At 53.6% G+C, this 69,895-nt stretch overlaps 2 protein-coding genes across 2 annotated transcripts in view; one reads left to right on the forward strand and one right to left on the reverse strand.

The window, feature by feature from the left end:
• Nucleotides 1-2,960: 2,960 nt before the first annotated feature.
• On the forward strand, nt 2,961-57,470 carry Zcchc24 (zinc finger CCHC-type containing 24). Its single transcript, XM_005085233.4, has 4 exons — nt 2,961-3,363; nt 14,926-15,126; nt 48,991-49,155; nt 53,691-57,470. The coding sequence occupies exons 1-4, from the start codon at nt 3,118-3,120 to the stop codon at nt 53,802-53,804; spliced, it is 726 nt and encodes a 241-aa protein (XP_005085290.1). The 5' UTR covers nt 2,961-3,117; the 3' UTR covers nt 53,805-57,470.
• An 11,023-nt stretch (nt 57,471-68,493) lies between these two features.
• Nucleotides 68,494-69,895, reverse strand: part of Ppif (peptidylprolyl isomerase F) — a 5,943-nt gene continuing 4,541 nt past the window's right edge. Inside the window, exon 6 of the mRNA XM_005085234.4 lies at nt 68,494-68,772. Within this exon, the coding sequence (XP_005085291.1) occupies nt 68,637-68,772 (136 nt within the window). The 3' untranslated portion in view covers nt 68,494-68,636. The remainder of the gene's footprint in view (nt 68,773-69,895) is intronic.

The raw sequence follows: 69,895 nt of genomic DNA on the forward strand, positions 1-69,895 counted from the left end.
GGGATGGGCTAACCACCCTCACGGTCTAAAGAGAAGGTAGGAACCTGCCCAAGGTTCCCTAGATCCCCATTTCTTTCCTTTGTCCGATCTTGTGGACCATAGACTGGACAGAACCCCCCAGGTGACTGGAACCTCATGCGAGCACTTGCCTACCTCCAGTTCCAAGGTTACCAGCGGGGACAAGGTTGCCAGCCTGGGACCAGTGAGGACCAGGTGACTTCTTCGTAGTCAGGATTACTGTGTGACCCCCTGGCAAATGCCTTTCCTTGCCTGGGCCATGATGCTGCCTCTTGTTAAAGTGTGTGTCTGGGCGGGGAGGCACGGGGATGGGTCTGGCCCAGCCTGTTTGCCCTCTTGTGCCTGCCTGTGGCTTCTCCATCCCACAGCCCACTTTATCTGAGGAAATCTGTAGTATATGTCTCCAACAGTCATGGGTGGGGGCTGACCTCAGGCCAGCTGACTGCTAGCCAAACAAACTGCCCACAGTCTGTTCACATGCATGGATCACTTAGTGGGTACGGAGCCCACATGTTGAGCAAGTATGCTAAGGACAGAGAGAAGGAGGGAGAGACGTGCAAACCCCACAGAGGCCACCCAGGCCTCCAAGAAGCCGGCTCTTGCTATCCTTTCGTTTGTTTGTCTCCCAACCCAACAAATATTTCCCTACGGATCCCTCGTCGTGGACCAGGCTCTGGGTAGGAACTGCAAAGAGAGGGAGGGGAGAAAGAGGCAGAGGTTACCAGTTAAACAAGCACCCTCCTGGCGTCAAATCACTCTGGAGGCCGGGAAGACGCCCCGGTGTCTCTTTAAGCGAGTGTCAGACAAGTCTCAAGGTGACAATGGGACAGAAGTGTCCCATTTGGCCAGCACCACCTTTCTTGTGGTTTACCTGTCTGACCTCTAAAGGAGTCAGAAAGCTAGGGAGATGAATAGAGCTAAGTTGCTGGATGTCTCGGGCTCTCCTCTGGGCTCTCCAACTCCCCCGTGTGCAGCTGGATGGATATCACCCACCTTTCTTTTAAGAAAAAAGAATGTATTATTTTACTTTGAATACGTGCACGTGGGGGTGGGGTGTGTGGGCATGCTGAGTGCAGGTGCTCGGATCAGAAGAGGGTTATCAGAGTCCTTCGAGCTGGAGTTACCCGTGGTTGTGAGCCACCAGCCAGGGGGCATTGGGAGTCAAGCTCCGGTCCTCGGCAAGGCAGTACTCGCTCTTAATTGCTAAACCCTCACCTCTCTAGCCCTTACTTCCTATCTTTTATAAAGTCTGTGTAGGGTGGTTTCAAATCCTAATTCGTATTTTGTAGGAGCTCAGAGTCTCTCACATAATTGTAGAAACGCTGAGTTGTTTTGTTTTGTTCTGGTCTCATGTAGCCCATGCTGGCCTCAAACTCAACCAGGTAGCAAGGACGACCTTGAACTTCTGATCCCCCTGCCTCCACCTCCCTGAAGCTGGGATTACAGAATGCACCACTACGTCCATTTTACAGATACGCCTTTGATGAATAAAAACATTGAGGTTTTATTGGCATGCATATCGTCACTTCAATTAATAATAGCTGTCAATTGTTTGATAAGTGAATTATTTCAAGACATGGAGACTTGAGATCAAAGGGGATCTTGGTTGGCGACACCGGACAGCTCCTGGTCATCACTGTCTGGTCCAAGCATCTACACATGCACTGAGGTGCCCTGGCATGGTGGTTGGTGGGGGGGGGGAGAAGTGGCTTTCCCAAAACAGCTTCTATTTACCAAATCCGAGCTCCCACCCAACAGATACCAAGTTCCAACATGATCATTCCCACTTTACAGAGAACACAGGCTGGTTGGCAGAGGTGAGGTGTCTACCCTGAAGTCCCCTTTCTGTCACTTTAAACACCAGGCTGAACCGGCTCCAGGGCCAAACTGGAGATGGAGGTGCCTTGAGTCCCCACACGGGCCAGGCCGTCAGTTCCTTTGATGTGGGGCAGCACACAGCATTCTGGGACCCTGAGGTTAAGGTATCTGGGAGAAGCCAGGGGCTAGTGCAAGCTTCTCCTGGCAGATAGGGGTTTCTGAGATCTTCTAGGCCAGGTTAGGATCCTGGAACCCCTTACAAGAGACCGGGGAGGGCTGAGGATGGAGCCAGGGAGCAGAAGAGAGGAGAAAAGCCTAGGCCAGCCTGGAGCAGAAACAGAAGTACAAGGGGTGAGGGGAGAAGGGGAGCCCTTCCTCAGGCAGGAACCCGGGGGCCCCCCTCAGCGCAGGCCGGCAGCAAAGCGGTTCTGCAGATGGAAGGAATTAAGGGGGAGGGGGAGGGTCCTATAGTGATAGCGAAAGGAGTGTCTGTGTGTGTGTGTCGAGAGAGAGAGAAGGAAGCTACAAGCCAGACACTTTTAAAGAGGCGTTGGAGAACACCAAGACAGTCACAGAAATACAATCAGACTAACAGTCAGAACAGGGAAGAGTGGAAGAAAAAAAAAGGTGTGAAAACGAATTAACTGGAGAGTGCCTGGGAAGTGATGGGAGCCAGCTTACGGTGGAGCAGGCTGAGAGTTTGGGCCCAGTCGGTTCTGAGCTCGGGCTGAGAAGCTGCGCTAGCCGGGGGGGGAGTGGGGGCGGGAGGAGGTTCGGGAGGGGCCACTCCTAGTAGGGGGTGGCCGGCGGGATGCTGCATGTGCGGACACGCCTTCTTTCTTGCCCCTCCCCTACATCCATAGTCAGCCAATGGGGGAGCGAGGACGGGGGCCGGCCGGGTCGGGGTGGGGCGGGGTCTTGGAGGACCCCACCCTAGAAGCGGTCTCTGGAGGGGTCAGAGCCGAGGCAGATAGCGGATCCCCGGGCGGGGCGGGGCGGGCAACGGGGCTGGGCGGGGCCAAAAGTTTCCTCCCCAACTTTCTCTGCCTCCTTCCTCCGCCCGCGCGCGCCCACTGCTGCAGTTCTGGGAGGCGGCGGCGGCGGCGGCGGCGGAGGCGGCTGCGGCGGCTGCGGGCAAACGCGCGGGGCACGGGGCGCTGGGCGATAGCCGTCGGGGCCGGGGCGGCTGGCAGTGGGCACAGGCTCCCCGGTGCCCGCCCCTCCGCCGGGAGGGGGGCGCGAGCGGGCGGCCGGGGAGGGGCCGGCACCGCCACGGCAAAAATGAGCCTGCTGTCTGCCATCGACACGAGCGCCGCCTCGGTGTACCAGCCGGCCCAGCTGCTCAACTGGGTCTACCTGTCGCTCCAGGACACACACCAAGCTAGTGCTTTCGATGCCTTCCGGCCCGAGCCGCCCGCCGGCGCCGCGCCCCCGGAGCTGGCCTTCGGCAAGGGCCGCCCGGAGCAGCTGGGCTCTCCCCTGCACTCCAGCTATCTTAACAGCGTCTTCCAGCTGCAGCGCGGAGAGGTGGGTGCCCCGGCGCCAGCCCCGCGCCCACTGCTCCAGACCCCTTTCCTATCTGTTCCGCTCTTCCTGGCCTGGCCCGGGCTGGCCCCACATTGCCCTGCTCCGCTTGGCTTGACTTCGATCAGCTTTGCCAAACTTGCCGCCCCAAGTCCCTGGGGCGCCCGGAGCGCGTCACCTCCCGGCAGAACCGCTCGGAGCGGCTCAGGCCTGGGCAGGGCCCTCCCGCCCCCTCTCCCAGACCTTAGCTCTGCTCCTAGTAAGCAGACTTAGGGGTGTCTCCGGATTCTCTTCAGACTGCCTGGGTGCGGCTAGGGCGGGGAGCCCCTTCCTAAGTCTTTACTTCGCCCAACGCTATCAACTTTTCTAGCTGCCGGCAGCTGGAACCGGAGGGTTGCAGAGCCGGGGTCTGAACTCCTCTGGAAGGGCCTAAAAGCATTCTCCCTCCCCCCTACCTCCGTGGTTCTTGGCCTGGAGGGCTCCCTGGAAAGCAGTGACTCTTTCCGGGCCTTTTCCCACCACTTGGGGACCCCTAAATCCACCCTGCAGCAGCTGCTTGCCCTCCCCCAGCCACATAGGAAGTGGTTTTTTGAGGGCTTGACCTAGCAGACTGCTCTGTCCCCTGCTTCCCAGGCTGGAAGGAAATGAAAGGGAAATCCTTGGGGGGGGGGGAGAAGGCTGTGGCGATGGGAGAGAGGGCTCCAGCTGCCCAGTGCCTTCTCCCAAAACCCTGGGTGTGTTGCAAAGGCTGCCTGTTCAATGGATTCGGTTACAAAGTCTACTGTCCAGTGCTTGCCCCCAGCTAGATAAATATACACAGGTGATGATGACCTTACAGCCCGTTTTGTGGGGGTCTTATCCAGAGTCTTCCCAGAATCTCTCTACCACGACCCTCCCCACCCCCCCTGTTTATTCCAGTTTGGGAATTGCTGATATCTTCTTATGCCCAACTTGTCCCCTTGTGGTTTTCCTATGTTAAGGAGAGGGACATACACATAGGGAGAGGTCACTTTCCCTCTTCTTCTGGCCTAGAGGTGGCCTGGGAATAAGACCTGTGTATTCCGAGGTGTGTTTGGGGGTGAGTTGTAGAACCAGAGAGTCACACTTTCTGATCCCAGGTAATGTGTTCAGCACTGCTGCGGTTTTACTGGAGGACTCACGGAGGACATGTAAAACCCAGGCTGCTGCCCCGCTGCCCTGTGGGGTTAGAAGTGGTGTGTGTGTGGGGGGCTGGGTGTGGGGGCAAGGCTGGAAAGGTGTCAGCAGAGCCAGGGGGGATAGCGTCCGTCCGTATGCCGAGGCTCTTTATAAATCCTAACACATGTTCTCTGCCCTGAGGAATGGTTCCTGGCTGGGATCTCCCTTCCTCGTGACACTTTGTCGAGAGGAGCCGGCTTCAGGTGACCAGTGGCTTTTGGAGAATCGTTTGTGTGGAGTGTTTCTTTAGTACCTGGGTCTTTCCCATTATTAGTTCTCTTACCAAGCGTTTCTGTGTAAGGGTGGGAATGTGAGGAGCCTGGGGCTAAGGAGGGACATGGACAGCACTTGTGGGAAAGGCAGGTGACTGGATAGGGTTCTGTCATGGCTCATAGTTGGATGGAAATGCACTCAGGGGAGGGTCTTTCGTCTAGGGCGAAGATGACCTGACCCAGGGGTCCAGTAGGGACCCAACGAGCTTTTAATAGACTCCCTGCCTTGCTCCTTACACGTAGCCTCTTGCCTGTTGCCCATTGGTCAGTGATCCTCCTGGAAAATTTTAGTCTCCAGTATCCAAGCTGTGGTTCAGCGAGACCTGCCTCCTGCCACCTTGTCGCTGAGTTCCTCAGTTTCCCTCAAGAAGGGGCCTGGTGTGGGAGGAGCTGAAGCCATGGTGGGGGAAGTCTCTTGTAACCTGACTCCAGAGAGATTCCCTTCTCTCCCTGCCTTGGAGTTCCCATTGAGTACGTTTAATCTCTGCTGTCACCCAGGGTGGTATGTTCCAGGTTGAACAAGAGAATGCCTGCCAGCATACAGCCCGTACTGAGGAGCTCACAGGGACTTTTCACACTTGAAGACCTATGGTTTCCTTGGGGGCTGGATAGCTGTGGTGCTCCTGGCTCCTGGCTCCCTCGTCCTCACCTCCTGGTCCTTGACCTCTTAAACCCTTTCAAAGCTTGCAGCTATGGTCTTGGGCATGGCCTTTCCTGAGCCCTGGGCTTAGTTGGTGACTTGACATACAGCTGAGAAGGTGAGGACTCCCCCCCCACGTCAACGCCACCACCAAGGGGCTGGGTGCAAAAGCATCAAGTTCTGTGTCACAAGACGGGACTTTAGGAAGGGAGGGACCCAGGGTCCACAAGCATTGCCATTCTGTTGGAGGCCTGGCAGGCCCGGTGGCAGTGCCTGCGGATGTGACTTGCATGCTGACCGCTGACCATAGCCCGTCTGCGCCAGCCCCTGTGCCAAGAGCCCACCCCCTCCCGCACCGCCCCCAGGCTGCTCCCTCCACAATAGAAAAACACCATGAATGCAGCTGGCATTGGGGGAGGTGAGGATACGGGGGCACAGAAGCCTATTGTGCCCCTGGAACCTCGGCCCTGGGAGCTGAAGATAAGCTGAGGGTCCTGAGTGACCCTCTGGCTCTGGGAGCAGAGAGGAAGGGGAACGGGTTTGCATACAAGAGCGGGACAAGTTCCAGGAGGTGACTTGCAAGTAGCGTCTTAAAAAAAAAAAACACACTTCTGGGTTCTGAAGTGAGACCCACTGGCAAACGTGATTTTTCAGAAATGGCATCTGTGGTCACAGCTGTGTGTCTTCGGAGAGACTCCTTGACTGAGTCCCCTCTGTCCAGGTGCTGCAGGAGGAGGCGGGGCCCAGGAGGGGGTTGGACTGTGTGGATCTTCCTTGCCAAATTCTGCTTGGAATTTAAATTCCCAGCGGTGTAACCACCACGAATTCCATTTCTGGAAAAGTAGAGTTGAGCATTACCTCTCGGACCCTTGGTGGGGTTTTCTCAGAGCCGGCGCTGGGCAGTCTAGTCTTTGTACCCCCAACTCCCTCCACACCAGGGAAATGAGACTGCCTCATGCCATTTAATTCAGATTCCTAGAACAGCTTTCCTCCTTTTCTCTGAGAATAGAAGGAGCCAGAAAGTGCAGCTCCGCTGTCGAATGACCACCCCTCCTTTGTGAGCATGGGGGGAGGTGGGTGAGGGCTCAGATAGGCTTGGAAAGCGTAGCGTACCTACCGTCCTTCAGTTCATACAGTGCCCGCCAACACAGCGAAGGCTCAGAGAAGTTCCGCAGTCCTAGATGTGTTAAGAGTTCCTCGCCTCAGCGTTTCTTGCAGTTAATTCAGCCAGAGAGTGGTTTGGGCTCAGGACACCTGCCCGTCGTTCTTCCGGCCATCTCCAAGCCCAGTGATGTCCCACTGAGCCAGACACGCGGTTCTACTGGGTCAGCCGTCCAGTCTCCTGGACTGCATATAGCTCTAAGCTGTAGGAAGCTCTTCTTGGTGACCTTCAGTGGGGAGACCCCAAAGTCCTCACATCACTGTCCACGGGTGCTGCAGAGCCCACCCTTTGGCCGATGTGGCCCGCCCATTGCAGATTTGTGAGTGGTACCGAGGGTCTTCAGCCCTACTGCACAGAGATGGCAATGAGAACAAGCAGGGGGACAAATATAGGGTTCTTGTGCAAGGTTCCAGCTGGAGGAGGGCTCATATCTCTATTCCTAGCATAGGAGGACTCCCATGAGTTCAAGGCCAGCCTGGGCTAGAGTAAAAACCCTGTCTCAAAAAAACAAAACAAAACAAAACAAAACAAAAATAAAAACCAAAAAACAAAGTAGGACTGCTGAAAGGGATCCGTGAGTAAAGGCTCCTGCCACCAAGCCTGACAACCTGAGTTTAGTCCCTGGGTCCCCCGTCCCGTGGTCGAATGAGGGAACCAACTCCTGCAGAGGCTGTCCTCTCATCTCTGTGTGCCCACAGACGCACAGATAAAATACTAGGCGTAGGCGTTAAAAACAAACAAACAAAAGTCCCCAGCCTAGACAGCTGCTGGGAGTTTGGTTGAAATACCACATGTGCCTACAGCAGGTGCCCAGAGCCTCCCAGTGTGAACCTGTGGAGCAAAATCGCTCTCCTCCCTGGCAGGGGCTGAACTTGACTCCCACAATCTTTGTGGTCTGGCGGAGATGGGAAGCAGGCAGCCCCGATACTGGGAAGAATGTCCTAGAGGCATACTAGGGAAGAGTCCCCAAATGTCTGACCCCTCCCGTTGGGATGCTGAATGGTAACTCAGGCAAGAAGGATGCCATTTGGGAGGGGTTGGCACAGGCAGCCTGGCTGTCTTCAGTCAAGATAAGCTGAATACATAGGTCTGGGCTCAGAGGGAGACCATGTAAGAGGGAGGGGTAAGCCAAGTGGTGGGAGGGCAGGGACTTCAGTCATAAGTAATTAGTGGCAACACAACCCAAGGTGGCATATGTAATCTGAGAATAGTGACAGCAGCAAGCAGCCCTGTTTTTTTTTTTTTTTGCTTTTTTTTTTTTTTTTTGAGACAGGGATTCACCCTAGCCCAGACTGGCCTTGAACCGAGGGCAACTCTCCTGCTTTAGTCTCCCAAGTGCTTGGAATACAAGCTTTGAGCCACCAACTCATCACTTCTGTTGTATAGAGAGCAAAGCAGAGGCCTGTATGACTCCGAGTCATCAGTAGCGCTAGATCGAAACCAATTCTGCATTGCATCCTGGAGCTATCTCTGCAGCCTGGGTTAGCTCCTACCTGCATCCCCCTCCAGGCTCTGTGCATGCCCAGCACCTCACCTGAGGTTTCCTATCGAGCCACAGTGCCTCTGATGTTTTGTTTCACATAGACCAGGCTGGCCTCAAACTCTTTGCCTCCACCGCCACAAGGACTGGGATCACAGGGGTCTGCCATCATGTCCAGTTCAGGCAGGGCTGGTGGCCAAATCCAGGGCTTCATGCATGCTAGGAAAGCACTCTCCTCAACCCAGGATCCCAAACCTTTTGAAGAGTCATGGGCACTTGTGTAGGCACTAGGTTTCCTAATGTGTTCCTACTCTGATTGTCCTGGTTTAGGAGACACAGAGTAGAAAAATACTATTTTCCTATTTTATTCCCATGTCTCTGCCTGGGGCAGCAGCCCTATTGTCCAGAGGAAGAGGTTGCATCCAGAGGGCTAGGGACAGAATCAAGCATGTGTCATTGGATATGTTCCCCAACCCTGGTGTGTGTGTGTGTGTGTGTGTGTGTGTGTGTGTGTGTGTGTGTGTGTGTGTAGGGAGGGAGGGAGAGACAGAGACAGAGAGAGTTAATATATCTTCTGTGGCTGAGTCCTCCTTTGGCTACACTGGCTAGCTTGTAATGTCTGGAAGCACCTGGAAGTCTTATGCGTCCAAACCTTTATATTGCTGTCGAGTATACCTATGACATCACTTCCAGCCCCGTCCCAATGGCCAGATCCCAAGGTGTTTCCTTATGGCATAAACGGACGTCTCTCCTGAGAGGCCTGGGGTGGCTGCCTTCTGAAGCAGCTCTCTCCTTCCAGCTGCTACGATGACGTGGGCCGTGGCAGTCAAGGTATGATGCTTTAGGGTAGGCCCCGGACTTGACATCTAGGCTGCCTTTGCACTATGCCTCAGCTGTGTCACTCTATAGCTCTGTTGTTGCACTCGAGGGTAGCAACCCCCGCCTCTCTCAGCTTAGCATGATGCTCGGTCAGTGCTTCGGACACACTGGATGCTCAGCTCATTCTGCTAGGTGGGTGGGGGTAGAGCAGATGGCTTAAAACCTGGTCTGTCTTCAGTCTTCAGCCCTGTGATGAAGAGGACGGTCTCCCCTGTCTCAAGCCTCCTGTGCTGTCTCAAGGAACAAGTGTCGATTGGGCTGGATCAATGGCAATGCGTTGACTTGAGAGATGGTGAAGCCCTGTCTCTAGCCTTGTCCTGGTAGTGGCTTTGACATGCAGATAGATGGCCCTGACCCTGCTCGGTCGTGAGAGTTTTAAGGCATTTAGAGTCCCTGGTGGCACGGACATCTGCCCACGACTTCACAGCGCGTGGACAGCCTCACTCCACAGCGGATTCCAGGTCCAGGCTTCTGCTACAGAGGACATAGCCTCAGTTGTACCCTGCCCAGTCCTCGGTTTTCCAGACTCATGCTTTCTGCTCTTCCTAGACAGGTGTGCGGCACAGGGTCTCCAGTGCTTGTGCGGTAGCCGGGTAGAGGGCAAGAAGCCATGACCCCGTGAGGTGGGGGTAGAGTCTTCACTCTTCCCCAGGTCTGCTAGACTCTGTCCTCCATCCACTGTCTGCTCCCGGTCTCCATTCCTCTCTGCCCACTTCCTTCATCTGAAAGAACTAGACGTGACCTTCGCCTAGGAGCACCAGCTGTGTTAGGGAGAGCCATTTCACGGGCGAAGTGTGAGCCCACGCCCGTACAGGCAAAGGGTCATAATCTCTCTTGTCCAGTTCATATATTCCTGGCCTTGGAAACAAGAATGTGGGCGGATCTGAGTGTGGTAGGAAATCCCTCGGTTGTGGTGTGTTTCATTTTCCTGGGGCTCACTTCTTACCCGGTGTGTGCTGTCTCCTGCACCCCACCCCAGAACATATACCTCCCCATCTGTGTGTAGAGGACAGATACATGCACCATTCCAGGTGGGCCTTAGGGACAAAAGTATAGATCTCTTGGAAGAAGGGGTCCAGTCGTTGTTGGTGTGGATTGTTTCTTATTGCAGTGTGTGTGTGTGTTTTACCAGCCGGCTCCCAAATCATGACACGGAGACTTATTATTATGAATGCTTGGCTTTAGCTTGGGCTTCTCCCACCAGCTCTTTTAACGTAATTTAACCTGTTTCTATTCATCTGCATTTTGCCTCGGGGCTTTTTAACTTTCTGTCATTCTGTGTGTCCTGCTTTCCTGCCTCCTCCATGCTTGTCTGACTATCTGACCCCTGGCGTCTTCCTCTCTCCCTCTGTCGCTCTCAAGCCTAGATTCCTCCTCCTCCTAATTACTCTCTCTGCCCAGAAGTCCTGCCTGTACCTCCTGCCTAGCTATTGGCCATTTAGCTTTTTATTAGACCAACCAGGTGCCTTAGGCAAGCACCACAAACAAACAAAATGCAGTGCATCTTTACGTGGTTAAAACTAATATTCCGCAACGGGTGAGGACTGAGTGGCTTTGGGTGCAGAGGCGAGGGGTTGGTGGCTTTGGGGCATGAGAAGATAGTTGTCTGGCTGATAAAAGGAGCCCCATAGAACTAAGGGTTAGAATCAGGCTCCTTCCTCTGGGCCTGCCTTGGGTGAGAGTGGGACCCAGAGCGCCTATGTTTGCCTGATCTCCCTGGGGTAGCCTGTCTATGTCCCAGCCATGAATACTGCCGTCACCATTGGCCTTGCCAGTGGCTGTGTCTTTCCTGGCAGGGGCTGTGTCTCGCTTCCACCAGCTGTCCTGCCTCTCCTGCCTCTCTGTCTCTCATCCCATCTCTATGGTTCACCATTCCATACTCTCTGGGCCACTCTCAGAACTCTCTGCCTGCCTATGCGGTGCCTGCCAGTTCCTCCCTTTGCCATAGCCCTGCAGGAGAGTCCAGCTGGGCAGGCTTCTCTGGGGAGAGGGGGACACCGTCTTGGGACTGCCTCTGCCCTCGAGAGTTTACAACAGAGACTACGTTCTCCGGGATCCAGCCCTCTTACAGAGTTCAAAGAATCAGCGACCGCATCTTGCTTAGCACCAAGGGGGCTGTACATCACACCTGACAGCATCCTCTGGCTACCTTTTTTATAGGTGGGGACTGGCCTTGGAGGCTGCGTGGGGGTGGAATCGAATTGGCCAGCACATTTTGCCTGTGTTGTCTCGGGCAAGTTACTAAGTCTCTTTGAGTCTCAGTTCCCAGCTCTACAGAAAAAAAGAAATCAGTGGTCAGATGAATAGTGTCTTAGTTGTCAAGGGGAACTAAGAAAAAGAAGAGATTCTGTAGATTATGTCAGAGCCACTCGTGGTCAGGACAAACTAGTGTCTTCTCACCTACTTTTCCCTATTAGCCCATCAAGAACCTTGGAGAAGGTTCCGGCAATGACCATGAGTCTGAGGCCGTGACTCCCCACATACAGTGGAAGGATCCCATGCACCCTGCCAGCTTCTGCAGCTGCTGACCCAAGATGAGGATGTAGTCCAGTGGCTTGCCTCTATCACATAAGTGGGCCTGCCCTCCTTGGATGAATGCATGCATCTGTGCTCTGCTTGCGGGTCCTGTGGTGTGCACGCTGGGCCCTGGGTGCTTTTCAGAACCCGAGTGTCAGAATGCAGCAATGGAGCACCTGTAGAGACAGTCAAGTTTGCCCTCCCTCCCTTCTGTTCCGAGAGGACAGGCCCAACTCTATGCTCTGCCCAGTCCCTGCAGGCCAGAAAAACAGCCAGGCCTTGTCTTTCACCCCTGTGGCCAGAGCTCAAATAGGGCTTTGCAGAGAAGACTGCTTTCTGCATGTCAAGCCCACCCTGACCGGGCAAAGTTGGACTCCTGGCTCTTGGTTCTAACTGGGTCTGAGTCCCTGCAGCTCTCAGAACCTCGATTTCCCTACTAATAACACGGGTATGTGGTTGAACCAACTGACTGCTCTCTGCATTCTTAGTCCTGGGTTGGGCTTTGGGGAAGAGAATGCAGCAGTTGTATAGACCGGCTGGGGGACAGTGGAGGCCAGCATTCTGGGAGGGGGGATTCTAGCCTTTCCCTGTCCGTGGAGTTGCTAGGAGAGGCACACCTGTGACCCCTGGTGGCGTCTGGGACTGTAGAGCTGCCAGGGAGGGAAGGGGGTGGCTTGCTCAGAGGTCTTTGGCTGTTTGGGGATGCCCGAGGGGCTGTTGTGAGCCCTAGGAGTGTGGCCACAAGCCTGGGAAAGGACTAACTAGGGTATAATTAGTGTGTTTTTGGCATCCGCCAAACTTCCCCTTCCTCTTAAAACAGTCTTGGAGGCTGTGGACTTGTTTAAATTCTATCCAGCAAAAATGAAAGAAAGGAAAGGGGGAAAAGAAGAGGGTTGTTATTTTGTGAAATTGCATTTCCCAGCCGTGAGTGTGAGTCACAGGGTTTGGAGCTTCAAATTTCTTGTTTGGATGAACTTTTCTCCAAGCGGCTGGGGCTATGTTGCCCCAACTCAAGCCACTTTGGGATGATAGAGCCAGCAGCCTCCTGGCATGGGGCAGGTTTCCCAGTCAAGATATAGAGTGACCCAGAAGTTGGTTCTTTGAGGCCAGTGAAGTGGCTGCCGCCGCCCAGGTTTTCCAGGGGGGCTGGGCAAAGCAGATTCGGGTCAGGAATTACTGTCCAGTGGATTCAGAGTTTCGGCTTGAGGAGGTGGGGGAGTCAGGGGGGTGAATGGTGGTGGTGGTAGTGGTAGTTGTATTTTAGTGAAGATATGCTTAGGGCCATGGAACTGTATACTTTTAAAAAAATGTTAAACTGGTAACTCATTATGGATATCTGATCACACACCAAAATATGCCCTTGGTCCCAAGCCACCACTGTGGTGACTCTGAGGTGGGGCCCAGAAAACTGTTTTTGTTACTAGTTTCCAGGTCATTCAATACAAGTTTGGAATACTCATTTCGTGTGTGAAGTAGGGGGCGGGCAGTGACTCACACGGGTGAGATGGGAACCAGCTATCTCCGTCGGTGCACGGCTCCCAGGGTTTGGCCTGTCACCGTGGCCACCTTGTCTGATGTCTACCAGAGCTGTCTCCCTGCACATCATAAAGTGGTCCCGTGAGGCCCATCGCCTCCAGAATCCAGGCTGCTGGCATTCAGGGAGCCCCACTCAATTCTGGTCTTGCCTGAGAGCTAAAGAGTTGGCCCAGACCACATGCTGGCTGGTGCTGGCATGCTCCGTCCTGGGTTGCTGGGTGTGCCAGGTGGCTAAGTAGTGGAGAGAGGGTCGTCAGGATCCATGTGGTTCCCTCTCTGCAGAAAAAGCTGTGTGATAGCCTTGGGCAGCTCCAGGTGTGGCGTCTTTGTGCTCTTCCATGGCCAGACTCCTGTCAACATAATGTAAGGAAGAGCAGAGACCCAGAGACAGAAAGGACCCGTTCAGGGTCACCCGGCAGGTATTCCAGATACTGTCTTACCTGGGAGATGGGGGCCGAGTGACCGGCTTCTGAAGATGGAAGCATGAGATCAGGTTAGGAGCTACTCTTGCTGGGTTAGGCAGGGTGTGCCGCGTGCCTTAGACTGCTATCAATTCTGCCCCTGCCCTATGCCACTGCCTGCCCCCTCCCTCTTTGTAAAGGAGTCTAAGTTCTTGGTTTCAGAGACCTCATTTCTCTATCCATCTAAGGACTCCTAAAATCAGGGCCTCACCCATATCAGCCCAAGGCCGGCACTCATCTCTGCCACTTGGGGGCATCTGTCAAGGGCTCAGAGGACTGCAACCATTGTGTCCAGGTTCACTAGCGACTTTCTCGGGGAGGCTGCTGCTTTCTAGCCTTGGCCCTCCACAAGGAAAGGGGAGCCCTTGGTCGTTCCTCGCCAGCCCCACAACAAGGCCCCACCTTCACTAAATTCCAGTGCGCCATGCCATCCGGAGCCCTTGATGTCTATAAATAGAGGCTGTATACACCGGGAGGGCCTGAGCCGTGAGTGCTTGGGAGCTCAGAGAGGTGTCTGGTTCCTGTCATGCGGAGGTGGGACAGGTAGCCACTTCCCTCACCGGGCTCTCAGGGAGGTGGCTCAGGCTGGCCAAGCACCTCTGTGCATTGGCCTCCAGTTCTCCACACTGCAAGCTCCCGGGTCTCTTCCGCACTATGTGGGAAACAGAGTAGAGGAGATGTGTCCGAAGCCCTTCCGTGCCCGACAAGTGACTTCCCATGATGCCATCTGTAGTGTAGTCACTTATTTCTGTGCCAAAATGCCTGTCGAGAGCAGCTTAAGGAAGGAAGGATGGGCTTCAGCACACAGCACACATCACCACACGGTACTGTCCGCCATGACAGGCAAGCCGTGCCATCAGGGGCCTGGGGCCGATGGTCACATTGCTGCGAACCTGACTCTCCTGCCTTTTTATTGAGTCCAGGACCCCGGCCCATGGAATGGCGCCTCCCGCATTTAGGGTGGGTCTTCCCAAATTGCCTAACCCAACCTGGGAAACTCCCTCACCAGAGTGCTGAGAGATTTATCTCCTAAGCGATCCTAGATCCTGTCAAGTTGATGCTATTAACCACCCCCCATCCCCCCATCCTTCCACCACCACCCCCCACCTGGTGCAGTGTGTCAAAAACTGATAGTAACAACAGTCACAGCTGTTAACATCATCACCATGTACCCAGGGGCCCTAGGGCCCAGACATGTGACAAAGCACTTTAGACTCATGACCTCACTTTACCCTATGGAAGCCTTAGGAGGTCATTCCCATGTCATCCCCCGAGGTATAGTCAGGGCCCCTGAGGCCAAACCCACCACCATTAGAGTTAGGGTTTGAACTCAGGCTTGGAGGCTAGCTGAAGGTTCTGTGTGGGTGGTGAGTGAAAGCCTCCTTCACCGCAGCCCTGAATGGCCTCCTCTGTTCCCACAGGCGCTGAGCAGCAGTGTGTACAGGAACGCTTCACCCTATGGCTCCCTCAACAACATCGCCGATGGCCTCAGCTCCCTCACCGAGCATTTCTCGGACCTGACACTCACCTCTGAGGCCCGCAAGCCCAGCAAGAGGCCTCCGCCGAACTACCTATGCCACCTGTGTTTCAACAAAGGACACTACATTAAGGATTGCCCCCAGGTAATCAGCTGGGCTCTCGGAGCTTCCTGCCTGCCTGGGTCTGTGGGCAGGCGGGCACCATGGTTTCCCCTGACCCTCTGTTTTCCCTGATGCTGTTAAGTGAGATAAGGCTGTCTGTGGTCGAGGGACACAGACCCCACTTGGGGTTCATTTGCTTGCTCAGCAATCTGCATGGGGGATTCTGGACCCAAACCAGGACCCCACGTGAGGTTCTGGTCCTTGGGGTCCGTGCAAGTGTTCCTGCAGGGTGGGTCCCATTTTAGTGGGGCAGGAGGCAGCCAACAACCTCTTCATAACTCTCCAGAGGCCCCATCTGCTCACACTCACCAGGAAGGAATGTGGGCTGCTGGCCAGGAATCCAGATGTGCACCCCCCCCTCAGATCCACCACAGCCTACTCTGCCTAGAGTAAGGAAGGATCAGGGTCCCGGCCTGTTTGTGCCCCGGGAAAGGCCTGGGAAAGGCATTGGGTGTAAAGAGACTTGCAGGACGGGGAGATGGTGTTGGGGGCAGCCCCACTCTGTCCCGTGTGCTTTGCTGTGATGAGACAAGGCTCCTGAGGCTGATTCCACTCTGTGGACGACAGACTCCCCAATGGAGACGGGGTCCCGGGAGCAAAGACAGCAGCCATCTTTTTCAGTGCGGTTTGATCTTCTTCGGTGAACCCTTACCCTCTACTATTTTTTTTTTCAATTTTCTGTTTTATAATGTGGTGCTGGGTTTATTTTATATATGTAATGGAAATGGAATCCAATCAACTCTGAGAAGCCACGGAGCATCACCCTCCAGATGCTGGAAGCCAGAGTGGAGCTGGGTGGGGGAGCCAGGATGGGCTTGCCACTCATGCATCCCAGGCACTTCTCAGGAAAGGCCGTGCCAGGCTTCGGGCCCCGGTGTTCCAAGCGTAGCCCCGACACAGCTGTTAGCGGCTCCAGGTAACTTGGTAGAAAAGCAGAACGCCAGGCCCCCCACCCTAGACCCACTTGCCTCCCCCACCGGGACCCTGCCTGGTGGGGTTTCACCACTGATAGTGTCCCCCCACACTCCATACCCCATCCTTCCATGGGAGGCCCTTGGGATCGCGTGACTTCACTGGGGACTGAGCGTCAGACACTCCTCCCCCAGGGCTCCAGGTAGAACAGTTGATAAGGATTTAGAGTCTGCCCATGGGCTGCTTTCTGGCAACTCCGTCCCATCTGAGGTCTCCCGAGTGGAAGTCACTCAGGACACCTCAAGAACCAACCACTGTGGGCAGCTTGGGAATGGGCGAGCAAGACCTACTCACGTTGAGGAGAAGAAGACAGACCCTGTGCCAAGTGTACCCTGACAGCCTGCCGTGCAATGCTGGTGACTGCCTGTCTGTCAGGCTAGTACGAGGCTCTTTGCCGAGAGGCCGGGTGGAGTACTATGAGCGAGGAAGGAACTCATGCAGAAGTTGAGATGGTCAGGGGAGGAGCCAGGATTTTAACCCAGGCAGGTGAGAGTCTTCTGAATACTGGGATAGAGGGGTCCTTGGTTTCCAGCACAGCGCTGACACTGGCTTTGCTTCATACAGATCATTCTCTCTTAGCTCTGTGGCAGGTGAGGGAGGAGGGGCCAACTGGCTGTGGGACAGGTGAGAGTCCCTGAGAACTGTAGAGCTAGGAAGACGAGAAATTGCTACTTGGTGTCTCCATGAGTACCCGGGGCCACCCCTGCCTGAGACCCTTGCTCTGTGAAGCCTAGACCAGCTGCACAGCTGGCTGAGAGTGTCCTATTCTGGTCAGTTCCCAAACTGATTGTATTTGGGACTCCTGGAGGCTCAGGGATCTCCCTGCCGGCTTTGGTGGTGGAGGCAGAGTTGGACTAAGGTGAAGGAGAACCCTAACTAGCACGTGGGTGCAGTGACACGGGCAGGGGACATAACTGGCAGGGCCAGGCACAGTGGGAATGCTTGGTACGGGCTGTCAGGCAGTACTCTCTTCGCTCAACACTACCCTGAAGAGAGCAGCCCTTGGCTGGGTTCTAGATGGTGGGGATATGGACGGGCTATCCACCCTCCGCTGACCATGAGCAGCTGCTGGGCCACATTCCTCCCCTTCCCCTCGCCCTCTGACTCCTGAACCAGCTGAGATTCTTAATGCTATCAGGTGTTTAGCACAGGTCTCCCTGAAGAGAGGAAAGGGGCGAACGAACTTTTACAAACCAGTGATTTCGAATGAAATGTTATATACAGCAGGCCCTGATATGTGATGTGTGAGTTGTGGTGACCCACCCCTGTACTGGGGAGTCTGAGGCCGGAAGGTCACCGTGGCTCACCAGTGTGGTATCATGGGCCACAATTTCTTTTTAAGACTGAGTGGTATCCCACTGAACTTAACTTCTCAGTCTTCGGCGGACAGCTGGCTGCTTCTACCCGCTGCCGTGGATAGTGCTGCCGGGGGTGTGGTATCCCTGAAAATCCTTGATTTCGGTTCTCTACCCTGAACTTAATTGCTTCCTTCTGTGAATTTGCTTAGTTTATCTTTATCCTCGCTTCTTGGTGTGGGGGGCAAAGGTTGGTTTCCTGTCTGTGTTCCTTTTCATCGTTACCGTATTGTTTTTTGTTGTTGTTATGAGCTAGTCTCTCTCTGTAGTCCACGTTGGCCTCAGACTTGTGATCATCGTTTCTCAGCCACCCTTGTGCTGGGTACATATGAGCCACCACACTTGGCCACGTCCTCATTTTTGGTTTTGCTCTTGTTTGGTTTGGAGACAGGGTCTTATATAGGCCAGGCTGGCCCCAGAATTGCTAGGTAGCACCAGCTGGCCTTGAACTCTCGACCCCTCGGCCCTTCTTCTTCTACTTCCCTAACGTTGGACTTGTGCTACTACATCTGCTCTCACATCGTGTGTGTGTGTGTGTGTGTGTGTGTGTGTGTGTGATGTGTGAGGTCCTAGGTGAGGCCAGAAGCTGGCATCTGGAGTCTTTCTCGGTCACTTCTCCAGCACTTTTTAAGCCAGCTGGAATTAACCAGCTGAGCTTGACTGGCTGGCCAACAGGTTCCAGGGACCCCTCCTGTCTCTGCCTCCCTGTGCAGAGAATGTAGGCATGCACGGCCACACCAGGCTTTTACGTGGGTTCTAAGGGTCCAAACTCTCAGGTCTTCATTATTTATTATGTATATAACATTCTGCCCCCCCCCATGGATGCCTGCACGCAAGAAGAGGGCGCCAGGTCTCATCACAGATGGCTGTGAGCCACCATGTGGTTGCTGGGAATTGAACTCAGGACCTCTGGAAGAGCAATCAGTGCTCTCTTAACCTCTGAGCCATCTCTCCAGCCCCTCAGGTCTTCATGCTTGCGCGGGCAAGCACCTGGACCACTGGGCTGCCCCCCCCCCCAGGACCGCACACCTCCCTTCGTGATTGTAAATGTTTATAGCTACGACTTACTCTGGGAGCCACATCCCATCCCATGTTTCAGTGTGGCATGTCTTTTATATGTCACCTAGTCACCTAGTGTGTGTGTGTGTGTGTGTGTGTGTGTGTGTGTGCATGTATTTTCTTCTTTTTTTTTTTTTTGGAGTTTTCCTTTTGGACCCACGATGACTTAGCGGTGCGTTGTTAGTGGCCACATACTTGTGAGTTTTCCAAATAGCTTTTGATGATTTCAGAATTTATTCCACTGTGGTCAGAGGACACGCTTTGTATTGCTGCATCCCTTCCAGATGCGTTGTGGCTGTTGTGGAGCTCAGCATGTGGCTGGCCTGGAGACTGTCCTGTGAGGAGGGTGGGTGGGGGTGCTGTGGGGATGTCTGCTAGGCATGCTGGCTTGCAGTGCTGTTTATGTCTCCTGTTGCTTTGTTGATGCTCTGCCCGGCTCTCTACCCATTAAGCGCAGATACCAGTGTCTCCGAGCCATCGTGACTGAATCACTCCTTTGTCTCCCGTTGTCTGTTTTCTCCTTGTGTTTCGGTGCTCTCTTATTAGGTTTGCCCTGTCTTTCTCATGGTTACAGCTTTCTTGATGAATTGATCCTTTTACCATGATAAGATACTGGGTTATTTTTTTTACCCCCCCTCTAGTAACGTTCATTTTTGTTTTAAAGTCTGTGTTAGGGCTAGAGATGTAGCTCTCAGTGACAGAGCACTTGTCAGACACATGCAAGGTCTTGGGCTCAATTCCTAGGTTTCGAAACCAAAACCCAAACCCATTAAGTCGTTTTTTTTTTTTTTTTCTGACGGTGGTATACCTGGCTTTCTAGTGATTGCTTTTTAATCTATTCAGGTATTTGAATCTGAAGTGAGTCTCCTGAAGATAGCAATGATTCATGGGATCTTGAGTCTTCTGCCCACTCTGAAAAATTCCTGCATTTTGATTGGGTTCTTTAATCCATTCACTTTTTTAGTGTTATTGGGGTAGTTTGATTTATTCCTACCATGAGTTTTTATTTTAAAAATTAACTTGTCTTTTTACTCGTCTATCTCATTCTTATCTCTGTCCTTTGTGTTTATCTTCTAATGCAATGTTTTAATTTCTCTAGTGATTTTAATGTTGTTTTGTAGTGACCTACTCGTTGGGTGTGGATTCCGTCATCCGTTTTAGTTCACCAACACCGTGCACGAAGGCCCCACTCCTGCGCAGCTCTGTGAGCTGTGAGCTTTGATCTCCAGTTGTTCAGGTGTGCTGGGTCTGTTTCTGTGTCCATCCTTCACAGAGTCTGTTGGCCGTTTGATTGCATTGTTAAAGCTGTCGTTAGATTTTGAGAATTTTGGGCCTTTGTTTTCTTCAGATTTTTTTTTCTCCTGTTCTTTTATCTTTTGTTCTGTAGAAGAATCCCTAATGTGTGTTTAAATTCCTCCATAGTTTAACTGGGGTCGACTATACCTTGCCAGGTCCCAAAGTTGCCCATGAGCCCAGGCATTTCACAGAGTCATCAAGGAGTATGCAGCTAACACCTTCACTGACAGCGGGGCCCGGTCTGATAGCACGTGACTTGATTCTCTTCCAACCTAAGAAAAGGGTAGAGGAGCTGGGGGTGTGGCTCGGTTGGTAGAATGCTGGCCTAAGATGCCCCAAGATCTGGGTTCAGCCCCCGTCTCGTGGTTCACATCTGTAATCTAAGCACTCAGGAGGGGGAGGCAGGAGGATCAGAAGTTCCGTGCCACCCTCTGCTACACATCAAGTTCAAGGTCAGCTTGGGATATAGGAAACCTCATTTTAAAGAAGAGGACGCATAGCATGGCAGTGATGGTGGCGGTGGCACATGGCTTTAAATCCCAGCACTTGGGAGGCAGAGGCAGGCGGCTCTCTGTGAGTTTGCGGCCAGCCTGGTCTACAAATGTGATTTCAAGACAGCCAGAGATATTACATAGAGAAACCCTGTCTTGGAAAAGCAAGCAGGCAAACAAACAAACAAACAAACAAAAAAACCAAATAAAAGAAGAGGGCACAGCGAAAAGAACAGGATAGCCATCTCCAAGGCTCTGTTCACATGACTCTGGGGCACTGAGTCCTACCAGAAGCCTGGAGTACCCAAAGTACCTATAGAAGGTGATGGAGATGAACTACTCAGGAGGCATCACATCACTCCTTGTGGGTGAGGCTGTGCCAGGACCCGTCTCTACTAGATTTCAGCAAGTGTCCAGGAAAACTGAGGGTGGTGTGGGAAAAACAGCAAACAGCCTTGTAGTCCCTGGCTTCGGGTGTGTGCAGCGATGTGACAGTTTTGAACCCTGAAGGTAAATAGTCAAGTCACCGTCCAACAGCCCCGAAGCCTCTCGCCTTCTTAGCAGGCACGGATAATGCTCCTCAGTTTCTGCTTCACAAATCCGAGGCCCGGGGAAGGTCAGTGGCTTGCCCCTGGCCCCACAGCTGGTAACTGTGTGAACTGGAACTCAGGTCCTTGAGTCTAGGGCCTGGGCCTCTTGTTTATGTCCTATGTCCACTGCTTTTAAGATCAGAGGTTTTTGGTTTTTGTTTGTTTGTTTTGTTTTGTTTTTTTGAGACAGGGTTTCTCTGTGTAGCCCTGACTGTCCTGGGACTCACTTTGTAAAAAAGAGGCTGGCCTGGAACTCAAGAGATCCACCTGCCTCTGCCTCCTGAGTCCTGGGATTAAAGCTATGTGCCACCACACCTGGCAATATCAGAGGCCTTTAAAAAATAAAAGAGAGGCTGCTGGAAATGGAGGACAAAAAGCCATGCCTGCCCATTCTGACCAAGTTGGTGTGCTCCATGATTCATCACCACGGGTCCGGCCCCCGGGGTCTGCTGCCTAGTAAAGCGGAGGGGTCAAGGTAGCATTGGATCACCGACTCTGGTGGCAGTACACACCTGTTGTCGGCAGGGGAGGCCTAGGAAGTGCTTGCTGGCTGCCCGCAGGGTCACCTGGGTGCCTGGTGTTGGCATCTGCAGCCTAATGGGGCAGGACCCTGAGGATCTGAGCCTCCGGTCCTTCGAGCTTGGCCTGCGTGTTTGAGACGGGGGCTATGAATGCAACCTTCCTAAGTGTCTCTTGGGTGTGGGCATGCTTCTGGGATAAGCACAGCCAGGGTGGTGTGGCTGAAGTTTGTCCCACTCTGCCTGCGACCCCGTGGGAGGTTTCGGAGGGGAGGAGCTAGACCAGGGAGGGAAGGCATCCCAGGCCTTCCTGGGCACTGCATGCCCTTGCTCTCCGCTGGCACTCCCAGAGGAGAGGCAGGAGGTGTGGCCAGAGCAGGTGGCGAGGGCCTGCATGCCAGGCTGTAACCCTGGGCTTAGTGTTGAGGGCAGGGAAGCCATCTGGGTTTAGGTAACGGGGCTCATGTTAACAGTGTGAAAGATCATTCTGGGGGGCTGGGTGGGGGGAGGCCTGGCTGCTACAGAGGACAGACAGTCTGTGAGTATGGGTAGAAGGTGAGGAGACCAGAAGGAAAGGCAAAGGGGGGGGCTGAGGTGGAAGGTGAGGCAGCCTGGAACACCACAGGGAATGAAAGAGGAAAGGCCCATCCGGGACTCAGAGGCTCAGTACGTTGCAGCAAAGTGGGAATGAGAGCCCAAATCAGGAAACTTGATACTTGAAAAAGAGCCAAGAGATCCCTCCTGGCTGCCTCTCCACAGCACAGGCAGCACAGCAAGGCCCGTGGTCTTTTTAGGGGTCCACGGAAATGGCTCTTCTCTTACGTGTTTTTTTTTTTTTTTTTTTTGGTTTTTTGAGACAGGGTTTCTCTGTGGCTTTTTGGAGGCTGTCCTGGAAGTAGCTCTTGTAGACCAGGCTGGTCTCGAACTCACAGAGATCTGCCTGTCTCTGCATCCCGAGTGCTGGGATTAAATGTGTGCGCCACCAACGCCCGGCTCTTACGTGTTTTAAAGACCATGAATGAGAGAAAATATAATATAAGCAATAAGCGTGCAATTAGAATCTAGCCTGGGTGTCTGCACTAGCACAGTTAGAAAATATAATTTTTTAGTAGCTTACAAGGGAAGGGGCCACACAAAAGAACAAGTAACCTGTGGGCATGAAAATCATCAGGTAAGCCCCAAGAGGGACTAGTGGCCGCTCGCCATTGGACGGCCGTGCCGGTGACAGGAAAGCACACACGGGTCTGTATGCCACCAGTAAGGGTTCTGATGCCAGCAAGGGTTTCCATCAGGAAACAGGAAGGAGCTTGCACTTGTGAACTGAAAGGGCCAAGTTCAAGTCATTGTTCTGCGTGTCGCTCTCTACGCTGGACGCACTGCCTTGTCTGTCTGGGCTGCTTCTCCACGTCTGCCGTTTGGCCTTGTACTTCTGTTGACTTATGGGCTGTGTTAGGAGTCGGGACAGTACACTCAGGGCCCACTGCCTGTCTCTAAGACGCCCCCCCCCCTTCCCAGCCATGCCAAGCCTGGTAGTCACCCTGCAAACCCTAACCTGGAAGCAGAAATTCCCCAAGCCCTGAACCTCCCCTAAGGCTCCCCTCTTTCTAGCCTTGCCAAGCCTGGTAGTCAAGCCCCCTACTCTTCCCAGCCATGCCAAGCCTGGTAGTCACCCTGCAAACCCTAACCTGGAAGCAGAAATTCCCCAAGCCCTGAACCTCCCCTGTTCTCAAAGACCATGATGAGCAGTGGTCTGTGTCTTGAGGGAGGTTGGAGGTGGGGGGAGGGTGGTAGTCACCTGTGCCTCCATGTCCGGCTAAGGTCTGGAGCCCAGGGGAGCGTGGTCCTGAGTCAGCACGCCTGGCTGCTAATGTGATCCAGATGTCAGACGAGCAAAACCATCACCCCCGCCCAGCTGGCAGCTCGGGTTTCTTGGAGATTGCAAAAGGAAAAGAAAAATAGAGCAGAGAGAGGCTCAGATCCCAGCAGAGCTGAAACCTTAGGATGTAAATAGTTTCAGGGTCTTGCTAGGAGAGGGGTGTTGTCCCTTCTGCCTACCCTGCCTCCCCTGCCCTTGGCCCCCAGCCTTGCCCCTCGCCACAGGCTGGAGAAAGCCTGTCCCTGAGGACTGGGGTGTTCAAAGTCAATAGGCAGGACTGCCCAGCCGCGTCTCTGACACGGGCCTGGGTTGCCAGCCCCTCACTCCAGTCCTGATCTCGCAGCAGGTTTTGGGTATTCCCTGAGGTCAGAGTGGGTGGAGCTGCCCAGGGGACAGACCGAGGGGGACCGTGGATCTGTGGGGTTTCCCCCTGCAGAACTCAGGCCAAGGGACTAGAAGTTTCTTAGCGCCTCCGAGCTGAGTGACATGGAGAGCTGGAAGAGGTTAGCCTGCTCATTGTTGTGTTGCCTCTTCTTGTGAGCTCTTTGCCTAGGAGGGAACAGATGGGGAGCGTTCTCAGGCTGAAAGGTTTAAAGCCGCTGGCCAGCCCAGAGCTGCTGTGGCTTGGCCTCCGTTTGAGTGTGCCTCTCAAGGAGTCATGTGTAGAGGGAGTGTGGCTCCCACCGTGTTGATGGACTAAGCAAGAGGTGGTGGGCCTTCAAGAGGCGGGGCCCGGCAGGAGGCGGTTAAGTCATTGGAAGGAAAGGATGTAACTCTCCCAGGACCTTTGATTATGTCTTGGGACAGGGTTATTATGAAAGAGCAGACTTCTCCCTGAGTCGGGTGACCACCTGGTCTTTCTAGGAGCTTCGAAGGACTTGATGTTTGGACTGTAGGTTAAGCAAACATTCATTTTCTTCATGAAGTGTGAGCTCCAAGTATTTTATCATAGTAAACAAAAACCTGGAAAGTGAGCTGGTGGGGAAACTGAGGGCTCTCCTGCAGAACCTGAGCTAGGCTGACATTGTAGACAGATCTGCAGAAGCAGGAGAGGAGGAAGAGGGGAGAGAAAGGGAGGAGGGAGGCTAACGGCATCATTCTGTGATTCCCCTGAGGAACCCTGAGCCGGGGGCAGGTGGGAATGACTCCGCTGGAACCCAGGATGGCTGCCTGAGGGGATCTAGGCTGCGATGTTCTAGCTCCTGGCACAGTACCTGGGATGCCCTGAGTGCTCAGAAATGACACTGCTGGGCGCCTGTGACTGCTGCTTGGCCTGGGGTCTCATGGGCCCCGGTATTGGAAAGTTGCCCCTGTCCAGTGCTCTGGTTGTGTCCCAGCCTCCCTCCCTCTCTCCCGAGAACCCATGCTGCCTCATATCACCCCTGTGTGGCCTCTTACCAGCTGTGAGCTCCGGGAAAGTAAGCCAGGTCTTGTTTCCCCCTATTTCTAGTAAGGATACTGAAAGGTCCGGCCTCAGAGCATGCCGGGAGGCCGCTGTTTACCCGAAGCACCTCCTGTACTCTCCAGGCACTTGCGCTAAGTCTCTTAGTAGCTATCCTTATTTTTAGGTTGTAGTTCAGCTCTTTCAAACTGGTTGGGGGTGTCCCAAAGTCTGGAGTGTGCCTCGGAGACGTGGGGGTCCCCAGAGGGCCCTGGGCTTCCTCTCCCACCCTCTGCCCACAGGAGGGGCTACTTCTGGGATGGGCTGTAGGGGGCCGGGTGGCAAGGCTGTGTTTCCTCAGGGGTTTGGGAAGAGCAGGGGGACAGTTCCAGGTACTCGGGACCATGCAGGCGATACTCCTGGATGAGGCTCTGGGGATCTGGTCTACCCAGTGTGGTACTGCAGGAAGAGGGCTGGTGGGAGCGTGGCTGTCAGCTCCCGCTGACTCCAACGGAGAGATGGATTTGCCAGGCCTCACCCTGCTGAGCACAGACAAAAGGGGGCAGCTGTGGAGGTGGCATGAGCGTGAAGGAAGAGGGGTGTGGTGCCGGATGCGCGACAGGAAGGAGGTGTGGAGCTGGTTTCAGGTCCTCAGCCGGTGGTTCTCTTTTTTTAAGCGTCATAGACCGTAAGGAGGAGTCCCCACGATCAGTGCTTCATCTCCTAGATCCCGCGGGACAGGGATGAGGAAAGGCAGAGGCTGGAAGGAGGATGGACTCACCTCCAGCCTTGGGCAACTAGCAAGGCCTGGGAAGCAGAGCATTGAAACAGCACAACCACCTGTGTCGGCCAGATGACACAAGCTGACTTCCTAAAGGGGTTTATTAACAGAGTCCGGAGCTTCCACTGAATGGTGCAGCTCAGGCTCAGGCTGGCTGCGTGGCTGCTGCTGGTGGCAGGGGAGCACACGAGTGATTCAGTACAGAGCAGGGGAGAGAGGCAAAGGCAGGCTTCCACTTTTATAGGCACTCTCTGGGGGGACCACCAAGGAGTCGCATGAAAACCACAGGGATGCCACAGGTATATCCCAATGACGTATAGACCTCTTCCTGGCTTGCACCACCTCCTACTTACTGCCTCAGTCTCTGGGACTGAACTCGCAACACAGGACCACTGGGGGGACGTTCAAACCATACCCAAACCACAGCAGCACCCTTGGACTGGGTCTCCTCCAGTCAGCCTCCCTTGATTCCTCCCGCTGAGCCCGCTAAACGCTAGAAGGAGCGCGAGGGGGTCTCTGGGGCCCAGCCCTTGGCCCCTGTGTCTCACATGTCTTGTGTTTCTCTTGGGACTGTTCAAGGAAGGGCTGGATTTGAAGGCCCATGATTCTGGCTAGGCCGTCCTTCAAGTGGCAGAGCTTCCCTGAACTGGACTCAGACTTCAGCCCCGTGCGTGCCAGCCTTGTAGCCTTGGCGAGGAATGGGTTCTCTCACCTTGCGGGGTGCAGTGTCCGGGCCACGCTGCCTCCCTGGCTTGGCCTCCTCTAGCACTTGGCGGGCAGCTGCTCTCATGAGCTTTGCTGTTGCTCTTGAGTTCTTGGCCCCAGAGCCTCACCCATCACTGGAAACTGAGGCTGGGGCTAGAGCAAGACTCCTGGGATGTAGCAGACACTGGGCCCTCCCCTCGTCTTCTCCCTACCCCCACCGTCTATTGACCCTATATTCTTGGGCACGCACGTGCACGTGCACACACATTCACACACATATTCCCATACTCACACACATGCACACTCGTATGCTCACACACATGCACACTCACACGCTCACGTACATGTGCTCACTCACACACATACACACCACGTTCACACTCATACATGTGCACACTCACACACACACAAGGTTACACACATGTGTACACTCACACACACAGTTACATGCTCACACATATGCACACTCATACGCATACACACATGTTCACACACAAGTGCACACTCACACACATAGTCACATGCTCACACACACGTGCTCACTCACACACGCATGTGTGCACACATGCTCACACATCTATGCACTCACATGCTCACACACATGTGCTCACTCACACATACACACATGTTCACACACAAGCTCATACACAAGTGCACACTCACACACATAGTCACATGCTCACACACACAATCTCTCACACATGTGCACATTATCATAGTCACATGCTCACACATATGCACACTCATCTGCACACTCACACACATATACACATGCTCACACATATGCACACTCACACACTTGGTGTTTCCCGAGCTCCTAAGGCCTACCTTATGCCGCAATCCCATCTTGCGCTGCCTTAACTTAGCTGCTTCCCTTCTGTTCCCGTCAGAGCCCAACTTGAACTCACCTCCCTGGGGACTCCTCCCCAGCCATCCCAGGCCTGTGGGAACCTGGCCTTATGGCTGGGCTGATTCCTGATTCCTTCGTGGCTCCCTGCTCAAGCCCCTGAGGGCCAGAACAGCAGCCAGAAGGTCCTCTAGGATCAGCTGGAGAGCCAGGAGATCTCAGGCCCTGCTGAGTTGAAGGCAGGAAGGGAAATTGTATGCTAGGCAGGGCTGCTCTTTGCCCTGTGTCTGGTTCTGACCAGCTACAAGGGAGTTTAGAGGCACGATAGCCAACTGGGTGACCTTGGATAAGTCTCATGCCCTTGCTGTACCTCAGTTTTCCCTTTCTGTACAGTGGGTCCATGAATACACATCCCATCCCCCATAGCTCCTGTGAGGATCTTCTGAGTTGACAGCTACACACAAAAGGGAACCCAGACAAGCAAAATAAGAAGTGGTCACTTCTGGACATCAGGAGGCTAGCCTGGAGTGTGGTACTTGAAGCAGCTGCTCCTGCTTTAGCAGAGGCTTAGAAATGCAAGCTCAGGTTGAGGGTGTGGCTCAGTGGTAGAGCTCCTCAGAGACGCACGTTCCATCTCCCGCAGCAGCAGAGCCCGTGCGGTCACAAGCCTTCTGGGTCACTCCTGGCCACACTGGAGTTCAGGAGCTACTGTCCCACGGTACAGTGACCCCCTACTTTCCCTGTTCTGGAGTCAGGATAATGAGCCTTTCCTTCTAGAGCCCGATGGGAGTCTTGCCTAGGAGTTCCCATCTGGTTACAGGAAACTCCCGTGCTAGTCTGCGTTGGATCCAGAGGGTGTCACACTGGGGTAGGGGGGTGGGCACAGGCGCTGAAGGCACTGGTGGGACTACACCGATTCGCTTGGGAGTCAGCAAGGCCACCAGATCTGGGGCAGGGCAGGGTGCGGGGAGCGCCCTCAGCTAGGCGCAGGAAGATGGGGCTTCCTCCGAGCAAAGCAAAGACATTTGTACCCAGTCGGTTTCCATTGACACCAGACAGGGCAAAGGGCCAGAAGCAGAGCTGAGGTGTTTGGGTTAGACTGAGGACATGGCTTCCTAATCAGGAACACACCAGTGAGGACACAGAGGGGTTCCATCCCCTGAAATGGTGGGCTTGCCATGTGAGGTCCTGCACACGCCGGCGAGGGGCAGCTGAGGTCTCTCTCTGTCCAGCCTTTCACTCTGAGACTGTTCCAGGTGTGCTTGTCTTTTATCATTATGACACAACATTGCCGGGTACAAGGGCCACACTGAAGGCCATGCACGGGATTGAGTTATTAAGACACACACACACACACACACACACACACACACACACACACACACACACACACTGCTTGAGTTGATCCGCATTCAGAGCTATCCCGGGGTGTATGCACCTTACAGGTTGCAGGGTTGCAGGTTGGACAAACGTGGAGCTCCCTGGACAAGACGGGTCGTATCATTTATCCGAGGCTACAGCCAGGCCCAGGCTGTCACAGCAGAAGTCCCGACTTTTAACGGCCATCCTCAAAGCTTCTCTTTATTACAGGTTTCCCAGGAGTGAGGATCAGCCTTAATGACCTGGGTGACCCTCCTGGAAGTCATTTGGTAGTGACGGTACATGGGTGAGGCCAAAGGCTTCTTGGAAGCCTAGAAGACCTGTGTGTCTCACTCTGTTCTGGCCTGCTTGGTACCTAGGGATTCTAGAAGCCCCCTGAGGCAGAGGTTCCTCTCGGGAGGGCAACAGAACCTCTGGAGCTAGAGGAGTGCCAGAAGGGGGGTACAACCAGAGGCTGGGGGCTTGACCTTGGTGTAGAGGCTGGGGGACACTGCGGCGTATCCTCAGGCCAGGTGCTGGTAGTCTCTGTTTCCCTTCAACAGGAAAGAGTCTGAACCCAATCAAAGACGACGCTCATTTGGGATTTCCCCCTTAGGAGTGCCTGGGATGTTTTATCTTGTTTGTTTTGGGGGGTGCTTGCAAGTGCTGACTGGGGAGGTCTAGAGCAGGCCTAGACACACAGCCTTGTCTAGATGTTCAGAAGATTGTGATGGGCAACGGGGCAGAAGTACAGTGCCCAGTGTGAGCTTGCCCAGTGTGAGCTGGAATGGTCCCCAGATGAGAGGATCCACAGGGGAGCAAGCTACCCGTCCTTCTGAGGTCCCCCAGGGCTCCTACTCCCTCATGTCTGTGCTCCAGCCTAGAATCCTGGTCCAAGTAGCCATAGAGTTTGTGCCTTGGAAACAGGCTTCCTTCTAGATGGCTCTGGCTCTCGGGGCGGTGGATCATGTGATTGCAGGTCTAATGCTCTTTGATCTGTCCCGTACCTGAGTCCCAGTCTCCTAAACCTCATATCGGTTGTCTGGGTTCCCATGGGCTCCCCTTGTGGAGAAGAAGTCTCCTGCCTGAGTGTAGTTGTCCAATACCATCCCAAACTCCAGAGTCTGAGATATGATTGCTGATGTGGCCTTAAGACTGTGTCAGAGTCTAAACTCAGCGAGTCTGCATTGATCTGCCGGTCCGTCTGGGCCAGTGGCTACTGGAGCCCAGGGTCTGGCCTTTGTCTTCTTGTGACAAGGTGGTGGTTGTATCAGCGTGGACACAGGCCACTCCATCCTGCCTTGGTGGACGGTGAAAATGGGCAGAGCACAGACCCTATAGAACCCCTGTACTCTGGCTCCACCCCCCCAACACTACAGAGGAGGAAGATGGAGCAGATGTGAGGGCCCCTTCCACCACGCAGCAAGGACGGTGGCATAAGTATGTGACAGTGCCTCTTGATTACGTTTTATATCAGGGCAGAGCTGTCAGTGCCCGGAGTGACACACTGGGCTTCAACACGAGAGGCCGTAACATACAAGACCTCTCGCTCTGCCCCGACCAGACACACCTGACTCCAGGTGGAGAGCAGAGAGAGACCCAGGAGGAGATGAATTGCTTAGTAAGAACGGCACCCTGTCTCCCCGCTGTTATTGCGTGGTCCTTCCCAGCTAGCCCTGCCTAGGTCTGGTTGTCTCACACAGAACCATCCTGTTTCTGTAAGACTCAGATGACCTGTGGTCTCTAAGGTAGCAGAGACTATCCCTGCCTCCCAGGGTTACACACTTACTGTAGCCCCGTGACTGCACCAAGCCCAGGAGGGCTCTCTCAGCCCCATGGGACCCTAACCCTAGGCCATTTTCAGGCCAACTACACCACACATGCATAAGGACTGGTGTCCCTCCCCGCCCACCCCTCACCCCTACTCTCTGCTATGGTAGAAAATGAAGCCTGGATCCATGACATAGGAGGTGGGCTGCAAAGAGTCATGCCTCAGGTGTGACCTTGAAAATGTCCCTGGACCTCTCTGGTTTCTTCCCTGCTGAGGTACAGTGGAATGTGACTCACAGAATGACCATGGAGATTCAGCAAGATCCTGTAAGGACAAACCTGGAACATTGGGAAGGGGCAGAGGCTGCCCACATGCCTGCCAACGTATCAGTCTTGGCACAAAGCCTGCCTTGGTGAGAGCTTGTGTTTGCAGAAGGAGACTGACGGGGTGGTTACATGTATAGTCACTTTAGGAGTGAAATTATGCTTTTCAGGAGAAAAAAATGCTATCAAAGTACAGGAGGAAGAGTCTAAGGATGTATGAAGTACTAGGCACATTGGTCATGGTGAGGATGATGGCGATGGTGATGGCGGTGGTGGTGATGGTGAGGTTATAGTGGTGGTGACGGTGTTGGCCACCGGTGGTATTGATGGCAGTGGTGGTGATGCCAGTTATGGTAGTGATGATAATAGTGACAATAATGACTGCAATGATGGGTAATGGTGATGTTGATGGCAGTTATGATGATGGCAGTGGTGACCATGACTGTGATGATGCTACTGTAAACTGAATTCCAGCCATATGCCAAGCGCTTGTTCTCAACGAGTCCAACCGCTGTCCTCCCCACTTGGATGATGGCCACCCAAGACTCGGAGAGGCTCGGAAGTTCCCAAGTACTCTTGCTGCTGCCCAGTGTCATTGCCGTTCAAACCCAGGTCCCTGGGGGGCTGTGCACGAAGAGATCTGTTTTCATTTTGCCATCATCGGATGAAAAGGTTGCAAGCCGTCAGAAGGTTGCAAGCCGCTTCTTTGTGGGGGCCGCAAAGAGAACAGCTCATGGCAGGGAAACGGGAGACATTTTATTTTATTTTTTATTTTTTCCCTCCCAAGAGAGATGGGAGAACTGTGGTTCCTTTCCTCCTTCCACACAATTCTCCTTAACTTTCCCATGGGGCTCTCCTTGCCCCATTTTTAGGAATCCAGAACTGCTTGTGAATGTGGACCCATGCCCCAGCCCACCTTGGCTGGGGAAATGTGCATACACTCACAGATTTCCTGAGGCCCGTGGCGCATGGGGAGTGGCCCCAAGCTCCTCACTCACTCATGCCAGGCCTGTGCTGTGTGCCCGCTGCCTAGCCCAGGGGGCTGGAGGTGGGGTGGAAGCTTCATCAACTGACCCGCCTCACAGCCCTGCGGTTGGCTGCCATCTGACTTAACAGGGAGGGATCCAGGTCGTTGTGAGGTGTGAGGGACAAGCTCTCTCGTGCTTAACTCCCCCTGTGCTCCGTGCTGCCCAGCCTGGCCCGCACAAAGATTCAGGGCCCTATCAGAATAGAGCTGAAGCACCTGCCTGCCCAACCACCCGCCTGCCTGCCCGCCTCGATCCGCTCCCCAAGATCCCCAGGTGGCACACCACTTCCTGGGATTCTTGCTTTTTGGACCACTGGGAACACAGCCAAAATGGGACAGTGAGGACCAGCCGTGACACATGCGGGCAGGTTGCAGGAACTGGGGACGCGGAGACCTGCCTGGGCACTTGCCCAAGGTCTTCGCATTAGCCTGAGACCTAGGAAAGTGTAAGCACTTCCGGAAGCCTTCCTGGGGTGTGTGGCAGCAGGTCCCTGGAGGCAGGGGCCTCTGAGGCTGCTGCAGAGTCCCAGAACAGCAAGCCTCTAGGAAATGCAAGGGAAGCCAGCAGTCCCCCTCTCTCTCACCGTCTCCCAAGCACTGAGTGCCTGAGTGCCATCTTGCTTCTCAGGGTTTGGAGCTGCAGGAGGAGCCAGGCCTCTCTGGCCACAGCGCCTCGGCTGTGTGGAGGGGCCAGTGGGAGGCAATGATGCTTGTGGGTATCTGTACCCTGTGTCCGCTAGGTGCCTGGAGGCTGGGATACTGAGCTTTCTGTCCTTCTGGCTCTGGTCTCACTTGTCCTCATCCCCCTTGGCTGGGAGGGGACATGGGGGGGCGGGGCACTGCCGGGGGCGGGGCTCAGCCTCTTTCTCATTCATCCCTCCTTCCTGGCCCTGGGAATCACTCTGGGGCCTGGCAGGCCGCTTGGAACCTTGAGGCCTGCCTTAGGGTGCCCCTCATGTTCTTCTAGCTCACCTACGGCGGGGGGCGGGGGCGGGGGGTGGGGGGGAGAGTCTGCATCTGTGTAATTATAGAATAGCACCAGAGTGCCCAACCCTGTCCTTAGACCAGCTTCAGGGTAGACCCATCAGTCCCGTCACGCCGTGGCCGTCTCATGTGCTGCTCTTCCTCCACAGCTGGCCTGATCTCTTCCATCCACCTCTGCTGGAGAAAGACGCAGCCGTGGCCAGGCTCTACCGCCATCACTGGCACACGGGAGCTTGACCGCAAATGCCATCCACCTGCCACAAGTGGCAGAGAGATTTCAAAAGGCCATAGGGACCTGTCCGTGCCAATCTTTTGTTTTATTTTGTTTTCCGAGACAGGGTCTCTCTGTGAAGCAGTTCCGGCTGTCCTGGAACTCACTCTGTAGACCGGGCTGGCCTCGAACTCACAGAGACCCACCTGCCTTTGTCTCCCAAGTGCTGGGATTAAAGGTGTGCATCCCCACCGCCCGGCTATGCCCATGCCAATCTTAAACCCACTGTAGCTACCCCATGGCCCCTGGACTAAAATCCAGGCGTTTCGATGGAGCCCTGGGGCCTCCGAGGCCTGGCCTTTGTCCCTGCAAGGCCTTCACCCTCATGTTTCCTGACACCCAGCTCCGCTCCAACTGCACCGAACGCTTTTCACTGCGACTCCCTCCGGGTCCCTCCGACACTCCCTGACCCTTCATCACCACCCCAACACACAGGCTCCTGCTCTTCCCCCGGCGTGTCCCTAGACGGGCAAGTCGGAGCTCGAGTGGGGCTCCTCGTCCCTGTTCATTCACTGTGTACTTGTTAAGCTCCTACTGTGTGCCTTGCATGGGCCACGGAGAACAGGGAGGACAAGGAAAGAGCAGTCAGCATTCCTGTGGGGCGGCGGCAAGGAAACGGGACACGGTGATGCAAGTCATGTTCAAACAGCAGGGCTGTCAGGGACTGTCTCTGTGAGGCTGTGGCCACTCTGAGAGACAGATGAATCAGGCGGGGGTGGGGGGAGGGAATGTTTGGTGACCTAGAGCAAGAGCATTCTTGGCAGAGGGAAGAGAGAAAGCAAAGGCCCTAGGGACACCCAGGCAAGGAGGTTCTTTCTTAGCCTGATGGCTCCAGCTCCAGCGGGAGCTCAGGCTGCCTGAAAGGAGCTGAGGCCCACAGATTAAGAATGCCCCCCAGCACCACTGTCCCTCCTCGAGCTCCCTCCACCTCAAGCTGGGCCGCTCTACTCCAGGGAACACAGATGGGTGCTTGTCTGAGAGCCCCCTCCACCCCCCCCCCCCGCCACCCCCAACATGTGCAGTGGGGACAGGAAGTGTCGGATCTCGCCTCCCAGCTGCCTGGTGGGATGCCACCAAGCCAGGATGGCCCGCTTGGGAAGGGACAGAGGCCCTATTGAGCCGGCTCTCTGGGCCAGCAGGGACAATAGCCACACTGAGAACTAGGAACAAGTCGGCCAGCATGCTTGCCCAGGAAGTCGCCAGGCCACTGCCGCCCCCTTTCTGTGCCACCCCCCCACCCCCCACCCCACTCCCCCCAGCCCTCTGGGCTATGGCTTCTCAGTTTAGGGACGGTAGATGCCAGTGGCCACTTTGCCCTGGCGCCCGCTGCCTGCTTTGTGACAGACCCATGCTGTCCCCAAAGAGGGAGAAGTACAGGATCCTGGGCATACTGTGCCTACAGATAGGCCGCAGGTGCAAGGACTAGAGAGGGGGGGCATCGGGGAGGGGGCGTGCACCCTGAGAGCTGTGTGTGTGGGGGGGATGGCTTCCAGGAGGAAGAATCGCGGTTCTAAAGCGTGTCCGTAGCCAGGGTCAAGCTCTGCAGGCGCACTACCTGTGAGGCATCACCAGAGATAGCTGGCATGAGTGACAGGCCAGGGGGAGGAGGAGGAGGGGGAGGAGGAGGAGGAGGAGGAGGAGGAGGAGGAGGAGGAGGAGGAGGAGGAGAGAAGCCATGGTCTGTTGCTCACACCCGAGTGCCGTCTACAGGTGGGACATTTATTCCAGAAGGATCTTCGCTGTCCGGCTTCCCGCCACACCTTGCCTTCCATGTTCAGAGGCAGCTGTAAATCCTAGGTATAAATCCCTGGTAGGGAGCACTTGGGGTAGAGCATCCAGGGGCAGCCTTGACCTTGCTCACCTCCAGCCCCACCCCCACCCCCCACACTTGCTGAGAGAGATGGGGGAACCCAGCTCTGGACCACAGAGCATGGCGGCGGTGAGTGTGCTGGGGGTCACAGAGGAGGTTAGGGACATCTATGTGATCGGGGTCAAGCCGTGACGTGATCAGATTCGGGGGAGGGTTCTGGATGGTCCCGAAATACCTTGCAGTGTGGCTTCCCTGTGGGGCTCCATTCTAGCTCCCTAGTCCTTCCCAGCAGCTGGAATTATTTGAATAGGATATTTGCTACGTGTCCTTGTCCACCGGTTGTAAGTTCATGGGGTTGGGGGGTGGTCGTGTCCTATTCCAGGGCTTCATGTAGGGTGCTGCCCCGCACATTCTGGTTGAGAGTATGAATGTGGTGTCGTGGACACACACACACACACACACACACACACACACACACACACACACACAGTCATTGCGTGACTGCAGCCTAGCACTTTCTGGGCGCTCGTTTGGCCACCACTGACCTACAGAGGACGAGCTGGGGACAGTTTGGTAGCCAGACACATGCCACTACCTAGGAGGCAGCCAGGCCAGCTTTGACAGACCCTGCGGAGAAACTGAGGTCCCGGGAAGCTAAGTAAGTCACAAGCCAGAGATTGTGGCAGGCAGGACAAGGAGTTGAGCTGGGGTCGCCTCTGGAGCACCCTCTCTTGGCCGTCAGCCTCCGTGTCTGTAGCTCAGGCTGACTGTTCCCAACAGCTGAGCCCATCAGGAGCCACGTACGGGCAGCGCCAAGGCAAACACTGGTGGGGAGCTTGGGGGCAGGAGGTGTGGCTGCCCCCCCCCCGTTCCTCTGCTTTCTGGACGGACCGCCGCAGAGTCTCGCAGTCAGGTCTGCACTGCAATCATTGTTCCTGTGATCGCTTCCAGATGCTGTGGACTCACAGGTTTGGGCCTTGGCCAGAGAGCCAGCCCTCCCTCCCCCACTCACCACCCCTGCCAGTCTGGTACTACAGAGCTGGGCCAGCCAGCCAGCCAGCCCCAGGCTGTCACCTTCAAGCCTGCAACCTGCCCAGCTCTTGGGCCGAGGAGCCCAGGCTCCATTCCTGGCTCTCACTCTTAACTTCCTATATGGCTCTGCCTTCTCCGAGCCTTATTTCCTGGCCGATAGAATGGGCACCTGGGGCAGCAGAAGGACGGAGTCTGATTGATGCCGTTACTTCTCACTGTGCTCCGGACCCTCCCCCAAAGTGGGACCACAGACCAGCAGCAGCCCCCAGGGATGAATTGGAGAGGAAGATTCAGGGACTTCAGGGGTGGGGGAAAGCCCATCTTCCAGACCCTGAGGTAGAGCCAGAAAGACAAGAGCTGACTTCAAAGCTGTGTGGAAGAAAAGAGGCTTGGCTTAGGTCAGGAGAAGTGTATGCGTGCCGTACCTCAGCGTATGGCAGGGTGTGTCCATGCTGGTTCAGTGTGACAGCCAGCACCTAGCCCTGGGGAGATGCTCAGCTCCAAAGGCCTTCTGGGACGGGCTCTGCGTGAGAGCAGGCCCATGCCCGCATGCCTGCTGCTCGACAGAACGGCAAAGGAGCCGTGTGCGGGAACGTGTGTACCCCTATGACTCAGCCGCCTACAGTGAGTCCTGGCGCTCGCTGCTGCATGAGGGCCTCTGTAGGAGGGGAGAGACCAGAGTGCTCTGGGCATAAGAAGCTGTCAGGGAAGCTTCTGGAGGAAAGGGCAACTTCCACTAGATTGACTGGGAGACGCAACGTGTCGGGTTATGGGACTGAGGTGGGCGCTGAGTGTAAGAGCGACCGACCGGTCACCCACCAGCCCTGACCCCTGCTAACGGGTTCCTCTCCTTCCTCCTCTGGATCCTTGCGGGGGTGAGGCTGCCCACAGACAAGGGCAAGGGGACAGTGAGAGCTGCTACCTTTTGGCTGTGTGTGACCTTGGGTGATCTGCCATCCTCTGTGTGTGTGCCTTGGAGTCCTCGTCTATGGGAGCGAAGGCCCCAGCTGCGGGGAGGCGCTGGCTCCGGAGCAGGAGGCTGACCATAAGCGGAGTGCTGCCATATTTAGGTCTGCAGAGCTGCCTGCTGCAAGCGCTCTGGACCTGAGGGCAGTTGGGGAAGGGTCGGTTCTGCAGCCACAGTCCAGCCTCAGACACAGAAGCAGGGTGCAGGTAGGGACTGTCAGCCTTGCTTCCTGCTGTGGCCTCCTGGACAGCAGGCTGGAGAGGAGCTCTCCACCTGCTGGGCGCTCTCCCAGGAGGGATGGGACACACTGAGACGTGTTTACCCACGTTGCACCCTGTAACTGCTTCTCTCATCTCCAGCTCCAGCTGGGGCTGCCAGGGCTGGCTGCAGGGGCCTCTTAACCCCTTGCTCCGCCCACCTGCATCACCACAAGTGCGCCTCACACCCCAGTGATGGGGTCAGACAGTAGTAATCAGAGGTCCAGGGTTCAAGGCCATCCTCTCCTTTCCTGAGTGACCTTACACCGGTGACAGCCTCTCTGGGCCTTTTGTTTCCACGCCTGGAAACGGTCACCGTGAAGCTACAAATCTAGTGTTGTAGCTGGCCTCAGCTGGATTCAGTACCGTCAGTTGCCTACGGCTCTCAGGTCTCCCTCGGACCCAGAACGCCAGTGCTCACGGGTGTGAGGCAAAAGGCTTGCTGTCCAGGTGAGGAGGAGGCGACTGACAGGAGACTTGGAGCTGAAGATGGAAGGCAAGCCAGGAAACAGACAGCCAGAGCTGCCCCCAAACAGCTGACTTCAGCGTTCCCCATCCAGGGTGGGGCAGATCTCTCTTTTCTGGCGCTTGGCCACCTCCACACCCTTCCCCCATTGCTATTTTGAGCTGAGCTCAATGTCCCCTCCTCTCACAGCTGGCTGTAGCCCTGTAGCCCGCACACCCAGAGTCTCACTGTAGCCTTTCTGCCTCTTACACAGACACTTACTGCCCCCAGGACTGGGCAAAGCCTCCCTCCAGACAAGTGGGCAGGCTCTTCCTGGCCACAGTCAAGCAGGCCTTCCAGGGGAGACCTCAAGAGTAGCATAATGGTTAGCACAACCAAAGGGAAGCATCTTAGGAGTGGGCAGTACTCTGCCCAGGTCCGGCCTAGCCTCACTCCAGGTCCCCAGTCTGAGAGAGACCTATGCCCTTTATACCTCTGTCCATGCCCAGGGCCCCTCCAGCCATTTGTAGGAGAAGCAGGAGGGCCCTTGCACACACACACACACACACACACACACACACACACACACACACACACACTGGTGAGCCAGGAAAGTTTGCAAAATATCTTTAAATTCTAGACAGACTCTGAGTTTGGCATGCTAGAGAGGGGTTAGGGAAGGGCATGACCCAAACCACACAATCCCTTGGAGTCCAGCCTTCTCTAGAAGGTTCTCAGCTAGCCACTAACATGGATCAATGGAATGAGAATGCTTGAGGGCTAGTTAGCCCCAGGGCGATTGGGAGGGTGGCCTTTGAGCTTTGCCCTTGAAGGACAGTGGAAAAGCATTGGCACTCTAGGACCCCTAACTGGTAAGACATTGGTTTTGTTTTTAAATTTTAAGTTTTACAGGAAGAGTTAGTAAAAAGCTAAGGCTAGGTCATCTGGGGCTAGATGGGAAGGGGCCTAATTGTCGTGCGTTCTGTGCTGTAGTGTTGGGCACTTCAAGGTTGAAGTGGCCACCAAGAGCTGGGGACGGCAAGGCAGGCGGGTCCCTGTGAGCTCGAGGCCAGCCTGGTCTACAGAGCCAGAGCGAGTTCCAGGGCAGCCTCCAAAACAATACAGAGAAACCCTGTCTTGAAAAACCAGAAAAAAAAAAAAACACAAAAAAAAGAGCTGAGGACTGCCTCACTGAACTGGGGTCATGGCTACAGCAGGAGGGAGGGGGGCCGTTAGGAGGAAGGGCCTGCTGGATGCAAAGGACACACAGGACTGGCCTGCAGTCACCGGAAAACTACAGGGGTGGCTGCAAACGTCCCATCCACCCCTCCCTGCGCTGCTGCAGCCCAAGTCTGAAGTTGCAGCAGGGAGGAGGAAGCTTTTGCAATGCCTGTGATTCCGCCCTCTGCGCAGGCAGGCAGGCCCCTCTTCCCCTCCCTACCCTCAGCCCCAATCTCATCCCTGCGGCCAGTGGAGGGAAGCCAGAGGCAGGAAACAGATAGCCAGGGAGTGGCTGTGCTCGTGGTTGGAAGTCCTGGCTTTCCAAGAGAGTTTTGCCCAAGATGACTTCCCCCCCTGGTGTGGGGATTTGGATAGAGAGAGAGAGAGGTCTGCTTCCATGGTACATGACACAGGCTGAAGGCATTTGAGGTGCTGGGGTGTCGCTGAGCTGCTTGGGCCCCTGGGGGAGTTTTGTGGTCTCTCTTGGGCTTTGTAATTTCCAAGCAAGCGTATCCTCTTCCTTCTTGATGTCACTTGGTGTCCCGCCCTTCCTTGTCACCCTCCAGAGGCATAACCTTTTCTCCCTGGCTTCTCCTGGGACTCCCCCTCCTCTCTGTCTTCTCCTCTCTATCTTACTCCCCCAACCCCCTCCCCAGGGTTTTCCTGAGGCCTTTTCCTGTCTCTGTGAAAGCTTCCATTGTTCCCTGGACTCTTACAGACCCTAGCGTTGTGGGCTAGGGATGGCATTTTTGTGGGGTGGGAGGGGTGCCTCGGGGGCTGGGCCTCCTGGGCCCATGCGGGACTGTGGCAGGGACCCAGGAAAGGGAGGGGGCTGGCAAGGGGACATGGACAGACATTGAACTCAGACAAGGAGCCCCTTGAGGCTCAGAGGAAGCCAGGCTGGCTTCTCTCAGTGGCCTCTGTCCCAGCATCCTGCAGGCTGCATGTGCCCAGCCCACCTGTCCCTCCACAGGCTGCTTCCTCTAGGGCTCCTGGAAGCCTGCAGCTGCCAGGCGTGGCCTGCCGAGGCTCAGGGCCTCCTGCCTGCCTGGGTGTGCTGTGCAGACATATGAGTCGGGGGGCCAAGAGTTGGAGGGTGTCTGGGGTACAGAGGAAGGAAAATACCAGACCTGAGCCCTGGACAGAAATTGACCTCAGATGTGACCCTGTGACAGTGGATGGCTTTTTACCCTGCCCTAAGCCTCAGTTTCTTTCTCGGCCACCAGGGTCAAGTGCTGATTTTGAGGGGACTGTTAAATCAGTCAGAGATTGTGAACCTGGGAAGGAGGGTGGCCTCTGTCTGCAGGCATAGGTTCAGCTGCCCTACGGAGATGAATCTTACTTGGGCTTGACCCCAGAAAGGGTCCTCTTTAGAAGGCTCCAGACTGTGAACTCCGGTCAAGGCAGGACATTTCCCTGTCCTCGTTTGTTTCCATGTTCCTGGAATTTCCCAGGTCAGAGTAGGTGTACGATAGATGTTAGCTGAATGACCAATGAATGTTGATATGTCTGTCAGTCTAGGGTCACGGGTTAGAGGTGGGGGATCGTGTTAACTCCGAGCAGGACTGTTCTCTTGTCTTCTCGAAGCCATTTCAGGGAAAGGCCGGGCGCTGGGTGGGAAGTGTCACACTGGAGTCAGTGAGTTGGGTGCAAGTCTCGGTTTCACAGGAGTGGGGGCCCTGTGCAGGTGCCTGGGCTGCCCCCCCCCCCCCCCCCGTGTCTGTCTGTCTGTCTGCCCTCTTCTTACGGAAAGGGGCCGTGGAGGGGCAAGTTAGGAATTTCTGGCGCATAGTAATGCTCATTGAAAGTTAGGGTCCCCAACTTTTCTAGAGTCACCTGCCACCCCCTCTACACACACACACACACACACACACACACACACACACACACACAGAGAGAGAGAGAGAGAGAGAGAGAGAGAGAGAGAGAGAGGAGAGAGGACAAAAAAAAGGGTTCTAAGATGGGCCTGGAAGAGCCAGGGCCTAACATCACATCTGCTTTCCAAAGCTTGCTTACTTGAAGCTGAAAGGCTCAGGAGAGGTGGCAGGCAGGGACAGGGAGAGGAAGGGGGACTTATGCTGAGTTCTGGCCTCCTCCTGGGAGAGCCATCAAGCCTCACAGGGCCGTCCCCACTCTGGGTGAGGCCGTGGTCATCCCTATGCCTCTTTGGCTTGACCATGGGAAGCCCATGTCAGATCCAGAGATCTAGGGCTGGTTCCCCCACGGTCAGGGTCACCTCAGCAGCCAGGTTGCATGACAGGGTAGGATGGGGCCAGCTAGAAGCCCATCTGTTCTTCATTTCCTCTCCCTGCCCCTCTGGCTCTGGCTGGAGCTTTCTCAGCTGGTTGCACAGGGGGACGGGGGGGGGGGGGCAACCCAGGGCTTCATGAGGAAGGTTCTGGGGGGGGGCGCCAAGCACTCACTGAGTGAAGTGATGGACCTCCAGGGAAGTGAGTGACCCTGCCTACTTACACCCTCCACTCTGGAAACGGGGAAACTGAGACCCAGAGGGACCTGTGACGGTGGTAACCACTTTCTGATGTGATGTGTTCTTCTGGCACCTTTCAAGGAGGTTCAGACAGCTAGACCACCACTTGGTCATTGTGGCCTCCGACACCGTTCCCATCTGAAAGCCTGGATTTATCATGTCCTGCTCACGGTGGTTTGGGAGTTACAAGGTCACAAGAGTAAAGGGTTACATCCCTACCCCAGGTTCTGCAGTGTGTGTGTGTGTGTGTGTGTGGGTCTGTCCTGGGCAGCTGGAGGAGGTTGAGGCTGTCAGCTCCTTCGTGCAGACAAGAATCCAGCCTTCTGGCTGCCCCCTCCTGCCATCAACATCCTTGTCATGCCCCCACCCGAAGCTGCCAGTGGCTACTATGACTGACATGTCTGCGTAGGAGGGGCCACAATGGGACCAAGCTTCTCAAAGAATGCCTCACTCTGCAGGGAATCCAGGCATCAGGGAAAGGTAACCCTCTGGGGTGCTGTGACAAGTTAATACTTAACTCCTGGCTTCTTAAGATAGGGGAGCGGTGGAGTCTCGCGTAATGTTAAGGATGACACCCAGCCCTGATGAAGTAGCTCCGTGGAGCAGATCACGGTCCAACGGAACCAGCACCCAGAGCTGCCCAGTCTCCATACCTGCAGAGACAGCAATGGGGATGAAAGTAGAGGCTGCCCTAAGTTTCAAAGGGCTCCCACCTCCTGGGCAGAGCCTCCAGGCGCCCCCTGGTGGGCAGGATGGACCCTGCAGGTCGGGAAGTGAGCTTAGTTGGCTGTTGCTTTCCTCTGAGCCAAGCTTGCTCAGGGTGGAACAGGCGTTCATTAGGACCAGAGCCTGAGCAGACGTAAACCCGTCCACAGACCCGTCCCCTGCAGGCACATTCTGAAACCTAGCCTATTTCCTTGAGCTGTTTTCATGTGCTTTTCCTTTACAAAGTTCCCTGGCTCATCTTCCCCGTTTCTCGAACACGCTCCCAAATGTCTAATGAAACTCATTTTAACTTTTTTTTTAAATTACATTTATTTATATGTGTGTGTGCACAGATGTGCCTTGGTGTGTGTGTGTGTGTGTGTGTGTGTGTGTGTGTGTGTGTGTGTGTGTGTGTGTGTGTAGGCCAGAAGACAACTTTTGGGATCAGTTCTCTCCTTCTGTCATGTAAGATCCAGGGGGTCAAACCTCCCATCATCATAACTGTCTCAATGGCTCTGTTGTCTGGGACCTGCTGTGGACTGTCCCATTTCCAGTTTTTCCCGTCATCCTAAAGAACGCAGCAGTAAGGTCCTAGCAAACACTTTTGGTCTCTGTATCTCTCTGATCGTTTCCTAAGGGCATTGTAAGGCCATTTCTTTTTATAAGAGTCTGATGACTTATAGCCAGGAAGACCAGTAGAAATGTAGTAGGACATAACGGTCCAGCCCCTGCTCCTGGCAGCAGCAACTGATAGAGGCCTTCTCTTCACATCTGCCTCAGTGGCCTTCTCTAGCTCTCAGGGGTCCAGAGGACTAGAAAGCTGGAAGTACTCTCATAGTCGCCAGGCTCAACTTCCTGCCCAGGGCAAAGATCCCCCTTGGCAGGCTTCCTGGTGGTTGTTTACCCAGCCTCTCTGCTTATATAGCCTTCGTGGACAGGGGACTCACTACCTCCCGGCCAACCTTGAGAGATCTCAGGGACTGATGGAGAGCCTGTGCAACCTTCTTCTGAAGTGGAAGCAGTCCCCCCAGCCCCCCCCCACCCGCCCCACACTCTTCCCATCCTGGGACCCACAGAGAGAGTGCCTGGGCTCCTGGTAGATGCCATTGGCCTGTAAGGGTGGGGTGGAAGGGATAGGTAGCCTGGGTCAGGAAAACCTGCTGGGGCCTGGCAGCCTGCTTGGCTGAGTGGCAACCCCTGCGGAGCTGTCTGTTGACATTTATGAGAAGAGTTCAGGCCTCTGCAGGGGAAGGAGGTCTGCTAATCCTCCTTCTCTCTGGGCTCTGGGCCCTCCCTCCCTGGTCAGTATAAACAATGTCAGGACAGAGCCTTCCAGGAAGTGGCTCCTTGGAGCTGCCCGCCTGCTGGCCCGTGTCCCTTCTTCCCTCTGCTAAGACTTAAATTTGTTCTGTGGGCCACCGCCACCCGGAGGCCCAAGAAATGTTCTCATGAAGCCTCTGCTGGGGAGTGGGGGGAGTCTGTCTGTCTCTTCTGTAGAGCTGTGGTAAGCAGAAGAGCCTGATGAGCCTGGCTTTTAGCCCCCTCCCCCAGATATGGATGCTCTCCGGCATCCTGCCCCCACCCCCAATCCTCAGTTTCGCCCGCTGTCCTGAATGGAAAGGCGACCTGATGGGCCATGAACCCCGAGCATGAAGCTCAGGACCACAGGCAGTGTCCCACAAACACTTGGCTTCCTCCCTTCTTTGTCTCCTGCCAGGCGCACATCCAACCTTTCACAGCCTTCTCTGGACTTTCGAGGGTCCTTCTGGGGGAGTAGCCCAGGAGGTGAAGACACCTAATGCCCTTTCTTCTTAGGCTTCCCAGTCTTCCAGCGCACACACCTTGAGACGGTGGACAACGCCAGTGCCGCGTGACCGTCTCATTTTCTAAAACGTTCTCCTTCAGGTTTTTGCCTGGGCCTCAGCCCCTCCCTGTCTGTGTCATCTGCAGCACCTCGGCTGCCCTGTCCGCAAGGGAAGAGCCATGCCCCCCAGACGGACGTCGGTGCTCACCGAGCCAGGGATGCTGCCTGTGGGCCGGACTTGGCGAAGGCACCTTGCGAGGGTGTCGGGTCTGCAGCTCAGGCCCTTGATCAACATCTGGAGTCCAGATGCAGACACAAGCAGAGATAGAGAGACTTGTTGAGGGTCCTGGGTAGCAACAGGCAGAGCCAGCTTGTGATGTGGGAACCTGGCCTTGTAGTCCAGGATCTGAGCTTGTCCCGAGAGACCAGGCGTCCGTCAGAGAGCCCGCCTTGACTGTCAGTGTGGCATTGGTATTGTTGGGGCATCTGGGCCTCTAGGAGGTCAGGCACCCCAGCAGACAACGCCAAAAGGGCCACGATCTAATTCTGAGGGTGGCTCTGCTCCTCACTCACTCGGCCTGTTTAACCTCCCTTTTGTTACCATCTATACCTCACAGCACACGTGAGCTCCCGTTACCCAGAGAGTCAGGCACTCTGGGCTGTAAATTCCCAAGTTTTTACTTCTAATCCTGACGAGGCCCATGTTTTGCTCCAAATGTGCTAGGATGACTTGATCCCTCCACTTCTGTCCTTTGGATATGGTAGGCAAGCCCCAGGTCTCCAGAGCTCTCTGAGCAAGGGGAGGTCTGCAGATTCCAGAGCCAACCTGCGGGGGACGGGCCCTAAATCCCTCCATCAGCTAGGCAAAGCCTCTGTGTAACAGGACACCCCCCTGTTTGTGTGTCTGTGTGCGACTGACTGTGTTTTGCATGCATGTGTGGTATGCATTAATATGTGTGTGGGAGTCAGAGAACAGCACGGGTGTCGTGTACCTTTCTTTTGAGACGGGTGAGATGGGTCTTTAGAAAGACGGGTCTTTAATTGGACAGGAACATCACCGAGCTCCCAGGCTCTTGTCTGTCACTGGGATTACAAGTATACACTGCCACACTGGGCTAGTTTTCATGGGTCCTCAGAGTCAAACTCAGGTCTGCATGCTCGCAGAGCAAGCATTTCACCCCCATCACCACCACCCCACCCCCGTCGACATAGGCAGACACCTTTGGAAACAGAGGCAGGAGGGCACATGCGTATGGTGCCTTACTTCTGGGTGACAGGACCAAGGGGCATATGCGTACAAGATACCCAGAGCTGCGGTACTAGGTGCTGGGTGGCAGTGGGGAAACTGACTTCAGGGGGACTCGGGAAACCCTGCAGACTGGATACCCCCAAAAGCTCCCGCCTCACAGGCAGCCTCTTGTCCCAAGTTGAGTAGACCAGGTCATGACTCACAGCACTGCCGTCTCTCGGGGCCTTGCCAGGGCTCATATTGAACCTGCTCCCGAGATACCACCGTTATCCAGTAGTTATCAAGCAGGGGAGCCCAAAATTCAGGACTGTGTTGTGCTCGCTTCCCAAGTTTTACTTTCGCTCTCGGCATCTCTCTCTCTTTTAACTATTTTGCCTGGAACTCTAGGCAGACGTCACCTAGTGATGTGAGAGGCTGCTGGAAAACAACAGCAGACACACACAATTTATAGAAATTATCGTCTTGCATACTGATATACGACTTCAGATTAGTAAATAACAGTAGGGCCGATGACCCCACTGTTCTCCGGGTTTACCTGTATCACTTGATGCTCAGAATACCCTTTTAAAGAGTTTTTATTGTAGATATTAGCTATCTATGTCTATGCACATGCCTGCTATGGCATGCATGTGGGGGTGGGTCAAAGGACAACTCGAGGTATTCATCTCTCTTCATCATGTGGGTCCCCAGATTTGAACTCAGGCCATCAGAGTTGGCAGCAAGTGCCTTTACCCACTGAGTCCTCCTCGCTAGCCTCAAAACACTCTCAGAAGGAGTCGCAGAGCTAGGATTTGAATCAGAGTCTGCACCTTTACCTCTATACACCGTTTCCTAAGCAAGCAGTCACTCGGGGTTACCGTGACAATGACCGTCCCATACCACAAGCTCCCTGAACCTGGTGGGGGTGGAATTCTTAGGGGATCTTTTCAGAATGCAGATTCTGGGATCGGGAGATGGCTCCGTGGGGGAAAGGTGCTTGCTCCTCAAGCATGAGGCCCTGAGTTCACTCTCCAGTACCCACAGAAAAAGCTGGACAGTCGTTGATAACCCAGCATCGGGCAGATGGAGACAGGAGGACTCCTGGAGCTTGCTGCGTAGCCAACCAAGCCAAGCTCCAGGATCAGCGACAGGAAAAAAAAAGAAGAGCATAGTTGAGAGAGACCCCCAGACCCTCTTGTTTGACCCCCGGCCTCCACGTGCACATGTACAGAGATGCCTACACACCCCGCCCCCAACACACATGAGCACAGGTTCTGACTGGCTGAATCTAAGGTGGGGCTCAAGTTCTTCTTCTCTAGCATGTTACCAGACAATCCCTGTCACTGCCAGACAGGGCGGCACGCTTACCGCAGAGCCCGGTGCAGGGCGCCCTCAAACTCAAGGCCCACAAGAGCCGAGCGGGTGAGCTATGTGGAGAGAGCTGTGGCAAGAAGAGGTGCCTCGGAGAGTGAGCGCTGACTCTGATGCCCAGCCATGCCTCAGCTATCGGAGACTCCGAGGCTGGCATGGGTAAACAGCTATGGGTAGTCTCCCAGCTTAAAATCCTGCGGTAACAAATCTAACTTTTAGGACTGGTGAGATGGCTCCGTGGTTAAGAGCACTGACTGCTCTGACAAGAGGTCCTGAGTTCAATTCCTAGCACCCACACGGAGGCTCACAACCACCTGTAATGGGATCTGATGCCCTCTTCTGGCATAAAGGTGTACACGCGGTTGGAGCATTCATACACATTGAAAAAAAAACAAATCTTTAAAGATAAAACAAATCTAACTTGTAGAAACCATCCTCTGTGCGCACATGTAGGCTCACAACAGCTTTATTCATGACTACGCCAACTGAGAAGTAGCCCGGTGTGCCCTGTGCCGTGGCATTGGCGTGCGGTGGATAGTATTTGGCAGCAAGAGAGGGTACAGTGCGGACACGGGCTTCAGCGTAGCTGAGCCTCAGAAACGTCACATCAAGTGAAAGAAGCCACACCAAAGGAAGAGGATGAGCTCAGGAAGCCCACAGAGGCAGCAAGGAGATCACAGGGACGAACAAGTAGGGGAAGGGGAGTGAGTATGAGTGAGCGCAGGTGGCAAGCGTGTCCTAAAGTTAGGTTGTGCTGATGATGGCTGTGCACCTCTGAGTAGACCAAGAACCACTGACATGACCATTTGCAACGAGTGAGGTGTGCGTTATCGATATTTCAACAGAAGGTGTCAAGCTGTGCGGGGGAGCACTGGCTTCTTTCGTATACCAAACACAAGTCTATATTTTTCCTTGTTGCAAATCAAGAAGAAAAAGGACCAGGGTTGGAAAGATGGCTCGGTGGTCAGTGTTTCTGCTGCTGCTGCAGAGCACTGGAGTACAGTTCCTGGGGATAGGATGCCCGCTTTTGACTGCGGCAGGCATGCATGCGTGCACACATGCACATGCACGCACGCACACACGCACGCACGCGTGCTTACACACACACTTTTAAAGTTAACCCCCTAAAGGAAACAGTCCATGAAGTATAAGCAAACCATTGGTAAATACGTGCCTGGATGTGTCTTGCTCAGTATGAAAGGTGTCTGTGAAACCTCCTCTAAGAAGCCTTTGTACCTTTTAGATTAGTGATACTCTGGCTCCCCCTAAGGTAGAGAAAGGTGCCTTTCAAGACCCTCGGATGCCTGCACTGTAAACTAGGACTTGGAATTGTAAGACCAAATCTAGCATGGATCCTCTTTCTTTCCTGGGTTTCCAACGGAGTATTTGTTTCCGCCAAAAGGTGTGCATAGCACCCTCAGATTTTTTTCTTTCTTTCTTTACAATATCGGCACATTTTCCCCTTTTCGGGTAATGGAAGCACTTTATGACTTCTCCTTGGCATATGAGTTGTCTGCCACCCTACTTCTGTGCCCCTTGGCAGTTGCTATGCAAAATGAGGGCCGCTTGAATATAAGGCGCTGTAGATACTGCGGTTCGTTCAGTAACAGCCAGTCACCGAACAACTAATCAGCAGGTAGCATGTATAGCTGGGATACATGGGCCGATGAGACCCAGGCACATGGAAAGAGCCCTTATCTTGTTCCTCGGAACTGTGTACAGTTTAAAAGCTTATGGGTTGTTTATTTCCGAGAGTCTCCGTTGAGTCCTCTCTCTGAGGAGAGCAAGCCTGTGGAAAGCTGAGCTGTAAACAAATGGGAGCTTTAGCTAGGGCACTGCTCCTGGGGGGATCTGGGCTATGAAGCTGCTGAAGCCGTTGTGGGAGGGGAGGAGACAGCAAATAGGTATTATCACTAAAAGTAGTGCACACGCGCACCCTTTGCCCCAGGAGTTTCACTTCTGGAAATTCACTTGACGGAGGCATGTAAGTTGACACGTGTGGAGAGCACTCCCGGCGGCACGCTGCGAGCTCTCACAAAGTCCCCCACCACTCAGCTGTGAAGCAGAATGCAGTAGTTATTGGGACGGACATGAAGGTCACACCAGGATTATTTTGGGGTTGGAGATGTAGCTCATTTGGTAGAGGGGCTTCGCACATGCTGGATTTGAGTCCCGGCATACCATAAAAGCAGGTGTGGTGGTACATGCCCGAAACCCCAGCATGGCAAAGCAGGGCTGGAGGATTAGAAATTCAAGACCGCCTTGGTCTGCATAGTAAGTTAAAGCCAGACTGTGACACGTGAGACCTTGTATTTCAAAAGAAAGAGCGAGGCACGTGTCATCTGCTTCTGTCTGGTGAGTGACAGGGAGCCTAGACATAAACACTGATGTGTTCGTCAATGTGGAACCGCCTTTGGGCTCACACAGAGGATGCAGGGATGCCTCAGGGACTAGACAAGAGTGTGTTTCTCTGTCTTCCCCAAATCCCGGAGGCTGAGACAGAAGGTTTGCCTGCAAAACCAGCCTAGAAAATGATTTCCTGCAGGTAGGGGAGCCCACGGTCAGAACAGGGGACAGCTGGGACGATCCCTTCCATCAGACACTGGTTTCTGTTCTCCTGCGGTCATGTCCCTGGCGGGACAAAGCACCAACAGCCATCCAGCTGCCCCTGCAACATCCGAGGTGAAGAAGCAACTCTTTTAGAAACCCTGCACCCCTCTATCTCTGTCCTGGCGCAACTAGGGCGCTCCTATCCTTCGGGTCGGCGTGCGTGCTCTGGAGGTGACCTTTCTTATTTTCTAGGTTTTCTAGGTTTCTAGGTGACAAAAGGGCTAGCGTATGGGGATAGGGTGCGGGCTATGAGAGCCAAAGGCTGAGGCACCATCTCCTTGTGTTTACCCCTTGTCCTCCAGGCACGCCCCAAAGGTGAGGGTCTGACCCCGTACCAAGGCAAGAAGCGCTGCTTTGGAGAGTACAAGTGCCCCAAGTGCAAGAGAAAGTGGATGAGCGGGAACTCCTGGGCCAACATGGGGCAGGAGTGCATCAAGTGCCATATCAACGTGTACCCACACAAGCAGGTGGGTGGGCGGGGCCTCTGGGTGGGGCGGGGCTAAGGTGTGGGACTGAGGATGGGGTTGGACAGCCTGCAGTAGGTGGGTGGGCCTGGGGGTGGGGTGGGGAGGATGGGCAGGGCATTCTCTGTGTCGGGTAGGCAGAAAGGGTTAGGCCGCTGTGGTGACTGACTGGGACGCGGAGTTAGGATAGCCCAATTTCTTTTTTTTTTTTTTTTTTTTTTTTTTTTTGGTTTTTCGAGACAGGGTTTCTCTGTGGCTTTGGAGGCTGTCCTGGAACTCGCTCTGTAGAGCGGGCTGGCCTCGAACTCACAGAGATCCGCCTGCCTCTGCCTCCCGAGTGCTGGGATTAAAGGCGTGCGCCACCAACGCCCGGCTAGGATAGCCCAATTTCTACAAGGTGTCCAGTGTCAGAGTTCCGATGATCTGGGCTGCAGTGGGGGACTCACTTAACAGCCTTACGACCTAGGCGGAGAGGCAGAGCCAACTCACACACTCAGAGCCAGGGGAATCCAACACCCCACGGTGTTCCAGTGTGCCCCGGTGTCCGGCAGGGCAGGCTACTACTTACTGAGTCCAGGCTATCCCTCAGACACTGATAACTTTCCCTGCCTTCCTCCTCCCCCATACCCCACCAGCATAGCCTGAGTGTAGCCGGCTGACCTGCCAGTCTGGCTCTGCACAGAGGGGGTCCAATCTAGAAGACTCTCTCAAGGTCTCCATTTTTCTCCACTCACCATCATCCAGCCAGAATTTGTTGAGCACCTACTGCGTCCATTGGGGAGACTGGGGTACAACACACTTTGTAACCCCCTCCCCATCCTCACTCCAGGCCAAGCTCTGGGTTCCTGGGCTCTTGTGCTTCTGTCTCTGGCTTGAGATTCGGGAACACCCGGCCTCCTTGCTCTCCTCGAGGAGGCAGGCCGTGGAGCCTGGGGATGGAGAAGAGCTCTTGCCCCTCCCCCCCAGTGCTGACCTGGGCCACCTCACCCTTCTGAGGAGCCCACCCCCCCCACTACATCTGTTTCCTGTCAGGCTCCAACTGCATCTCCCCGAGACAACCCAGCCCTCCCCGCCCCCCCAGAAGAGAAGAAAACTCTAATGGGCTTTGCCTCCCTGCTGGGGGCGGAGGAGACCTCACAGATCAGTCCCAGCTGCTGGGTGTTTCCTTCCACAGAGGGGGAGTCATCCTGACAGCTCCCCCCAAACTCCCCACTGTCAGTCTGCGGCTGCAGGCTGAGCACCAAGGCCAAAGAGAAGAGCAGTTCAAAGGCACCCCGAGATAGGGCTGGCCAGGAGGGTCAGAGAGCATGTCCCAAGAATTCAGCTGATGATCCTGCCTCTTCAAAGTATTTCCTGATAATGAGCAACATTACTTCTGGCCAGTGTGTGGATGGAAGGTTCCCCGCTAGCCGGGTGCAATTCTCACCACCCTCTTCACTACAACACTGTGTCAGACAGGCTCTCTGTTAGATACATTTCATGGAGGAGAAAATCAAGCAGAGAGGTTGAATGCCTTGATGCTGACGATCTGTATAGATGTTATGAAGTCTTTGTGGTTATAGAGTCCTTTAAGACAGTCTCTGTCTCTCTGTCTCTCTGTCTCTCTCTGTCTCTCTCTGTCTGTCTGTCTCTCTCTCTCTCTCTCTCTCTCTCACACACACACACACACACACACATACACACACTGAGGTTGCAGCCATCACCCAGTGGATGGCAGAGGGTTCAAAGCCACCTGACTTGTGGTACCACGGGCCATTGCAGAGATGTGGTTACACTGCAGAGACATGGGCAGAGCAGTTTCCCAGAGTACTCTTCAAGTCTCTCAGCTCTCCTCACTGGCTCTGCCCTTATCCCCCCGGAGCACTGGACCCCTGTCAACATCTAGGATGAAACCCAGGACAGCAGTGCCCCCGCAGGGTGGTCAGAGCAGGGCAGGCTCCAGTAGTGAGTCCTCAGGAGCCAGGACCACAGAGTGGGAACAGCCTCACAGGAGGATGCTACCTTGGGGACAGAAAGTCAGGGATCTGAGCGCATGAGATATAGAGCCAGCCCTGAGCCCCAGGATGAGGACAGCTGCATTCCCAACAGTGTGGGGCTTTGGGGCTTGAGAACCGCCATTTCCTCCCTGGAGGCCTCTGGGCAAGACTTTTTTTTCCCCTGAGACAGGGTTTCTCTGTGTAGTTTTGGAGCCTGTCCTGGAATTCAACTTGTACGCCAGGCTGGCCTTGAACTTACAGAGCTCTACCTGCCTCTGCCTCCCGAGTGCTGGGATTAAAGGCGTGCGCCACCACGGCTGGGGTGGACAAGGCTTTTAAATTGCTTAAGGTTTCCTCACGCGGTAACTAACCCACCACTCCAGTGGAAGCTGTGTCCTTGAGGCACTCTGAGTTACGTGGCCTGGCCACGCAGAGCCCAGTCCTCCGGCCCAAGGCAGTAGAAGCTGGCTGGCTCACTCCTGTCCCTCTATCCCCTACTAAAAGGCTGATTCATGGAGGCCATGGGTAGTGGGCTGTGGGGAGCAGTAGAAAATGGCTAGACATCAGCTTGGGTTTGGTCTGGGGTAGGTAACATGTCAGGGCTGCACTAACTGGACCATCCTTTGGGAGCTGAGCAGGAGGCCCTGAGTGCCTGGGGCCTCCAAGATGAAACTGTAGGGACCCAGATTCCAGCTCAAGATGGTCCTTCTTATGGAGCATACAATGACCAGGGACTGTGCTCAGCCACAGAGGTCAAGCTTCCCAACCCTGGGGGCCATGCCGGCTCCCATTCTCTGGGACATCTGGGACAGCAGGAGGGTCACCTACCTCCTGCTCTGAATGACCCTATGTCACTGCCTCCCCTCTCATCTATATTAAGAATAAACAACACCCGTACCTTGAAGTACCATCCCTCTATCTGGTCTTGGTCTTCACTAGGTTTGCTGAGAACAACTCCCTGAAAAAGAACCAGCTACCCACTTGACTGAAGGGAATGAGACAGCGGTCTCAGAGAGGTCAGGGTGGCCGAGCCGAGGCCACACAGTCAGGGTTTGGAGGCCGAGCTCCCATCTGGGACCTGGTCTGCAAGGAAGTCAAACCCCTTCTCCTCTCCCCTGCTGGGATAGAATAGGAGGGGTGAGGCCAGTCCTCTGGAAGGCGCTTAGTTCCAAGCCCAGGCTCTCCTCCTTCCAGCTCTTTCCTTTGTAGCTAAAGCTGAAAAAGGACTGAGTTGTATGATACCTGCTTCCAGGGCAGCTAAAAAGCACAATCCTGCCCACTTGCAGCCTAAACCCTCACCTTTCCGAACTCTCCATTCCATTTACCCAACTGCTCAGAATGCCGGCTTGGGTCAAGGCCTGGCTGGACCGGGTAGAAAAACAGCTGGTTGAGTAACAGTCTTCCCTGTGGGTAGCATTCATCTCAGCTGCCCTCCCCCTGACCATCCTGGGCACGTTACTGATATCCAAGGGTCTTTGCCCCATACCCCATGTGAGCCTATAGTTTCTGCCCCCCTCTTCTTGCCAGATGGCTTCCAACTGGCCCTGAGCTTCCTCTGAGCCTCCACGTCTGTGCCGAGGACCCTTCTGCAGCCAGGTGTCATTCTGGGGTTGGAAGGAAAACAGGAGTCTTTGTGGCCAATTGAAATGCTGTCCACTTCAGAGACACTCCTTGTGGTCTCTGCGAAGTTTACAGGTCTTTGCTGGCTGTTGTGGGTGGGGTAAGGAGGGACAGCAGGCAGGGAAACCCAGCGCGCGCGCACGCGCGCGCGCACACACACACACACACACACACACACGCTTAACACACACGCAAGAAAACAAATGTAGTTTTGTAGAAAGGTGCTACCGTGTGCCTAAATGCAGCCCAGGTTACCAACAGCTAACCTCTCTCAGGGTCCCTCCAAACTTTGCAAATGAGCACTGGGACAGCCTGCTTTGTAGATGGGGCGGAGGTGACCCAATGGGCCTGGTAAGTTGCCTCCTTTCTCTAGGCCTCAGTTTCCCCATTAGAAGACAATGAGGCTCTGTTTATGTGGTTGCTCAATAAATGGGCAGGAACCGGGCCAGGATCCAGGCTGAGACTGACCCCAGGCCCCAGACAGGCTTTATGGAACTAAGAGCCCTGTTGCCCCTTGGGCTGAAGTGCTGTAGCTATGTCCAGGATAATCTTTTGACTCCCCAGACCACTAGAGTGACAGAGGCACAGATGTGAGGTGGGGTTCCCTTTGCCTGAGGCTCAGTTTTTTTTTTTCATCTGGCAGATGTCTTTGCATCCCCTGTCCTACGCTGATCCTGGACTGGATTTGGGAGCTCTCTGAGCTTCATTCAGGGGACAGTTGCCCAGAGAGGACTGTGGATCAAGCCCATGGTTCCGGGTCTGAGACCCCTGCCTTGGCTCTATAGCTAGCCCAGAAATTTCACCTGAGCCTTCTGGACACATGTGTCTGCAAACAGGCAAAAGGTGGGGGAGCCAAAGCATTGGCTGAGCTACCTCTGTAACTGCAGGTTCTCTCCCCCCTCCAATCCCTTCCCCTCCGCCCCTCCCTTCTTCTCTTTGCAGAGACCCCTGGAGAAGCCTGATGGCCTGGATGTGTCTGACCAGAGCAAGGAGCATCCGCAGCACCTCTGCGAGAAGTGCAAGGTCCTGGGCTACTACTGTCGCCGCGTGCAGTGACCTTGGCCACCACCGCAGCGCCCCGCAGATGCCACCTCCCTGCGCTGCCCAAAGGGCTGAATGGCCTCATACTTGAGGAGACCTCACAGGCCTGTGGGCTTAAGCACAGGAGGCTCATGTCCTGGTCTCTTGGGCTGACACGCCCCCGACAGGGTGCAGAGATGGAGGGAGGCTCAGGGACAGAGGCCAGCAGAGGCTGTGGTGTCCTCCCAGGCTCTCTCCCTGAGCGTCTTTGGGGCTGAACGGCTACTTGTATCTGCCGCAAGTACACTAAGTGAACTGTGAATCCTGAGGCCTGCGGGACGTCTTCCCTCCAAGACCAGTCAGGCCCTCTCCTTCCCAGGACCTTGCAGCTTGTCTCCTATGAAAAGCCACTCTGGGGAAGTCCTGTTCCATTCCTAATCTGTACACAGAGGGGCAGTCGCTTGTTCTAGCAGCTGCTGGGGAGTGGTCCTCTGTCGTGCCCACATTGAGTCCCAAATCTGACCACCCCTGATATCACTGCATTGCACCCGGCTCTCTCTGCCAATGGGACCAGCAGGAGGGGGGGGCGGAGGGACATTAAACAGCCAACAGTGCTCCCCCAGGCTGTCCTGTAGGCTAAGGTCCTGTCAGCTGCTCGGTCTTCATCCTTTGCCTGCCATCCACATCAGGGATGCCACACACACATCTCCCCCAAAATCCGTAAACCTATTTTGGCATGAAGGATGCAGGTCTCGGCGTTCTGGGACATCTCATCTTTCCAGCCTCGGTTTCCCTACTAGTTAAGTGAGAAAGTGCCACCAGAAAGCCAAGAGGCCCCATTGAGCTTTGGTGTTCTAGAAGAGAGCTGGCTGCCTCTGGAACACAGAGAGTCGCTGGGGTGGGGGATGGGACGTCCCTAGACTGCTAGGTGCACTGCCTTCCAAATCCTGGTCCCCACTTAGGTAGTCAGGCTGAGTGCTGTCAGGTCCTCTCCTACAGCCCTCCTAGCCTGATATTCCCTTCCCCTGAGAAGATGGAAGGTGACCACCCCCCTCCCCAGGTCTCCTCAACCCCTCACCGTGGGCAAACCTAAAATGAGCCACAGAACCTCTCCTTTGGAAACCGGGGATAGTGATTTCCTGCTTTTCTAGGAAGGCAGAGAGATCTCTCTTGGCATGTCACATGGCCCAGGAGGACCGCTGTCCTGACCAGGGTCGGCAGCGCACCCCCTCCCCCTGTGACAAGCCACACTTCTCTGCCTTTCTCCTCTTCACCAGCTGCCAGGACTGAGGAGCTTGACTCTGCCCCAACACTACGCCTCTATGGAGAAGAAAAAAGAAAAAAGAGAAAGAGAAAAAAAAAGAACCAGTCAGACCGTGAAACAGGCCTGAAATTCAGTGTTTACACATGGTGCCCAGTTGCCCTTTATTTTCAAATGAAAATGCTTTGTACGACCGAGGAGTCACAGTGACGTGTTAACCAAGGGTCCAGGGAGTGAGTGGAAGAGATGGGTGGTATCTTCAGCCAGCTCGCTGCGGGATAGATGTGGGGAGAACGTACCCTCTGAACACTTAACAAAGGTATCTGTGGCGGTTCCGGGGCACCAGCTGCCACCCTGCTGCCCACGAATGGTGGCGAGCTGGGCTGCAGACTGTGAGCATCCAGACCGGAAGACTCTCCAGCGTTGCTGTTGCAGGAGGGCTGCCCCGGGCCCAGCTTCCTGTGGCTTAGGAAAGGGATACTTCCTTCTGTCAATCATCCCACTGGGCCTCTGCAGAGAGTGTTCAGTGGGCAGTGTGCTTGTGTCCCAGATGAGGACAAGCTGGGCATGGGTGTGCTAGGTCCAAGATTCAAAGAGCCCGGCGACAGTCTTCAGGAAGCCAGGGCTGGCAGAAGGTGGGACATCTCCCTGCAGTGGTCCTTTGGGTCACTGCATGGACATCTGTGCATGGCCAGGGCCTCTTGCCTCAGGCAGCCCCTCCCTGGTCCTGCCTTGCAATGCTTTGGCTGAGCGTGTGATCTTTTTTTGAGGAGAGCAAAAGATACCACTGTCTAGGCTGGGTGCTGGAAGAGTTAATGCTCAGAGGGCACGGGAGCCCAGGAGACAAGAAAGTGTGTGGTTTTAGTACATACAAAAGGGACAATCGCTTGCAGTCAGTAGATCTAGTGATCTAGTTGAGAGAGAGAGAATGGTGTTTACCCCACATGAAGTATTCAATAGCTCTACTTGTGAATTTGTATTTATTTTGAGTTATACTTGACACAGAACTCTTTTTTTAAAAAAATTCTATGTGTGTATTTTGGGAAAAAATTGATAGATGTTAAAATTTCTGCATGGTTACCAGTTTATCTTACGACACTGAACTTGGTAGCCTCTCCCCGCAAAATTCTTCATAGTGATTTTTGTTTGTATATACTTGAGGGTCTTTTTTTTTTTTAAAGAAAAGAATACTAGGATTGCTTGATATTATTGAAACTGAAAACAAAAAGAGGCATTTAAAAAAATCAGTGCTTTGAGAGGGCAATCCATATCGAACAGATTCCTAGACCTAGTTTTGCAAGTCTGGTTGACCTGTAAGAGAGTATTTATAGTAAGAACTTTTCCCTTTTTTTCTTGTTATTTTTTCTATGCTTTTGTCTGTAAAAAGTGTGCAACTGAGCTACATTAAGAAGGAAATATTATCTACATAGAATTATTATATGAAGTTGGTACATAATTCTAACGAGGAAAAAAATCTTTGTAATCCTTTAAGCTATGTTGTTGGGTTTTTTTCTATTTTGTTTTCCTTGGATGAAAATATCAGTATTAAGCAGCCAGTATATTATTCAAGTGTTTAGACTTATTAATAAGCTCTTGTCCTGTATTTATATATTTGTGTATTTGGGAAGTATTGCTTTTTTAAAGGGGAATTATCAGTGGACAACATGGTAAAAAGGGAACAGAGATCCTTTGGACCTCTTCCTCTGAGGTTGGCAGGTGGCAATTGTCATCTTTTCTCCTGAACCTTCATGTAGTTATCTTGTTATTATGGTTTTATTAATATTTTAGGAGAGGGCAGGGAATGGGCAAGGGAAAAAAGGACACATCGGGCGAGCGGGTCCAGCCCATTGGCCTTGCCAGCAAGACCCAAGGAGGTACACGAAAAACAGGAAGGAGGCAGGCTTCCTCCCTGCCCCAGCCCTGCCTTTCAGCCCCATGCTCCTGGACCTTGGATCTGTCCGCCTGAGCCCTTACACCTGCTCTTTAGCATCTAATGGACTTGAATCTACTCTAAACAAAAGTCTAACCCAACCTCACTACATTGTAGCCAGTGCAACAAACTAACAGTGATGTAAGGGGTGTTGCGGCCTTCTGGGAGGTGGCAGTGAGATCCATTGCTTGCTCTCATGGTCACCTTCCCTGTACCAACCCCTGCACCCTTCCCCCCCCAGTGGTGATCCTGTCCTTGTCTGTGTGTCTGTTCGTGTGTGTGTGTGTGTGTGTGTGTGTGTGTGTGTGTGTGTGTGTGTGTTCAGCTAAGAAGACAAACAGAACCCGTGAGCCCCCGCCTGGAGGGTGCGTGGAGAAGGCTCCTGACCTTCCCTGAAGGGCCGGCCTCGGGGTGGCATTCCGTTGTGTGCCTTATTCCTGGAGACTCTGTATACGGCTTGCCTATGAAAATATAGCCTTTCTGTGCTGTATTAAAAGGACTTTGGAAAGAAGGAGGCTTGTGGGTTTGTTTGCGGGGAGTATGGGGGAAGCTGGGCGTTTTCACAGGTGTGGGGCTCGAAGTCGGGTGGGGAGAACCTGAATGGCATTTAGGTTCCCTCAACTCTGGTCCTACGGCCTTTGTCCTGTCTCCATGATTGACCTGCCTCCTCCCGGTTCCTTTGCCCTCAAGAGTGAACACCCTTTGCAGAGTGAGGGCTCTCCCCCAAGTGGGTGAGATTGTCAGCGGATTAAGTCACACGTTAGCTTGGGATGGGACTCCCACTCCTGGGTAACCATATATAGGAGTAACTCAGTCTCGGCGCAGCCCTGGGCTCTGTTGTGGCTGCACATACTTGAGTATGAGCCCAGGATTGGGGTCCGAGACACTGGTGATCGCATGCAAACAAAGGAAGAGCAAATAGGGAGTTCTTTTGAGCAAGGCCAGGACTTGATAGGGCTGTCACAGGTTGGCATCTGTAGGGATAAAGCAACACCACCAGAGGCTGCTAGTCCAAATGAAGCCTCTTGGCCAAGCGCCAGTACTTCCCCCTTCAGTCTTGCTGTTCACCGGTCACCTCCAGAGGCAGCGATACAAAGACTTCCGTCTGAACACGTCCTTGAGTTCTTAAAGACCCCTGGGTGGGCTGTGCACCCTGAGCAAGTGCCTGGTTTGAGGAGCCCCCTTATGACCCTTGGGGGGTTACTAATAGTACAGTCAGTGAGGGGTTGATGGGGAGGGGCCTCCAGCCTCACTGAAGGGGCATCCGGTTCCTGGCTGGGAGCCAGCTTACCATCTAAGATTACTGCCGCCTGGTGGGAATGGGGAGGAAATGTCCAGGTTACTAAATTTGGTTAGGTCAAAGTGCATGTGTGTGGTCAAGCTCCTGCCTCTAGGCTGTGGCCTGGGGCTGAGAAAACCAGAGGGGAGAGGACAGGACCAGCTAGAACAGCAGCAGCTCACTCAGGAAGCAAGAAGAGCCTTGTCTGATTTGGGCTGTAGGGTGGACCCCCTGGAAGCCACCAAGCCTTTTTCTTCAGAGTGTAACTGTCAGGCAGGCCTGGGTCTGCTTGGATATAGCCTGCCAGTTCAGCCAAGCAGGTGAGAGCGGAGGGGACCCCACACTGCAGAGTGAAGAAAGGACAGAATGATTCTCATGGTCACGTGCCAACTGCTGGGACCTCGAACGGCTGGCCACCAGCACCTAGAGAGGCGCCAAGCAGAGAGCACCCTGTCCTCTGCAGGGTTGCTTTCTAGGTTAGTCCTGCCACCCCCACTGCCCTTCTCTCTGAGGCCCCACTCCCTCAGCACACTGTGCAGATAAAAGAGGCCAGTGTACATGAGTCCCAGCAGCTGCTTGGCACTAGGACAGGCCCAGAGGAGGTGGCCTCTTGGTCTCAGTGTCTGCAACTTAGCCAGCAACACTTAGCTCAGGGGAGTGAGCCTTGAGCCTAGGCCCCCTGTGCTATTCGATCACTAGGAGTCCAGCCTGAAGTTTCCAGATTGACTTTCAGGTTCCTGACCCAGCCTCCTTCCACTCCTGTCCCGCTCCAGAGGAGAGAGGGACAGAGAGAGAGAGAGAGAGAGAGAGAGAGAGAGAGAGAGAGAGAGAGAGAGAGAGAGAGAGAGAGAGAGAAAGAGAAAGAGAGAGGGGGGAGGGAGGGGAGAGACAGAATGTGTGTGTGTGTGAGTGTGTGTGTGTGTGTGTGAGTGTGTGAGTGTGTGTGTGTGTGTGTGTGTGAGTGTGTGTGTGTGTGTCCCACGTGCTCTTTGTGCTCCATGGAAAGAAAACAAACCCAAAGCAAACACAGGCTGGATTTCGACACTTCCCGAAACTGTGGAAATCAATAACTCTCCTGGACAGGAAGGATTTCTGGTTGTACTTAATGCTCACGTCCAGAGGCAGCAGCCACTAAAAGAGAGGGCTAGGAGAGCACAGCCACCAACGAAGGGATCTTGGAGGAATGTGAGAAGCCAGCCCAGGCCTAGGAACAAGCTAGGGCGCCCAAGAAGGAAGGTCTTTCCCAGTGTCACCCACTGGGCATGCCACAGAGGCAGGATTTGATTCTCTCCCAAGGCTCTGACAGCTATCTGGGCTTTCTGACTTCATATGTCAGTGTAATAGTCTTGGGGGAGCCAAAGCAGAGGGGAATATGCCGATGGGACAGGGAGAGAAACTGAGGCTTGGAAGGCCCTGACACCTACAACTGAGGTGGGGGGGGGTCCTCAAATTATTATCAGCTTCCTCTGGACCAGGCTTGGTGCCCTAGAAATGAACCGGATCCGCTGTGAGATTACCAACTAGGCCCCACTGGAGTTCAGGTGTCCTGACCCCAGTTCCCTACAGCCTGGAAGTTTACCAGGGTTGGGCATCCAAACAGCAACTGGCTGGCCAGGATGCCTGAGCCTGTCCCCCTGGCAGGGAAAAGAGAGGCTGAGATGGAGGAGGGTAATGGTTGGGGGTGGGCTTGCCTCTCGGGAGTCAGGCCTGCTGGCTGTTCCCTCAGAGTGCTGGCCGCAACTAGGAACAGCCTGTCCTGGGCTCAGGGCCCCCTTAACACTTCCTCCCTCATCTATCCTGATGTTGGAGTCTCAGGGGAGGTGTTAAGAGGTCTTGGGTCCCCTGCCCTACTCTTAACTCCCACCCCTCCCCCACTTGTGTGCACAGGCTTTCAAACACACACACACACACACACACACACACACACACACACACACACACGCCAGGCCAGCTAGCTGTCTGCAACTGTCTGTGAGCCCTTGGGAGGTGGGGGTTGGGGTGCTACGCTTTCCTGGTGGCAGGACGCTCTACGGAAGGTGGAGACCACCAGCCGGTATGCCCAGGAAAGCCTTCCCATTCCCCCTCTCAACCAGTACTTTCTCCGAGGAGTAAGGAAGCTTCAGAGCATAAGGGACATGGACTTCCTGTGGAACCAGCTACCTATGTTCCCACAGGCCGCAAGTCCCCTCATCAGGAGTGGGAGATCTGAGATAGGGACAGAAGCCAGGCCTGGGGCCCTGAGCCCAGCATGGTGAGAAGTCTCATCCACAGTTGAAGGAATTCTGTTTGGGGAGCTGTGATGTCACTGGGGTCACATCTACTGCATACTGGAGTGTCCTGGCTGACACACACCACTCCTGGGCTTGCTTTCCAACAATCCAGGGTTAGGGGGTAGGGAAACATTGAAAGGAACTGGCAAACAGGTGACAGTAACGTGACGTGATGCCCAGAGCGAGTCTGGTAGCAGGTGGGCTGTGCTGTCTCTCCATCTCCGTCTCCATACCTGGGTCAGAGGTAAACGCCAAGCCAAGCCAAGGTGGCAAAGAGGCGGATGGTGGGTTGTGCCAGATACTGGGTTACACAATTCATAGACATCATCACTTTTGGCCCAACCTACAGTGGGGAAGCCAAGGTTCAGAGGCCATGGGACCTGAAACGCCCGTTTCTACAGCCTCTCAGAGCTGTTTGTTCCTCCATGTCTACTTCCAGAGAACAGCAGACCCCAGGTCTGATCTCTCTCTGCCTCTTGCGGCGTCCTTCCCACACAGCCCTGGGTTTGACTGGCCAGCCCCCAGACCCCAGCCCCCAGCCCCCTGCACTCTGTCCTGACCCCGCTCTCCTTGGCCCACAGGCTGTTCCTCTCCCTTTGCCAGGCACACACCCTGTTAGTTCCATCCCTCTGCCTGTTTCCCTGTTGGGTTTTGTTAAAGACCCGTTGCCCAGCATGTCATGGAGACTTCAAACTGTTCTTTGCTCTCCCACCCACCCACAAGCCAGTCCGGAGCTTCTTCTGCTTTGAGGATTGGAAGTGTGTGTGTGTGTGTGTGTGTGTGTGTGTGTGTGTGTGTGTGTGTACTGGCTGGCTGGTCCTTTGCTGTCCTCTGGTGGCTGAATCTGAGAGATGCACTTTCCTGCTGGCAGTCAAGTTGAATCTGTAAAAGACAAAAGGGGATTTCCTTCTCTGGCTTACAGAAGTGTGTGCGTGTGTGCGTGTGCGTGTGTGTGTGTGTGTGTGTGTGTGTGTGTGTGTGTGTGTCCTTGAGGGCTGTTTTGCAAGGGTTATTATCTTTGTCACCATCACCTCAGCACAGAGACCGACCTCACTTGTCCAATCGCTAGCAATGTTCCTTTGATGGATAGCCTGTCAACAGAAAGGCCGAGGGGAGAAGATCTTCAGCTTTCCTTTTTCCTCATATACTGATTTCGCTGTCCAAATAATGGTGCTGTTTCCATCTCCTGACTGAGTCCCAGCTTGTAGGCTCAACACCAGGAGTGGTACAGGGAAAGCCCCACAGAGACTAGATCGGGGAGTGTGGCTGTGCCTTTGGACTTGAAGGAACAGCTGGACTACCTGCCATTGGGAAATGGCATGCTAGCAATCCATGGCGGGCAGTGACATCACAATTAATCATGGTATCATCTATGATTAAGTGACAGGAATGTATCTGAGAGACCAGCTGTCTCTGGCACTTGACTGCATGACAGTAAGGACTGCAATGGGTGAATTCTTCTGAGGGTGCTTGATTGATTACCAAAAGAAAACGAAGCATTTATGCCCTTCAGTCCTCAGCATAAGTCACGCACTGAGGACTCAAAGTCTTCGATAATGGGAAAAGACTCTTGGGCACACTATTTCCCAAAAATAGGAAACAAAACCTTAACCGTGCGGTTGCTGAGGCCTCGGTGTCTTTTGAATTCATAGTCTCAGCAAGACTTTCATGTGACAGAGCATAAAGAATGGGATCCTAAAATCTGGAACAGGGATGTGTTTGGATCCAAACAAAACCAATGCCTGTCTGTCCCTTGCTCACCTGAGTCTGAGAATTGACTGCTTTGTGTAAAAATACCACAACTGGAGATGGAGAAATGACTCAGAAATTAAGAGCCCTTGCTGCTCTTACAGAGGACCCACGTTTCCGTTCCCAGCACCCATATCAGGCAGCTGGCAACTTCTTATACCTCTAGTTCCAGAAGACCTGACACCCTCTTCTGGCCTCTGTAGGCACCTTTATGCATATAGTGATAAACATACAATCAGCCCCCACTCACCACCATATACGTTATTTTTAAAGTATCATGAAATACACTTTGAATGAGGGCACTGAAGACCCTCTACAGAGCCCATACATAGGTCAAATGTTAGCATCTTCCAGAAGGACAGAAGGGTCCCAGAGGAAGCATCTTGCATACCAAAAGAATTAGAAGATGCTGCTAAGACACCTTTCTATGCAAAGTGAGTAAGAAACAGTTCACATTCCATACAGTTCACACATCAAATGGTTGTTAATATGGTCACAGGCATATGCAACCATTCCCAGAGCCAATTCTTGAACATTTCCAAAATTGTATAAACAAAGCTCATAACAGAGACTGGAGAGATGCCTCAGTAGTTAAGAGTGTTTGCTGCTCTTGCAGAGGACCTGAGTTCAGTTCCCAACATCCATTTCTGATGGCTCATACCCACATGCAACTCTAACTCCCGGGGATCTGACACCCCTCTTTTGGCCTCCGAAGATACTCAAATACCCATATGCTGTTAAATTTTGCATTGGGAATAACTTAGTTATTGGGAATAACTAAGTGATGCCTCCTCTTCTATAATCCCAATGACAAACCAGAGTTTGAGTCCACCAAAGAGCCAATGAGTTTATTAGGATTGCTTACAGAGTGTGGGAGAGAAATTATGGGCAGGAGTGTGGGTGACCCAAAGCAACCACAGTGGAAGGTATGTGTCTAACATAGGTTGATGGCTACACAGATGGAGGTTCCCTTCTTCTAGCCCTCCCCAGATTATTACCCTAGTCCTTTACTAAGACCCTGAAGTCATATTCAATTAGGGGAGAGCTGCACCCAACCGACTGGGGAAAGTGGCTGGATACTCAGGAGAGGGGGTCTCATGACCCTCCCTGTTCCCGCCTTCCACAATGGAATGTCAACAGTCAACAAGCCAAGCTATGGCAATCTTTTGTAAGCAGGCCCAGCTGTACTCATGAAGATGAACATTTAGGTTGTCTTTAACTTTTGGTCAGTATTAGTTTTTTGTTTTTGTTTTTGTTTTATTTTGTTTTTCGAGACATGGTTTCTCTGTATTGTTTTGGAGGCTGTCCTGGAACTCACTCTGTAGACCAGGCTGGCCTCAAACTCACAGAGATCTGCCTGCCTCTGCCTGGGATTAAAGGCAAGCATCACAAATGCTTGGTTTTGGTCAGTATTAGTAACCGCACATAAACAGCCCCACAACTTTTTATGTGGATACATGTTTTCATTTCTCTTGAGTAAATGGTGACTCTGTTTAATCATCTGAGGGAATGGTTGGCTGGACCATGAGTGCATGAAGGTTAGAATGTGTCCAAATCCTTGCAAACACTTGCTACTATCTGACTTTTTATATTACCCGACTCAGTGGGTGTGAAGTATCTCATTATAGCTTTAATTTTCATTTCCCTGATGACTAATGGTTTATAGTGTCTTCTCATGTGCTTACTGGCCACTTATAGTTCTCCTTTTAAAGACACTTATCCGTTGTGTATGTGTGTTATAAGCACACACATGTCACACAACACGTATGTGGAGGCCAGAAAACAACTTGCAGGAGTCATTTCTCTCCTTCCATCGTGTAGGTTCTGGGGGTCACACTTAAGTCATCAGGCTTGGTGGCAAGGCGTTATTTACCTGAAGAGCCACCTCATCAGCCCAGGTTTTCTTTTAACCTCAAAATGACGCCATACTCCAATTCACACGTACATACATACATACATATAATCAAGCAATCCTTATATTTCATCTTCCCTTATTCCCTGGGCCCTAGATGTCCAATTCAAGGCTGAGAATTCCACGAAAGATTCTCTGTACTTGGACCAGTTGTGGGTCTGAACTGACTGACATCCTCTGTGATCACATAAAGAAGCTTTTCCCATGAGGGGTGAGGGCTGCTCTAGTCTATCGGGATAAGGGTAAGTGTTTAGAAGGCAGCTTGATACTATGTTGCCTGTGCTTTGTAAAAGTTTCTTCTGTAGTATCAAAATTCTGTAACTTTGGGGTCTTATTCTAATATTGTTTGATTTTTCTAATGTTATGCAGCCTAGCATCCCTGAGCTAAATCACAGTTGGTTTCCAATTCAGCAGTCCCCAGTTGGGCTAAGTTAAAAGTTCAGCAGCAGAATGCTTGTATAAGGTCTTGAGTTTGATCCCCAGTGCCACCACCACACACACACACACACACACACACACACACACACAGAGAGAGAGAGAGAGAGAGAGAGGGAGAGAGAGAGAGAGGGAGAGAGAGAGAGAGAGAGAGAGAGAGAGAGAGAGAGAGAGAGAGAGAGAGAGAGAGAGAGAGAGAGAGAGAGAGAGAGAGAGAGAGAGAGAGAGAGAGAGAGAGAGAGAGAGAGAGAGAGGGAGAGAGAGAGAGAGGGAGAGAGAGAGAGAGAGAGAGAGAGAGAGAGAGAGAGAGAGAGAGAGAGAGAGAGAGAGAGAGAGAGAGAGAGAGAGAGAGAGAGAGAGAGAGAGAGAGAGAGAGAGAGAGAGAGAGAGAGAGAGAGAGAGAGAGAGAGAGAGAGAGAGAGAGAGAGAGAGAGAGAGAGATGGCCCAAGATCAGGGACTGCATGCGCTCCCAGGACCCCATGAGTCCCAGGCCTTAGGCCTTATTACATCTAGGAAACACTTGAAGAAACTGCTTTTCATGAAGTGAAATCCTGCAGAACCCAGACATGTATTAGAGCAGTGGTTCTCAACCTTCCTAATGCGGGGTGAGCTTTTAATACGGTTCTTCATGTTGTGGTGTCCCCCAACCATAAAAGTATTTTTGTTGCTACTTCATAACTGTAATCTTGCTAATGCTATGAATCATGATGCAAATATTTAATGTGTGACCCCTGAGAAAGTGTCAGTTGACTCCAATGGGGTTGCGACCCACAGGTTGAGAACCCACTGTGTTAGAGTCTCCCATCCACTATGTTAGTGATGCCAGGTGCAAACTAATGACTCCTGTTTGACACCATTTCCACACAAAGTCCTACAACAGGCAAAATTCATCAAATGATGATAGAACTCTGACTGCCTAGAAAGAGGTAAAGGGAAGGTTCAGAAAAGACAGTGAGGTTTTTGTTTTTGATTTTTGTTTTTTTTTTTTGTACTAACTGATGGTCATTAATCAGTACAATGGTACAATTAAAATGTGTGAATTTTACTGTGTGCAAATTTTACCTCAGTGAAGTCATTCTGAAAAGCTATCATGCGTCTCAGAAAAGTGATGTTTTGGGTTTTTGAATACATAAGGTGTCATATATGATGGCATCTAGGAATCAGATGCAGGCTCACCACTTATGCATTAGGTGCTGAGGGATACTGATGTCTGCATCAAGTACTAATGGATACTGGCCAGCAACAAGCTGGGGGTTTTGGTGTTACTTAAAAAAGTGCTGCACAAAAAAACAAAACCAAAAACCAAAAAAACCCAAAACCTTGTTAGACCTCTGCAGCACTGAGAGAACTGCAAAGGACGACCTTGCCTTTGCCTTTGGGGAGTGGTTTCTAGAAAATTTGTGCATGCGGGCTGGTGAGGTGGCTCAGTGGTTAAGAACACTAGCTGGTCTTCCAGGGATCCTGAGTTCAGTTCCCAGCAACCACATGGTGGCTCACAACCATCTGTGATGAGATTTTGTGCCCTTTTCTGGCCTGCAAGGATACATGCAGGCAGACACTGTATATGTAATAAATAAATAAACTTTTAAAAAATAAAAGAGAATTCGTGCATGCTTGCTGTACCCCTAGATTCCGCTTGATAGAGACACAGCACACATCCTCACAGTGAGAAGAAAACACAAGCCCTTGCACCTTCTAACTCTGAGACCCCCCCTCAGAAGTTGACAGTAGGCGGGTCACAGCTCAAGGAGGCCTGCTTTCCCTACACCTTGTCACTGGTACCTGGGGCACCCCAGGTCAGCAGGCAACTCCAGAGACAGCAACAGCACATCTTTGACCCATGCTCTAGAAGACAGCTCAGTGATAGGTAGATCATCCACCTAGCACTGGCAAGGCCCAGACATCACTCCGTAGCACCAGAAAAAAATAAATACATAAATTATAAACTGAGCAAATATATAGATTTACAAATAGATGCTTTTTATTTTTAAAGTAAATTGCTTAAAGGGGGGTGGGGGCTGGGTACAGGCCTATAATCCCAGCTACTCAAGAGGCTGAGGCAGAAGAATCACAAATTCAAAGCTGAAAAAGTGAGGTGAGGTGTTGGGGGTCAGTGGTAAAGTGCCCGTGTGACCCTCTAGGAATCCCTTTGTGTGAGCACTTTCTGCCCTCTGCCAGCTGTCTTCCCAGCACTCTCTAGTCACAATCCAGCCAGCCTGCAGCCTTATCTTACTCACCTCCAAGCTGCACGAGCAACGATCAGTTATTCAGCTGAGATCTGCTTCTCAAGGGAAATCTCCTCGGCAGCCCCACCATAGGAAGAACTGGAGAGTGCCGCATAGACACAGGCCTCAGGGCCCACACCATCACACCTGGGTGTTCTGAGGGTGCCTGATGCTCTCAGAACCGCTTTGAAACTATGCTGGTCCGGTGAAGCTCCCAACCCATGGAGCTGACTCTGACTGCATCATACTCCTGTGAGTATGAAGGGCTCAGCCTGGCTACCGTGACCTCAGAGTGACCAGGCCCACCCAGTAACCTCACACTACCTGACTCAGGAATTCCATACCAAATGAATGCATCAGTCACTCCAGCCAGGGCCCAAGTCCCTTCTCCAGGAGCTACTGACTTGCCATGTCCCTGCCCACCTAAGGAAACTCTTAGTCATCTGCTCGCCCCAATCCTGCCCTCCCTGAGAATTCAGCAATATGAAGAAGTCCCAATTTCAGTGGCCCAGCATGGGCAGGGAGACACACCCCTAACTTTCCAGGACCTCAGCTCCTTGCTTAGGCAAGACTCCTTTTTTCCTAAGGATCTAATACATGGGAACTGTCATCCTCTTGTCATTACTCAAGAGCTTGCTATGATGACATCGGGCCCAAGGCCATGCACCTGACATGGATCACACCCAATTTGAGATCTAGGTGTCATGCACACATTATGCAGCTGAGGGAAGCTGAGACTTGGTCACTGAGCTGAGCTACCTAAAGGTAGGTAGTGCTTGTGGTGGGGGCTGTGGAGACTGGGTGTTACACGTGCAACTTGAAAGGTGGCTCCAGCTGGATACGAGGGTACATGCCTGTAACCCCAGCAGCACTCAGGAGGACCGAGAGAGTCTGAGGCAAGCCAAGGTTACACAACAAGTTCTAGGCCAGTCCAGACCATACAGCAAAGACCTTGTCTCAAAACAAACAAAGCCACAAACACTTACGTTTCAGACTGCTTTCTAAAGGCAGAGACAGCAGTTTTATAGAAAATAGGATTTATTATCACATTTGAAATGACTGTTTCAGAAATCTTTTACATATATTACCATTGATAGATTGGATTTATTTAACATACAGGAAAAACAAAGCTGGCCAGGAAAACAGTATGCATACGGGCAGTTTTCAACACAGGGATTCACATTGAGTAGACAGCCCCAGCACACAGGTCTGCCCCCAGGTCCCAGCTGCTTCTATCCCACAGGCTCCCTTCAAGAGTCGCAGCAGCCAATCAGCGGGATTCACAGTAATCGTGAGGAAAGGCATTGATCTTGGAACTTTCACAAGAGCCCTGAGTTATGTTTCAGAAGCCAGGCTTGGGGGAGGGGGAGTGGGGGTTGTGCCAGCTCAGGCCACAGAGTATAGAGCAGCTAGTGTCACAGTTTGCTTTCTATGAAATCGTATTAAATTACTGCAGCGAGGCAGACAGCGTTGAACAGCAACGGCTGCCCCCACTGGTCAAGGAAAAAGCCAGCACCCCTTCCCTGGATGCTAACTGATCATCGACGCCAATGCCCAAGGCACACAAGAATGACGATCATGGGGACACGTGCTGAGAGGATGCATGGCCCGATGGTCACGCTGATGCCCAGAAACAGGATCTGAGGAAGGGTGGACAGTTGAGAGCAGCCTGGTCCTGTGAAGGACCGCGTGCCTGAGTAGCCTGCGTCATGCTCAGTAGAGGATGTGGGTACAAACAGTTCTTTGAGGGCACCTGTGCTCGGAGCACTTGGGTGGCTGCTGCTGTCCTAGCACCTTGGCTGTGACTTAGCTCAACTGGCCACAGTCTGTGATGACAATCTTCTTGGAGGTCTTCCCACTTTTTGAGCCGAAAGATTCTATTTTCTTCACAACGTCCATGCCCTCTTTGACATGGCCGAACACAACGTGCTTGCCGTCCAGCCTGTGAGGAGGGTTGAGCCAAGTGAGAAACACCCGGTATAGAATTATTTGCCAAAGGTACTAATCCTCAAAGGACCATCTCCCCACCCCCCAAGGCTTAGTGAAGCTTTGTGAGCTCCCAGCTGTGTTCCGGAAGATGCTGGGCTCCCAGGAAACCCTGGGCTTTGATCTGGCAGCTTGATCTGAATCCTGGTGACCTTACCTATGAGAAGTGAGCTTTTTTTTTTTTTTTTTTTTTTTTGGTTTCTTGAGACAGGGTTTCTGAAACTGTATTGTTTTAGAGGCTGTCCTGGAACTCACTTTTGTAGACCAGGCTGGCCTCAGAACTCACAGAGATCCCCCTGCCTCTGCCTCCAGAGTGCTGGGATTAAAGGCATGCACCACCAATGCCTGGCCTGAGGAGTGAGCTATTCTTTTTTTTTTTTTTTTTTTTTTTTTTTGGTTTTACGAGACAGGGTTTCTCTGTTTTGGAGGCTGTCGGTCCAGCCTGGTCTCGAACTCACAGAGATCCCCCTGCCTCTGCCCCCCCCAGTGCTGGGATTAAAGGCGTGCACCACCAACGCCCGGCCCAGGAGTGAGCTATTCTTAATTCCTCCCAGGAAAATGATGGGCACAGAGCTGCTTCAAAAAAAGTACAATCAAACTAGTTCAGCAGGCAAACCAAGGGCCAGGACAGTTGAGTAGTTCTTGATTTGTGAGTTCCAGGAACAGAAAAGGGAACTTGTGGGCAGAGCTTGCAAGGAGCATTAAGGCTTCCACGGATGGAGCAAGGGAGATGGAGCCAGCAACAACCTGCCTGGCCCTGGCAGCCCTGCGTGGCTTGGAAGACAGAGGCTAGCAAATGTCATCCTGCCGGGGGAAAGGTACTCCTTGACAGCACGGCTTATGGGGAGAGAGGGGCTGGCTGGAAGGGTTGAGGGGCCATGGGAAGCCATGCTAATGGCGTTGGAGGGAAACCTGCCTCAGTACCCAGGATTCCACAAGCATGTTCTTGGTGGAGGCAAAAGGCAAGGAGGAAGCATCACGTTAGGCCGGGCAAACTGGCTCCTACTCAGACCACCACGAGGTCACTTACTGAAGTATTTCCCCAAATGTGGGTGTGGGGTACAGGAACCTCTGTGTGT

Source organism: Mesocricetus auratus, unplaced genomic scaffold, assembly GCF_017639785.1.
Source record: "Mesocricetus auratus isolate SY011 unplaced genomic scaffold, BCM_Maur_2.0 Super-Scaffold_100006, whole genome shotgun sequence".
Taxonomy (NCBI): domain Eukaryota; kingdom Metazoa; phylum Chordata; class Mammalia; order Rodentia; family Cricetidae; genus Mesocricetus; species Mesocricetus auratus.

Excerpts from the sequence above, each read along its gene's own strand:
- Zcchc24 (XM_005085233.4), top strand. The coding sequence starts at position 3,118 with ATGAGCCTGCTGTCTGCCATCGACACGAGCGCCGCCTCGGTGTACCAG. Across the intron at positions 3,364-14,925 it reads TCCAGCTGCAGCGCGGAGAG|GCGCTGAGCAGCAGTGTGTA; the intron begins GTGGGTGCCCCG and ends CTGTTCCCACAG. Across the intron at positions 49,156-53,690 it reads ACGTGTACCCACACAAGCAG|AGACCCCTGGAGAAGCCTGA; the intron begins GTGGGTGGGCGG and ends TTCTCTTTGCAG.